The sequence below is a fragment of the Hoplias malabaricus genome, chromosome 2 (genome assembly GCF_029633855.1).
Source record: "Hoplias malabaricus isolate fHopMal1 chromosome 2, fHopMal1.hap1, whole genome shotgun sequence".
In the NCBI taxonomy this organism is placed as follows: domain Eukaryota; kingdom Metazoa; phylum Chordata; class Actinopteri; order Characiformes; family Erythrinidae; genus Hoplias; species Hoplias malabaricus.
Window position 1 is genome coordinate 54,495,057 of NC_089801.1, and position 55,227 is coordinate 54,550,283.

The 55,227-nt window shown below is 36.5% G+C and overlaps 3 protein-coding genes across 4 annotated transcripts; all 3 read left to right on the top strand.

The window, feature by feature from the left end:
* The first annotated feature begins 980 nt into the window (after positions 1-980).
* On the top strand, positions 981-6,448 carry LOC136673857 (zinc finger protein 425-like). The gene is made up of 5 exons (XM_066649614.1): positions 981-1,409; positions 2,715-2,890; positions 2,979-3,047; positions 3,394-3,504; positions 4,084-6,448. The coding sequence occupies exons 1-5, from the start codon at positions 1,100-1,102 to the stop codon at positions 5,170-5,172; spliced, it is 1,755 nt and encodes a 584-aa protein (XP_066505711.1). The 5' UTR covers positions 981-1,099; the 3' UTR covers positions 5,173-6,448.
* A 1,549-nt stretch (positions 6,449-7,997) lies between these two features.
* On the top strand, positions 7,998-17,283 carry LOC136687088 (P2Y purinoceptor 8-like). Of its 2 annotated transcripts, none has more exons than XM_066661321.1 (3): positions 7,998-8,096; positions 11,654-11,915; positions 15,153-17,283. In XM_066661321.1, the coding sequence occupies exons 2-3, from the start codon at positions 11,685-11,687 to the stop codon at positions 15,948-15,950; spliced, it is 1,029 nt and encodes a 342-aa protein (XP_066517418.1). In that variant the 5' UTR covers positions 7,998-8,096; positions 11,654-11,684; the 3' UTR covers positions 15,951-17,283. The 2 variants fall into 2 exon arrangements, with proteins under 2 accessions (XP_066517418.1, XP_066517417.1); XM_066661320.1 differs by having other exon boundaries at positions 8,075-8,338.
* A 16,619-nt stretch (positions 17,284-33,902) lies between these two features.
* On the top strand, positions 33,903-50,125 carry LOC136674119 (interleukin-5 receptor subunit alpha-like). The gene is made up of 11 exons (XM_066649992.1): positions 33,903-34,035; positions 34,756-34,817; positions 34,931-34,980; positions 35,070-35,139; positions 35,308-35,431; positions 35,774-35,955; positions 39,199-39,335; positions 39,431-39,575; positions 39,889-40,000; positions 44,074-44,155; positions 44,961-50,125. The coding sequence occupies exons 2-11, from the start codon at positions 34,763-34,765 to the stop codon at positions 45,033-45,035; spliced, it is 1,032 nt and encodes a 343-aa protein (XP_066506089.1). The 5' UTR covers positions 33,903-34,035; positions 34,756-34,762; the 3' UTR covers positions 45,036-50,125.
* The last annotated feature ends 5,102 nt before the right edge of the window (positions 50,126-55,227 follow it).

Consider the following 55,227-nt stretch of genomic DNA (forward strand, 5'->3'; position numbering starts at 1 on the left):
CATTCCAGGGCTTTTTTTTCTGAAGTTTTTTTTTCCTTGTGTCCGCATGGGTTTCTTACCAAAAACACATGTTGGTAGGTGGATTGGCTGCTCAAAAGTGTGTGTGCGTGTGTCGCCTTGTGAAGGACTGGTGCCCCCTCCACGGTCTGTTCCTTCCTTGTGCCCAATGGTTCCAGGTAGGCTCTGGACCCTGAACTGGATAAGCGCTTACAGATAATGAATGAATGAAAGATAGTTTGACGTAAGACAGTTATGCTGACCACCAGACACAAAACGGCCAAGATGATGAGAGCTTGCCACACTCCAGCAAACCCTCACTATTTTCTTCCAACACTGGAAATTTGCCAGCCACAGTGAAAATCTCACGGAGCAATGCCAGCATTAATGCTAATTTTAATAATTGTGGGTTTGATTCCCGCTCTGGGTGACTGTCTGGGAGGAGTTGGTGTGTTCTCCCTGTGTAAACGTGGGTTTTCTCCGGGTGCTCCGGTTTCCTCCCACAGTCCAAAAACACACGTTGGTAGGTGGATTGGCGACTCAAACTTGTCCGTAGGTGTGAGTGAATGTGTCTGTGTTGCCCTGTGAAGGACTGGCGCCCCCTCCAGGGTGTATTTCTGCCTTGCGCCCAATGATTCCAGATAGGCTCTAGACCCACCAACCCTATAATGAATATTCACATAATGAATGAATGAAAGATGGCTGCCTCTTTGTGGAAAACCCACTCTATGTAGCTCTACGATCAATTGTCTGCATGTGAGTCACACTGTGTAGAGAAAATGTACAAATAATAAATAATCATGATGTATCTATTGTTTAGGGGTTAAAACAAACTATTCCTCCTATTTGTAATGATACACTGTGTAGTCCACTGTGATTGGAATGTACCCCCGGTTGGAGCCCCAGGGCGTTAGGCGGTTTTAGACCAATGATTATCGGTCTTCCCCTGGGGGAGGGTCTCTTAAACTGCCGTAGCACCCGTTTATCGACACTTTTAAAAACAGCCCACGTAAATTAACGCCGTGTAGCGTGACGGCAGAACAACGGCGCTAACAACAGCAGTGCGGTAAGGTCGGCATTTCCCGGCTATAATCAGAAAACAATGTTCAAAAAGGTGTACTATCAGAGACGCGAGGGCATCGCCTCAGAATACTGCTGTGTTCCTCAGTGTGGAGCCAACGCGAAGTACAACGCGGTGCTCAGTTTCCACTCGTTCCCATCGGATAAGGAGCTAAGGAAAGCGTGGAGGAAAAGTATACGGAGAAAGGACTTAAAAATAACACCCCACACTCGAGTCTGCAGCCGGCATTTCAGGCCAGAAGATGTGAAGGACCGTAAAGAGTTCGGCGGCAGACGGAGGCTGATAAAGGGAGCCGTGCCGGTGCTGTTTCACTGGAACAACTACAGCTCTGGTGAGCTGTGCTATGGACTGGAGTTTGAGACAGAGAAGAGAAGAAAGACCAGGGAGTAAACATCAGGAAACGGACGACCGAAAGGAAATAAATGCGACAGTGAAGCCATTGAGAACCATTACTCTTGCAATTCAGTGGTCTTCACACTGCAGCACGCTATTCTGATTCATTGTTGCGGTTTTGCGCCGTGGGCTCGGTCTCAAATCACACTCTATACCCTACGAAGTGTACTGCATTTGGATAGTGCACCCAAACTGTGCATTAACTGTTAGTTAAAATTTCGTGAAGCCGAAGGAAGAACTGTAAATTGAATTACTCATACCTTTAACGCATTTTTTTAGTGTAGATTCTCATTTGACGACCTACATAGTGCTCTACACAGGGAGCAAGCAGCGATTTGTGATTCAGCCTTTTAACACCGTTAGCTTACCAGCTAACTTTACATACGTTATTCACCGGAGAATGCATATCAGCATGGTTTTTGTACGAACGTTTAGTCAGCTCTTCAGTGAAAATTATTTACCTGAGCCAAGGCAAACTAGCAATCTTTTTCTTAATTGAACAAAACGCTAAGTAGCTAGCGTGAATTTCTGTGCAGTCCTTGCAGCCTTGCAGTATTCCTATAATGTGCAGGGCTTAATTTGCTTGTTATAACGTCTATGTTCAACCTAAATATGACTAACCACTATTAAATGTATTAAACATGCATTGTGGTGTCATTTTTATTTAGCTGTTTTCCTATTATGTATTTTTGTCCATTTGTAATAGCTATTGGCACACCCACTGCAATCAATGTGCTACTTAAATATATAGCTAGTTTTATCATAAATTATGATACTTCACAGTATTCAGTACTAATATTAGGTGTTAAATGGATCTTGTTTAGAGATATTAGCATTCGACCTACTGAAAGTGAGCTAAAATGTATTTATACACGTCTGTCTCTTCCACTTCAAACTGAGTACCAGTTAATTTAAGGCAAATTGGTTTCAAATAAAATAATACTTAATAAAATGTTTAATAAAAATGTAAGTGCATTTGGATTGACACAGAAATAAAAATATTATTTGGCATACCGCCATTCCCATTTGTTACCAAGCACAAATGCAGCAATGGTGTATGGCACTGCGTTCAAAGAGTTAAATTGGACACAAATGATTTTGTATATTAGAAAATAGTTACCCTTAATATTGATTTATGATTTGTATATAACATCTAATTAAGCTCATAATGGGGGAAAATATTTTTCCTTATCTCTGATATCCTGTAATGCACCTATGGCATAATGACCTGTTGTTTTATAAGGGGGAAGTCCTGATGGACTGGAACGACTGGTGCTGGAATCGGAGGAGGAGATCATCTCAGTTCTTACTGCTTCACATGTTAGTGAAGGCGGTTACCATTATAACACACAACAGATGGAAGATTCCATTTCTGCACAATATTACTGGCCTGATATGTCAAACCGCATAAAAACATGGGTAAGATCTATACTTAAATTGCATTGCAAAAAATATATGAAAATAATTATAACTTTCCCGTTGTTGTCCTTTCTTGATTTACTTATAGGTAGATGCATGTAATGGGTGTGAGAAAATGGATAATGGAGGTTCTGAGGGTCCAACTAGTTGTCTCAGTGTAAGCAAGTGTAACTTGACTGCTCTTGATATCATCTTGTGGTGTCTGCATATGAAAACCATACAGTATTGTGTTTCTTTCCATCATTTAATTTCCAGCTTGAAAAAATGTAAGCACAATAAGTATTTTGTTGTAATGTGTGTTTACTACTTTATTGATGTTGTCAAATGAACAGCTTGTACTTAATGGTTTTTCTGGAAATAATAGTGGTCTCAGATTTTTGGTGTATGCTAGACAAGATAATATGTTGAATGAGATAATGTCATACTGTCTTAATGACATTGTCATTGTGTTTGTCATTGTCATTGTGTTAATGGTTTCAGTTTATACACTTTTCCTTTTCTAGAAAGCAACCAAGAATGTCAATGATGAATTAAGAGTCACAGAAGAAACACATATCACAAAAGCTCAAGAAATGCAACCCAAGACCTCAACACCAACAGACTTCAAGAGGCAGGTACTGTGAGAAAAGGATAATGAAATTGCTGTTGGTATCTGTACTTTAAGGGGTTATTTCAATAATCAAAAACCCCAAACTTTCCCGATTCCTGAAGATACTAAACCTTGTAGACCACCAATATCTTATGTCATCATAACATAAACAGTAAGAAAGTCAAGAACCATTCTATCTTTAAATCTGAAAATATCAAGAATTGTATTGATTATTACAGTCATTTTTTTTATGTAGGAAGACAGAAAACATAAAATGCTATTTGTGTTCTCCAAACACCTGACAGGTCTCGATGACCCTGAATGTGTTTGAAATAACACAGACAATGAGAAACAGTAAATGCTACCACTGCAGGTGTGAGAATTATCCTTGCAGATATAACTGAAAGTCATGTCTCCTGGGGGAAATGTTATCATCTTGTTTAGCTGTATCTGATACCAGTTTTGGCCATAAATGAAGGGTGGGTTTTGTATTTTGTGCAGTTTTATATATTAAAGGTTTATCAAATTAGCACTACGTTGTGTTAATTTGTCACTGTGCATTTATTTATATATTTATTTATTTTACAAATTTTTTTTTTTCCAGAGAGCAGCCCAAAGGACCAATTATGAAGCAAGAGTACAGGAAGTAGCTCACGTTGTCAGAGATGCTCAAGAGACCCAACCCAAGTCCTCAGCTGCACCAGACTTCAAGAAGCAGGTTTTAAGCTCTGAAAAAGGAAGCAAAAACCTGCAGTGCCCTTACTGCTTAATCCAGTACAACACTAAATGCTCGTTCCAAATCCATGTTGGCTCTCAGCATCCTCTCCACTGTGAGGAGATATCTGTGGGCCGCTTGGGTAAAGTTATTTTCTACCAGCGCACAGCCAGGCTTTTCCACTGCTACATCTGCTTCTTCACGGCAAAAGACTACACCAAATTATTTGACCACTTACTGGTCCAGCATAGCTTCTCTGGCAAAGCCTTGGAGTTAAAACTAAAAGCTGAGGAGGCCAAGGAAGGAAGTAGTGCCAATAAGGACAGCAAGGATTCAGACATGTCTGAGGTTGGACACGGGGAAGGAAGTGAGCAGGACAAGACTACGAGTCCCAAGATTCAAGCTGATCATTTGATAGATGTAGACACTAAAGTATCCTTAACAGAAGATCCTCTTAAAACAGAAGGAGGACCAACCATTGAGGGGGGAGCTTCGAATGGATCCAATGAGGACTCCAACTTTTCCGGAAGCTCGCTGAAAAGAAAACGAAGCTCTGCGTCTTGCAGTGAAGACGAAGATGATGAAGAAGAGGACGAGGATGAGTTTGACAGCAGCCAAGCTGCTAAAGAGGAAAAAAATGCTGCTGTCACAAAATACACTGAACATTTGAGCACCCGCTACTACTACTGCAGGTTTTGCAAGTGGCGCTCCAAGAAGAAAGGCTTCTTACTATACCATGTGAGTCAGAAGCATGACGTCCCTAAGCCACATGCCTGCAAAGAGTGCAAGAAGACCTTCATGCTGGAAACCATGCTGACTAAACATGTTAAACTGTTCCATAAACAAGGCCTCTACCAGTGCCCGTTCTGTCCTTTCGAGTCCAATTTCCTTCGAGGAATCCGCCGTCACCTCAATAACTGTAGAGGTGATGAGGAGGTTGATGTTGAAGAATACATAGATACAGAAGAAAAAGTATGAAAGAGTCAAGTGTAGAATGTTAGAATATGGTGCTTACAGCTCCTTGAGCAATGGGATGGTATTATCCATCCACACTCATCAGAATACAGGTGCCTCAAAGGTGTTTTTGGTACAGTGTCACAGAAGTAGCACGATATGTTTCCTCAAAGAACCTTTTCATGAATGATTCCTAAAAGAACCTTATTTTGTGAAAGAGGTATGTTCCAGTGAAGAGCATTTTTAAAAAACTTTTTAAATGTTTAAAGCCTGTATATCCTCTATGTTGGAGTATTTTGGAACATTGAAGCCTACAATATATCTTCTTTGGATGGAAACACATGGGAGCTATGGACATCAGCAGTATATTTACATATGGAGTTGGAAATTCTTGAGGAAACAACTGTGGAGTTTTTAAACATGATCCAAGTGCCAGTTTCCTTGCCTTAGTGAACAGTGTCAGTGTTTGGGTATTTATTGTCAACAAGGACTGATTCTAATTTGTTGTTTTAAGCTAACTTATATAGATATTGCACATATGTACTTCAATAGTTATGTAATTTTACAGACATTTGTAGTTGTTATAAATAGTTGACAGCCTCTTCTCAGACATCACTCAATATTGACGTAGCCTTTCTCAGCATTTGGAGGCACAAAATTGCTTTTATTATTATTTTTTTTTCTCTAAGACACTTCCAAACACAGGCATAAACATGAAAATGATACTGTCTAGATTAGACATTTTCCTTAAAGGGACTGAAGGAGGGGAGAGAACTTCTAGGCAGCTTCTACATTAAGCTAAAAGACCAGACACCCTTAATGAACTGACTGAAGACTGGACTGAGGAGCAGAGAAGAGATGATTTGGCCAGAGGGTGAGAAAACCTCATTAGAAAAGAAAAATAGAGATGGGGAAATATATAGAGATACATTTAGGAAGGAGTTGAAGCATGAGGTAGACCTTTCATAATGCCATACTATAAAAAACATTCATACAAACATTTTCATATGTATCTATGGCATTTTGATAATTTGGATAAAAGCTCTTGATAAGCTGACTTAGAAAAAAGTTATAGCTCTGTTCTAGTACTTTCATTGAGTTTACATTTGTTGGATTCCGTCTGGGAGATTATCTGTCCATTCCTGGAGTTTTTTCTAGATTTAGAATAATAGCAAACTTTTGTAACACTTATTGTCAAGTAGTAACACTAATATGTATCAGTAATGATTTCATTCCTGTTTCGGTGGATAGTGTTGATGCTCTGTCTTGTCTGTGGGTGTTTAAATAAAGAAAGTGCATGTTGTGGTAAATTATATTAATTATAATTTATTTCTGACCTAGTTTGTCTTATACCTTCCAATTCTCTCCCTTAAAATGTAGTTTAAAATTCTTCAGTTCATTCACAACCAGTTCTCCCTGTTAGTAAAGTAAATACACTTTGGCAGTTCAGCAAGTCGGAGAGCACTAATTGCACATTTCTGTTATGAACTATTTCACATAGTGCTCAGTGAACAGAGTGATGTTACGCCATACCACACGCCGCAAAAGCAAGGTCCGTTAGGCTCTTGTAAAAAACCCTTGGGGCTATAAGATATCATTAAGCAAAGATTTCATCTTAAAAGGAACATAAGTGAAAATTCAATGTAAATTTGGCTTGCCATCAGCTGCAAAGTGTTTCTCATGCTTTTCAGAGCCTAAAAGAAGAGCTTGTAGAGCTCATAGTGTTGAATTTTATATTATGATGTTAAAATGTGACTCACAAATTAGAATGAATTAAAAGTTAAATGAATTAAAAATTCTGTTGCAAAAATACCACGGAAAAGTTGTATTCGACCTATTAAATCAATCTGACCATATATATGCAAATGTAAGTTCAAAGGTATGACAAATATTATTAATATTAAATAATTTACAGAAGCACACTTTTCTTTGAACATGATGTAAAAAAGTTAACACTAACAGTTCACACAGTAAATGAGATTGCCTCCGAAAAATAACTTGTGAAAAATGAGAATTATTTACTCTAATTATTAACTCTACTTGAAACACACTGCAGTTTACCTATGGTAAATAATACTTTTTTTTAATAATAATTATTATTGTAGATGTGTAATCACACTTGGTATGCCTATGCCATGAGCCAACCTCGTTCCATTAAAAGTTTCTATTCTCGCTCTGGGAGTTACTACACACTTAAATACAATATTCACTGGCTGAACTACAAATAATTTTTTTTCTCCAATTGCAGTTTGTAAGATTACAATTTTATAAACAAAATGCAGCAATTAATAATATCAATAATGTTTTCTAAAGTTTTTGTGTTGTTAGAGCTTGTGAACTGCCTTTAAATTAACCAACAACCAATCAGAAGCAAACAAACATCGAGGTGCTGACATCACAATAACAAAACAAATTAAAGGCATGGACTTTTATTTTACAGCTATATTCAAAACTGAGAACATTTACAATAATGACAAAAAAAAAAAAAAGAAATTAAGTGCTAAAAAAACAATTTTATTTCTAGTTGTGGATGTTTTGTATATAATCTTTAGAAGCCTGTAAACTTATGAAGTTTACTGAATTACATAAATCTAATCATAATGAAAGTATCTAACATTTCTCAGTCCAACAAACTCGTGCCGAATGTCACGTACTCCAGTTTCTAGATGACAGACTGCGAGCTGAGATGATTGTAAAAGAGCAAATACTGTGAATGATTTTATTTAATATGTTATCACAGCTTGTGGCAGGTTTGCAGGTTATGTAGGAGTTTGTTTGACTGCTGCCAGGTGTGGTTTCCTGACTATGACAAGAAAATAAAGGGTAACTTCCTGTGGAACAGTCTGTGCAGCAGAGTAAAGTTAATATTTTTCTTTGTATTTTATGTTCCCAGGTCACATACTGTGTATAGGTCTTATAGATTTACACTGGCTGAGGAAGTGGAAATGGTAATGTAGCCATTTATTTGTGTAACATGTTTTTAACCAGGTTTGTGTGTGGTTTGAATTTTAAAGATTTAAAGATTGATAATACACTTCTAAATGCATGACATATCGGAAGCCATGGTCAAAGTGGGTGTGGTAATAGGACATCCACTTTGAAATGTACACTTAGCACACAACCATGTGCACATGCTCCCAATCTGATAAACGCTTAACTTAAATAAGACGATTACCATCAGACTTCCTGGGTATGTTTTCATTTCACGTGGTTTTTGCATTTTTAGACTGTAAATGTTTTGTAAATTATAATACCCTTCATTGTGTAGTAAATAGTTTTGGTAAAGATTTTTTTTCAGAAAGTGCTTTTTAAGTCAAATGCCTACTATTGTAATGAGCAGTTATATTTACATTACCATAGAAGAGAAAAAGAACATATAGAAAAATATACAAAGCATTGCAGTTCCAGAATCAAACATGGAGCTCCAAATTGACAATGATTCAATAAAAAATGTTTTAATGTAAAAAATATATATTATTCCAAGTCATTTTATAGCTTTTCTAATGTTCCATCTTTAAGGAAACAGTGTAATGGAAACATTTCTTAACCGTGTGCAGAACTGTGGGGACCATTGATTTGCAGACAATACCATACGAGTTCTCCATTTGTACTCAAATGACTTTTGTGTTTGGTTGTTTGTTTTCTTTTGTTTTATTTATGTGAGTGAAAACTATGGGAAGTCCGTGGCGTGTTTTCAAACAGTATCTGTACTTTTTAACTAAACAAAACAATTGCCTCAAGAGCAGAAATGAAAACTAACGCTGCTAGAAGACACTTCTCTAAAATGCAGCTCACCATAAGGCTTTGGGGTGTTTTCCACTGAAGTTTCTAATGTGTACACAGATGAAAAACAGAAAAAAAGTCTGAATATGTTTATGGAATTTCCCTTGAAGTACATTTCCATAATGATCACTAAGATAACCTTTAGATTATATTTTTCTAAAGTTTCATCCAGCAGTATAGTCCCAAATAGCAATCAATAAGTGTTGAGAGCTGGATCTAAACTTGATGGTTATTTGGAGACTCGTTTAAATAAGCTCTTAGGAAACCCGCTGACTGTGGGATTATAACAGATTCAGTGCCAGCTCATTTCGCGTGCGGTAAATCACTGAGGACTGTGTCATCTCCAAAACTGAAAAGGTCTGGTCTGAGATTACATAGGCTAAATGTAAACACACAGCCTAAATTCATGAATTGTCTGTAACCGTTTATCCAGTTCGGGGTTAAAGTGTGTCCAGAAAATACACAGAATCACAGGCGCATTGAGCCCAGCCAAAACACAGAAATAAAATAAAGCTTAATAAGAACAATAAACTCATTTACAATATGTAAAAACCTATTTGGAAACACTGGAGAAGCCAGCTCACTGCACTGGCTGCCTTATATTTGACTGCAGGGAGAAGTTTCATACTGTTATGGTAAAAATTGTGTTATTAAACACTGAACCAAATCTCAGATTATGTGCTATATATAAGAAACCTTTTTGTGTTAAAGAACCATACTCAAGAATCTAGAGAGATTCTGTCCCTTTGTCTGCAAAAGTTTGGATGCTTTGAAATTTCTTGTTTTATTTATTGTTGATGTGAAACTTATGCGTATCCATATTAATATACATTTTATTTAAAAAATTACTGCTTATGTGTGTGTTTATGTTTGGCACAAATGACATTTAATACCAATATTAATGCCCTTGTTTTGTTTGTTTGTGCTTAATTATTCTAAATGAATTAATTTTTTCTGAAGTAGGATAAGCCCCATTGGGAGGGTAATGGGTTTAATACGTTCAGTCAGTTTGCACATCAAAAAACAGTGGCATCGCTGTTTACTCAGAACAGGAATAGCAGTTGCAGAGTACCATTTGTGCCCTTTGCTGGTCTTTTACACAAGTGAACAAGTTTCAGGCAAATCATAAGCGCTTTAGATTATAAATGATTAATAATACTTTGTCAGAGGTGTTAGAGATACAGTGTGATCCTAATCCTGTTATAGCAATCGTTGTTATTATGCAATCAGGATTGTCCATTCTAAAATATTGCTCTGATTTTGTAACCTTTGTGACCTTGTTGGCAAGACAACTTATTCTGCTGAAGTGGATATAATCAGTACCTCTCACCCATTCCGAATGGATCAAAGATGTTTTTCTACAGCAATTTGGAACGAATTCGATGCACTTTGAATGCTTCATCTTCTAAATTTGAAAGAATCTGGCAACCCTTTTTCACCTCTCAAAGCTCTCACTTACAATCATCCGAGAGCAACTGTGTCTACTTGTGATCAAAGCTTGAAATGCCATTATTAATCAACTATATATAATAGAGTGGTATAATGTAGAATGATAGGAACTTTATGAATATATGTATGTGTGTTTTTTGTTTATTTATTTATTTATTCTTAAATTTATTTTATTATGATTTTTTTAAACCTGAGCTATTGAGTTTGTGCAAAACTAGTATTCTGCTCCTCAGGTTTAAGGTTTAAGGCTAAAATAAATAAAATATTTAGCTAAAAAAATTAATAATTAAGCAAAAAAGTACAAATCATAAAATCATACTTAGTTGCATTATAAATTGGTACACCCTCAAATATGTCACAAAAAACAAAGTTATTTAATTAAGTGAACACGTCCTAATTGCAGTAAATATATCAAAGATTTTTCTTTCTGTGAATTTGAGTAGCAGGTAATTGCAGTTTTTATTTATTGAAGCAAGTCGATTCATAAGCCAATGGAATTAAGCACAAGGATTTAAGGTTAGAAGTAAGTTACAAGGTTTAGAGTTAAGTTTAACAATCATAACAATTCTACAATAATATCTTGAGAAATAGTAGATATATTAACTAGACTTCATTTGATTTAGTTGTTTGAGAGTTGTCAGAGCACATTCACTGGTCTCTAGGGGTTTACAAGTTTTTATTTTACAACACCTACGCTTACATCGTTCTCTCTCTCTCTCTCTCTCTCTCTCTCTCTCTCTCTCTCTCTCTCTCTCTCTATATATATATATATATATATATATATAAATATATATATACACACACACACACACACACACACCTAGCTACTATTGGTGTCAAATAGAGTAACAAGGTCTTGTTACTGCTGACTGTGGCTAGCATTCTTCTGATATCTGCTGATATTGCCAGGATGGGGGTGGGTCTGCACTGTTTTCACCATGCTGCTCACTTGCCGCTGTGCACTCTCAGTTGTATTTGTGCAGTTTTGTACTCACCGTATGGCTGTATTCTGCTTTTTCTTTTGATGCCTTCTGTTCGTCATAAGCACTTCGGGCTCTTGAACAATTCTCTATAAATAAAAGGTATATATATTTTTTATTGGTTATTATTGTACATTCAATTCTGTAGTAACAGTTAACTCTAGGTCATTCAAATCAACATGTGTTTACTTTCACACTCAACACAATCAGCGTGAAAAACCATGTGTGTGTGTGGGGGGGGGGGGGGGGGGGATGCACACTGAACCAAATTTGTTTCCATTCTGTCATTTCAGACCAACAAACCTATCTCAGTTGTGTGCCAAAATGACGAATGTGGCAAATGTGACCAATGTCACAGTGGAGCAACTGGCCAGCCCTCTGATGACCAGGGTTCTACCTGCGATCTACACTGCTGTGTTTATTGTCAGCATGCCGTGCAATCTCCTCGCTCTTATTCTTCTCTGCCGCCTCAGAAATCAAGCAACCCCCACAGTCATCTACTCCATTAACCTCTGCATTGCAGATCTGCTGTTCAGTGCCACACTTCCCCTCCAAGTAAGAACACGAACATAATAACAAGAGTGCTCAACACGAACATAATACTTCAGATGACATCGGTGATTTTTAAATTCACCCTGATCAATATTTAAATCATTGTTTATATACATTATTGTGAACATTTTTAGACACATGAGAAAATGAGATCTAAAAATCTGTTAATCTGAGTAGTAAGAGTTTATTTGCTTAAAAAAAAAACAAAAAAACAAATTACATTATAACAGTAAGTAGTGATATTGTGTGTGTGTGTGTGTGTGTGTGTGTGTGTGAGAGTGTGAGTGTGCTGGTTTATCTGTTTCCACATCTCTTCTCATGGCAGTCCAGTATTAATTGAAGTAATCATGCAATACCTAGTTTTACCAGTTAATTTATACTTCATTATGTTAAATGAAATGTGCCGTTGATTTAACAAACTCATATGATCAAGGAGTGATATAGAAACACACCTCGTTCTTTACACTTACAACAAAAAAATATGTTTTTACATTTACTGGCACCCCCTCCATGGTGTATACCTGCCTTGCGTCCAGTGATTCAGAGTAGGCTCCAGACCCACCGCAACCCTACAGATAATTAATGAATTAATTATTATTATTTATTTATTTATTTATTCATTTATTTGTTATTTATTTCTTTTTTGCATTTATTGTATTTAAATATAATTTTATACAAGCACCACACCTTTAGCTAATATACGTTATTTAAAACACATAATAATAATAACAATAATATAATAATAATTTTGCACAGTACTGTTCGGTCACTCTTATATTGATGTTGGGACAAGGGGCTAGAAATGTGTTCAGATTCAGATGCTCTAAAAACATGTTAAATAGGTGATGTAGTCATGTTTGGGTATAAAAGCAACATGGAGAAAATGCCTGGTCCTTCATGGGCAAGTAAATGTAAAGGCAGACCAAAAATCAAAACGATTTTGGCTGACAACACTACAGTTTAGGTACACTGACTGTTTGCAGGGATCTTATGTATTTCAACCCCATCTGATTTAGCATAGAATCTGAGAAAATATTTTTATGGGAAAGTAAAGGGGTAAAAGAAGTAGAAAAAAAAGAAAGCTCCAGTACATTTGCAGAGCTGAAGGCATGTATGAATAAATTGCAGAAAATTAAGCATTAAATTCTGGAAATAAAATAAAACATTTTCACAACTGATTTTACAATTGAGTGTTTTTACTAGCATAACACATGCCCATACCCTTGGTACTGGGACCTGTCAGCTAGTAACCAACGTGAGTGAAATTAAACATTCTTCAAAGCATGGGAAAAACTGTGAGAAACTTATAGCAAAGAGCAGAGTGGCATAAAAGTACTGCATGAGTAAAAATGAAAACGAGTTTGCCCGAAACGTGCAATCGTCAATGCTGTGGTGCTTTTAATGAGATTGCAATTTCACATCACAATGGTATCACAGCCATCTGTAGATGAAGTCTAAGGAATCACAACTGGCTTTGCTTTAAAGGTGTGGGTTTGTTTTTCATTCTTCTGTATTCAATGCAATGCTAGCAAACAGTGCTCATGTAAATGAATTGGCAAATACTGCTACCCTCCAAGTGTGTTGAGCTGTCGAGTTACATAATAAAAACACACAATTTTAAATGTACTATCCATAATTACTAGGACAGAGCAAATTGTTTAATAAATTACACTCTGTTGCTCTTTACACTCTTGTAAAGAGACAAGAACACAGTAAATGTGTGACAACATCTGAGACATCACCCCCTCCACTCTTGCATTGACAAACATGAGTGAGATATTACCAACCGCACACACATCTCTGCCTTTATTCTCTGGCCTTTAACACCTTATATCTATCATATCTGGAGCATAAACAGGTCTCTAAATAACCATCTGAACAGCTCTCACACTCTAGAAGTCTTTCTTCAGTGCTGTATTGTCCAGGTTTGAAGGCAGTATAATAGAGGGGTCTCAGGTACTTCTTGTACTTATTCTTGTACTTCTTTAAACTTATTAGAAAATGTACATGTCCTTATATAAATCTTGTTAAAATCCTGTAATTTGAAATGTAGTTTAGCTCTTTAAATTTAAAGGAACCCTTAATATACAGCTTTAAACTCATTGTGATATGTCACTGACCTGTACTTTCAAGAACCAAGCCTTTGTTGTTTCTACTTCAGGTTCTCAGCTGGAAAAATTGCATATAACTTGTGGAGGAGGGTAGGAAACCACCCTCACCAGTGATTTCAGTACCGTGCTGAAAATATTAATTACACTCTAACTGTGGGAGCAAAAAAACCCGAATCTTACCTACTTATCTGCATCTCTTTCAAATCATTAATATTCAAGTACTGTTCCACTGATCTCCTGTGTTCAAGTAAACAGGCAAAAGCACACAACCCCTGGTTGATTCATTTTATTATTATTATTTGTATTATTAATCCGGTTTCCTCCCACAGTCCAAAAACACACGTTGGTAGGCGGATTGGTGACTCCAAAGTATCCGTAGGTGTGATTGTGTGAGTGAATGTGTGTGTGTTTCTGTGTTGCCCTGTGAAGGACTGGCGCCCCCTCCAGGGTGTATTCCCGCCTTGCGCCCAATGATTCCAGGTAGGCTCTGGACCCACTGCGACCCTGAACTGGATAAGCGGTTACAGATAATGAATGAATGAATGAAAGAAAAGTATTATTAATAATACAACAGGGCTGCTCTTATGACACCTAAACCTGACTGAACTATTATTATACAAGTATGAACTTAAAAGCAATATATATGACTGTGGGGAACTGCTGTTCTCTGCTGTTTGTTTGTGTTCAGAAGCTCTGTATCTTTTAAAGTGAAACGGTAGGTTTGATGAAATAAACAACTGAAATAAACACAGAAACTCATTTGTAACTCGAATTGTTTCATTTTGTAGCACTTATATTCTGTGTTTATTGTCACGCAGAAAACTGTCACGCGGTTTTAGAATCAGTTCAGTAATCAGAAACAGTAAAAATAATTAGGATTTCATAAACACATCAGACCTATTTCTGGAGCACAAGCCCACAAATTGTGAGGACCCATACTTTAATAAACGCTTTAAAAAAGTGTTTTTTGATTAAAATTGTGAACGTCACATTTAACTGTTAAGGTACAGCTTTTTCCAAAACACAAGTCCTTTGTTTTTGCCTTTAGGTGAACACACACTATTGTAAATATCATCATTACAGCTGATGTAAACTATCTGAAATTCACTCATTTCCCTGCTTTTCCTAGGTGGATTATCATCTTCGAGGTAACAACTGGATCTTTGGCAAAGTGACCTGTGGGATTTCAACCGTTACATTCTACTGCAACATGTACTGCTCTATCTTCACCGCCTGTGCCATAGCTCTTGAGCGATACTGTGGGGTCGTGATCCCTTTAAGAACCAGACATCTGCGAAGCTCTCACAAAGCCATTCTGAACTGCCTTCTCATGTGGGTTTTATTCCTTGTCTTCCAGATGCCGTATGTTCTTCATGATTTGACTCTCTCTGTTCAGGAGCTCAACATCACTACCTGTTTTGATGTGCTTCCTAAAGAGGTGTTCAATGGACGGAAAGGATTACTTTACTTTATTTCTATTTACCTACTCTTTTTTGTGTTGCCAATGGTAATTTTAGTTGCTTGTTATTGCTTTGTGGCTCGTGCCCTTAGACAGGCCCTTGATGCAGGAGTTAAACGTTCACACAAGCGGACACAGGCTTTGGTGATACTAGCAGCTGTTTGCTTTATCACCTGCTATTTACCCAACATGATTGTCCAACTTATCCACATGTTTTATAGGATGCAAGGAAAAAGCATATATGCCACCTACAAGCTCACACTAGGTCTCAACAGCCTTAACTGTTGCTTTGACCCTTTTGTGTATTATCTTGCTTCCACTGAGTTACGGCAAGCACTGTGGAGGCTGCTTCGCCAGTGGAATTGCTGCCCTAATGCGATGAGGGAAGAGAATGCTGGCTCAGTTTTGTCTGAAATGCCCTGTAGCATCAGAGTGAATCAAAATGATGATAGGTCCCTGATAAGTTAATAATATAATGCAGTGGGTCTCCACCATACTTCACCAATTACAAGAATATGAGCCACTCATGGTCTATCACAGTTAGTTTTACGAAAATCCAGCTTGAAAACCTTCTTCTCCATTTTCTGAATTTAAATAACTTCAGCTGCCAGACACTGGCTTTTGGCTGGTTACCTAACATAAGCTAAATATAATGGTTATAATCTTATTTTCAAATCCACTTAGTTAAATCTGTCTGTTATTCATGATGTAGCATTAGAAACAGCATGTAATAATTAATAAATAATTTAATGCAACAGATTTTATCACTATCAATAATGCAATTATTTGTATTACAGAGATATGGGATATTTTTTCCCTATATATTTTTTTAACTGCCCACAACTGGGGACATTTACAATGCAATCTGACTATCATACAGCCATATGCATAGAAAGAAACCTAATGATGGCCACAAGATGTATCTTTATACCATTGTGGCTCCATCTAACAACAGTGTAAAGGAATCATTTCTCCACATGCCTAAATATGTCTGGGGAAACATATATATGTATCACTGCTCAGGGTTACACTGTTTGTGCTCATTACTGACAGGTTTGGGTTTTGTTGAAAGTAGGTCACTGAGCTGCTGATGTACCACTGTGCTCATTAAGGGGATGAACTTTATGTTCCATTTATATGTAACTGTTATCTGTTCCGTTTTCCCGATTCTGTGTGTCTCTAAAAGACAACACTATTAAGGCATATTTAATAGTACACAGCATGGTCACTAACTATTTGCCCATTTATTTGCCTTTGAAATTTTTGAGTTTTTGAAAATGTACAATCAGCTTATTATCTGGGGCAGTACCCTGGTGTACTATCCAGGGATCGTGTCACTACCTGTGAAAAGGTGTGTTATCCCTGTGTCTTCATGGGTATTCTCCAAACCCTCAGGTTTCCACCCACATTCCAAAAACCCATGCTTGCAGGTAGATTGGCTGTTCAGAAGTGTCCACAGGTATGAGTGTGTGAGTGAATGAGTGGGTGTGAGGTGGCCCATTGTTGGCCTGGTGCTGCCTTGCGCCCAGTGATTCCAGGTATTGATCCTTGATCCTGAATTGGATAAATCAGTGAGAGGACATGGATGAATTGATGAATGAATCAAAGAAATTATTATCTAGATGACATTACTGGCTCATACTGGCTTCTCTGCTGGATTTGTAATTAATATTTAACTATTAAGCATTTTATTCAGCAAAATGTGTTACCTGTGGAGTTTCAGCTAATGAGAATGTTGTAATTTTCCACAGCAGTTTCCAGTTTGTGTTCTACGCTTGGGTCTGGGAAAATTGCTTTGCATTATGATGTTTGTTTGTTTTGTTTTTTTTAAATAAATATATGTTTTTATTATGTTTGGTCTTACAGTCTTTTGCTTAGGAGACACACGTGGTGTGTAACTCACACCCATGGAATCCAGGTAGGCAGTTACAGACTAGAAATGGATTTATGTAAAATATATGCATTTCATATTTTTATATGCAATTTAAAAATAAAAAAAATTAAAAAGAATAGAAAGTTACGCATTTTTAGCCCCAGGTTAGTTATGAAAACTGTAGTGCAATTGTTAAAATATAAATGTACATACATTTTGTGAATTATTGCTTTGCTATGAGCTTTGATTTATAAGGAGCCCTGCTGATGAAATAGCTTAAATTTAAGGCAAATCGCTTAATAATGCATGAGTGCAAGATGCTAATGAATACTGAATGATTTAATAAGACATGATAATGAGATATTTAATGCCTGGGGATTATTTAATAAGGTGAGGGGAAAAGATAAATACCCCACACAATAAATATTCCAATTCCCATGCCTTAAAAAAATCTCTTCCATGCATTATTAAGTTGTTCACACACATTATCAAGACGCTGACATGCATTTCTTTTATTGTCATTCACACGCCTTAATGTTATTACAAAGGGATGTCACCAGCAAGGCTCTGTAGATTTAGAATCATAGTATGTTTTAGCAAGCAAGCAGGATAAAGTTAAAGCTATTACAGTGGACATGTTAAAGAGATGGAGCAGGCTGCTACATGAATCCATGTGATTCAAATGTTTCCTTTAGAAATATATGTGTACTTATGTGGTCTATGTTGTGTCTATGCGCGGTTAATTAATAATTAAATAATCACAGAGACAGGCCAAATCCACTCGTAAAACATCATTTGTTTTATTTTATTTATTTATTTATTGGGCGGGTTTCATGTTTTTGTTTTTTTTTTACATTAAAGTATCAATGCTCTAGGCAAGGTACCAATGAGGGAAAACAATGCATAGGGGAGTTCTTCCGCTAAAGATATTCTCATTTATCCCAACTAATCACTATAGTTTGCAAACAGTTTTGTCTGCTGTTTGGGGAAGTTTAAAAAATAGAATTGCAGGTTTATCTGCAGCTTCTGCAACCACACCTCTGAGGGACATTCTAGCTTAGGGTGACCAGATCTGAGATGGAGAAAAAGTGGACGACTACTGACCAATTAAATGTTTACAGAAAAGGTTATCGACCAATAAAGGTAGCTCTACAGTCAGACCGTCCAATCAGAAGATTTTAGGCTACTTCACCACGCCCCCTTCTCACTCAAGCGAACCAGTCGGAGTAGGGGAGGGCGGGACTAGAAACGCTTCTCGAAGTTCTATGTAAGCGCTAGAAAAACAAAATCCCGGACGTTTGTAAAATTCCCCCCGGACATTTTTTTTAAGTCTAAAGAAGAGGACATGTCCGGGTAAAAGAGGACGTCTGGTCACCCTGTGCTAGCTAGCTAATAAACTAATGGAAATGGCAGCCGTCCTCAGCAAATTGTAAGATGTTAATTTTTAGCTTTGACCGTCGAAGTGGGTGAAGCCAATACCAGTACCATATACACTGTATTGTAAAACAACGGTAAACGGTTAAATTTCTCTCTCTCTGTTAGTTCGTTAATTTCGCGAGAGACCAAACCATGAAACGGACGCGAGTAAAAACATCCCGGGCTTCTTTATTTATTGATTGTTACATATTGCTTCTCTGGTACAATCTTCGTGGCCCTGACCCAGTTTTGCCCCAAGGTCAAGTGCACTTTTTTGACTGTTCGTTTTGTGTGCTATAAATCATTAGAGACTTGAAAACAGCTATTATTTTAACTGTATATTTTAATATCATTAAGATGAGGATGTTTGTTTAATACACTGACTCTTAAATCCATCTCAATCTTGACACAGCGAAATATTCCACTAAAACATTTTATAGTTGCTTTGGTACAAGTTTATGTATTATTTCAGTGGAGTTTGGGTAGCCTTTTGTTTTCTTACAACGATGCATCAAATTGTGCAGCAAACAGAACATATATTGACTACTCATAATAAAACTTTAGGGGATACGTCCAGTAAATTATTTAGAGTGGTTACCAATGGTTTTACAAACACAGCTTGGAGGCATTGATCAATTGCTCTGTAATGGCTATTGAAATTAACAGGGACTCAGCAGAGACCTGTAAATGAACCCTGGATGCTCTCATTTTCCTGCTTGTGTGTTCATAAGAGTCAAGTGAGTTATTATCAGCGTTATCTACTGATATAGCCAATTTCATAATTGTTGGAGAAGACTTTGTTGAATTAGGTGTTAAGTTGTCTTAAATACAAGTACCCATATATAAGCTCTCTCAAGCTCTGACAGACATTACCAGAGACAGGAGCTCATCTGTTGCTGCACAGTTTGCGTTGGTTGTTGGTGGACTATTCTCAGTCCAGCAGTGACACTGAAGGGTTTAAAAACTGCAGAATCACTGCTGTGTCTTCCACTACCAGCACAACACACCACAACCACCACGTCAGTGTCACTGCAGTGCATGGAATCTGTAGAAACAAGGTAGTGGTCATAATATTCTGATATGACTGTATTTCTTGAAATATTATCTCCTTTGCAGTAAATCCGGTGCTCTGATGACATAAATGAAAATGTATCTATATATACGCCACAGGACAGTAAAAACCCCATCCAATCATTTCACTCTGACAAAATGAATTTCTTAGTTGGCTTACTTGCCTGTTAAACTACCTACATGACCCTGCTCACACTGCACGTTTATTCATTTGTACATGTGAAGAGGCTTCAAACAGAAACACATGGGGTGCTGAAGACTGGAAGCAGAAATGCTTGGAAAAAGCAGCAAAGTTGCTGTTTTGCTATTAGACAGGTAATTGTCTTATTCTGTCTTATTTTGTGTATGGGGAGATAATACATATACACACACTGTACTGTGCAAAAGTTTAAGGCACATGCAAAAAATGTTGGAAAGTAAAGATGACTTCAAAAATAATTGAATGGATTCTTTATTACTTGAAAGAAAAAGACAACAATGTTCAGTATACATTTATAAACAACAGAAAGTCAGTGTTATATGTGACGGCTATTTCCTTTTTATTTTTTTTCTTCTAAAATATTAGTCCTAGGTGCAGTTTATACAGTTTTATAAAGAAATAAGATGATAGTTTTACTGAGTGTCTCTGACACAGTTCTTTTAAGAAGTTGGATTGTCACACTTCTTTTTTCATGCAAAAACTTATTATGTTTATTTTTATATATATATAATATTTTTTTTAATACGCTGCTTTTTTTGTAACATTATTATTAATATTATTGGTAAAGTAAATCTAAAATGCTTTTGTACTAACTCAATAATGCAGAATTCAAAAATAAATAGCTATTTTGTTTTATATTTGTACTCAAAAAATAGGGTGCCTAAAAATTACTGCACAGTACTATATATATATATATAAAGCAATCCGGTTGGTGGGGTGAAAGTAGGGAAGTAGGGGGTGGGACATTTTGGTTCGATTTAAAAAAAAATCATTGAATGACATTTTTATGCTGTACTGTAATATTTTAATTAAGATTTACTCATTTGTTTTAGGTTGATATTAATCAACTGTAGCAATGGTGAGAATGACATCTATAAGTGGCTTCTATAAGTTACTGTTATACCAAACCCCCAAGGCTTATTTCTTCATTCATCTAACAGGCTTGAACACATCAGTTAATGTTATGTCATGTTTTCCACTTGTGGCAGCCTGATGCCTTCATCCCTGAGGTAATATTTAAAATCCATTTCAAGGTATTATAACTGAGAAAAACTCTGTTTTTACTTATTTAATGAGTGTCCGAAAAGCTGACACAGTAGTCTAAAATTTTTCTGAATTGTGGGTGGTTGTTTTACCAGCATTTTGTCAGCAGCTACATTTTTAGCACAGTCTCACCTATGATTGGTAACATAACTATGAGATAAATGTCAAATATTGCATCATCAGCATCCTTGTGTGTGGGAATATGAGCATTAGGTAAAAACAAGTGTAATTTACTGTACATGTATAAATCCAAATCCAAACTAGTAAAATGCAAATAAGTACCGAAAGCAATCATTTATAAATCTGCTTTGGCTTGTATTTAAGAAAAAGCAGTAGAAAGCATATTTCATGTTACCTTTATTGACCATTTTTTTTGTTTAAACATACACTCATTCTGAAATTGATCCTTGTGACAAGTTCCAAAAAAAGTGAGGACAGAGTAAAAATCTTATAAAATGCTTGAAAATGTTAAACAGGATGAAATCATGCTTGGGAATAAATGCAGCTTATAGGAACAGCCAAAAATTCAAATCCTAATACTTCATCATCATCATCTTCTTCTTTTCTGTTTAATCCATTTCAGGGTTGCAGTATCCTAATACTTACTTAAGTTTATTATAATGGGAATTGTTTTATTTACTGATTTATTACTTGGAAATAACTTCTAAATATCAAATTTTTCATTACAAATTATGAGTTTGAAAATAAGTTCAAAGTATCTAAAAAAAAGAAAGAAAAGCAAAAAAAGGGATGTGTGAATTCTTCTAGCCATTATTTTAAGCCCCTTGAACTCAAGCAATTATTATTATTATTATTATTATTATTATTATTTTATCTGGCTACACTTTTTGAGTGATTATTTTGCCCAAGTATTAGTGCTTTTAGTATGGATTTAATGTCTGGGTATGATTTGCATGGAATGAATGAAACAAGGGATATAAAAATGAGTTTTTAATATCACCGGGGGATATTGTGGTAACTTGGTTAACCATCAGCAGACACACCATGTGGTATATGATTCTAATCCAGCTCGTCTTTCTCACATTCTCCCTTCTAACCTGAAGAGAATCTGAGAATTCATATTTCTCACTAGGGGAAAGACATAGCCTAGACCAGGGGTAATTAATTGAAATACATTAAGGTCCAGTAAGGTCCAAATAGAGAAAAGCCAAGGTCCGAAACATAATGTATAACTTTATCATAACTATTACGATCCGTGGCATATCCTATACATTAAAATAGTTAACAACAAGTCAAATCAAATTACACTTTCCATTAAATTTCAACATATTTCAACAATATTTATAAATAATTATAAATTAACAAATACACAAAATAAAATGTATTTTTCTACATTTTCAACAAATAAAACAATGATTTTGGGGGAAAAAATGCATATTTATATAGTCCCTAATGACTTGTAGTTGCAGTTGACTTTACTGTTTATAAACAGCAATTTGATTGGCTCTTATTGCTGGAGGGCCGGACTTTATCCATAAACAGAACAATTTTGGAAATTGGAACAAGGGTTTAATCAAATAATAATGTACCAAATCATTTGAATATTTTTCACACATATATTATGAATTCACATGCATTTTTTAAATATTATTTTAAACTCTTTATTACAAAGGCCCTGAACAGGGAATGTCTACTAGATCCATGTTGCACGTACTCACTGTATTAAGACTCAATCTGTCAAATCTCATGTAGCATACAATATATCATTAGCACAGATACCCTAATTTTATATTACCCAACATTCATTCATTCACTGTCTGTAACCGCTTATCCAGTTCATGGTTGAGGTGGGTCCGGAGCCTACCCACAAGGTGGGATCACATCCTGGAGGGGACGTCAGTCCTTCACAGGGCAACACACACACACACACACACACACATTCACTCACACCTATGGACACTTTTGAGTCACCAATCCACCTACCAACGTGTGTTTTTGGACTGTGGGAGGAAACCGGAGCACCCAGAGGAAACCCACGCAGATACAGGGAGAACACACTAAACTCCTCACAGACACCTGGAGTGGGACTTGAACTCACAACCTCCAGGTCCTTGGAGCTGTGTGATTGTGACACTACCTGCTGCACGAACGTGCCACCCTATTACCCAGCAGAATGTGCTTATATTATTATATTATTGTTGTGTTTTAAAGGCCTGTCAGCACAAATAACCCTAATTTGTCATCTTGAATAGATGCATGTCTGTTTGTGTAATGTGACCAGGCTTCAAAATGTTAAACAGGTCTTCATCAATGGTAGAGAATTTACAGCACAGCATGTCCCTGCCAGTGTTGCCAGAGAAACTAATTGGTGTGTATATGTTAACATATTATACACTAAAGTTTGCATATTTGCTATGTAAATTCATTATTTAAGGGCTTATACAGTACAGCCTGTCTCAACAGTAGCAAAACAAACAAACAAAAAAAACAGTAATTATTAAAATGACACCAACTTCTAAGACTAAACTTTGGAGCTTGCAACTGACTTCTGCAAGGTGCTTAAATGTAGTTCAGAGTGTATTGTCCCCGAAGTTGCTCTTTGTTTACAATACCACAAACCACACCATGTACATTTTGAATGTGCATTCAAATGTCTAAACCTTAAAAGAAAAAAAGCTCCATCTCATAATAATGATGTGTACCAAATACCACACAAGTTACATTTTGTACATCCATTCTGTGCAAAATAAAACCCATTTCCAAAGTTCAGTCTAATTGCAGGGCAATTGACAAAGTAAAGCTAACAAATAGACTACGAAGTGTAATTGTAGAACTATGAAATGTGCATGTAATACATTTATAAATAATGAATTATAACATTGAGTTGAGTGCAGAAACAAATACGCGTGTAAGTCCATCACAAGGTAATAGACACTCATCCAGTCATGGACAGTTAACACCACCAGTCAACCTACCAGCATGTGTTTTTGAACTGTGGAAGAAACCAGAGCACTCGGAGGAAACCAATGCAGACACAGGTAGAACACCCCATACTAGCATTCCACCACATAGACTTAAACTGAGGTTAGACAAAGGGATCTCCAGATCCTGCAGCTGTGTGGCAGAGACATTACCTTTAGAGCCACTGTGTCACACACCATAAAACTCAAAAGACTGAGCTGAGAGAAATTTTTCTGTATGTTTGGGTAAATATAACCTAAAACAACATCAGATTTTTGCACAGGCCTTAAAATTAAAGATGGAATGATCAGTTTCTTGAGCATATACTAACACTTACATTATACAATTCAATAAATGTGTTGGTAAGATGATTGACAGATATCTTTTTGTTGAAAACCAACGGTTTCTGATTGTCATTCCTTTGATTGAAATCAACTGACATAAATTTCACCTTCAAATTAACAACTAATTATACAGAGAGATTAATTGCAAGTCACAGATCTGTAGTATTGGATTATTTTTCCCAATATAGGTAAGTAGACAAGAAAAAATAAATGTATCTTATTTTTTTCTCATTGTTCAATCTCATTTGGGATTTCTAGCTAAATGTAGGTCTGCTATGGTAGACTAGGCACACATTTATGGGTCTTGTTGCTTATTATCTGCATGATAATATATCACTGAGAAAATGGACAGTATCTGCAACTTCAACTGAGTAGAGTAGTGTGTTCCAATTTGTCTAACCAGAGCAGTACTGGTCTTGTGTATGTCATCATGTCATGGCTGGGCATTTGAGTATTAATAAGATGTATAAGTGCATTTCACAACAATTTTTGGCATGGTCTTTAGGATGATGTGCTGAAATATTTTAATCAATGCCATACCTAACAGATCGCTAGGAAACCCAATCAAGTTGTTCCACAAGTACATGGATTTCCAGTACAGTGAACCCTATGAACATTTCTTGTTGGATTGTGTTGGCCCTCTTCCCAAAAACCAAGTCTGATAACTAGTAGCAGTTGTGAACCTTTATGTGCCTGTCTCCATACGTTGCCAACAAATTTCCAGCTAAACTGTTTTCATAAGTATTAAAAGTATTACTATAGGCTCAGTTGCTGACCTTTTCTTGTATCTGATAGGGAACGGGATGATGTAATGCACTCAGAGAGGTTTTGCAGGAGTCCACTGGTTAAAGCCCTGCTAGGCTAATATTTGTGCAAACAGTGCATGGTAGTAAATCTGTTAAAAGACAGGCATTTGAATAACCCACGTCCCACAAAATGCAAAATACTGATTATGTGAGTTGATTCCATGAAAGGTTTTTTACAAATTCTATTGGGTCTTTCTTCTGCTCTGTCCTTAATGCCCTTAAAGACACATATTGAGGAGAAGAAGGCAGTGCATAGCATTTAAACCCTGTGATAAAAGTTTGGCTGTGCTTGGTTCTGGTTGTCTGTATATGTCATGTGAAAAAGTTAGAGCCCTATATAAGTCACGCAAATCAAATATGCCTAAGTAGCCATTTCTACTACTGCAAGTAAGCTGTGGTTGCTCTGGTGTCTGAAGCAGACAGTGTCTGATGTTGTTCATGGCATAATTCCTTGTATTTGATTCTGCTCATCTGCAGAGTTGCTTTATCAGCTGCATTCTGCAGCTGATATATTCTGCAATGACCCCGTTAAAAAGAGTTTTCCCATGTGAATCCTGACAGATATGTTTGTATGCAGACAGAGGTTGACTGCTTGGTCCGTTATAGGTTGGCATTTCCTAGTCCAGCCTGTGAAGTAATCTTTTCCACATGGTTTCAAAACCAGACACAACTTTCTGGTTCTGTACTGGCTACTGAAAATTTGATGCTATCACCGTCCCTGATTTTTATCCCAGAATCGATGATTATAGTAATGGCATGGGTAATTCTAACATGGTGACAAAGCTAGGTTTGCTGAAGGGATACAGGCAAGACTGTGCATCCAATATTTCTGCTTTTGAGACCCCAAACACTTTCCTGAAATCAATGTGTTTGGCTTTCGGTATGCTTAATGCATCAGCGACTTTTCAGAGTCTGATGTGTTGTGTACTCCTGTCAATGCGCAACTGTGCTGCATATGTGGAAGATGTGGTGGTGTACAACACCTTCATACTTTAAGAGCCAGATAATATTCCAACTTAAGAAGCATTTGATTGGATAAAATAGCACCTTAATTTCCTTCCATTGCATAGAAATTAAGCCAATGAAGGTCTTCAGTTTCACTGTTATGCAGACGATGCTCAAATTTACATGTGCATGAAGCCCTCTGGTACCTGGATGACAAATACATAGCTATAAAATGGCTTTCATACTGTATCCCCTTCCACTCTCAAGGTAACCAGCCAACCCACTCGATCTGTTGTGGGTTTTATTGTGTCCTTTCTGACTCATGTCCATAACCTCTGTATTATCTTTGTTTGGATTCTTCCACATTAAAAATAATGCAAGACTTTGTCCTTCTGTCCTTAAACTCTTACTGTAGCAAAGAGGGATGAACTATTGTATTCTGACTATAAGTTTAAGGTTTATTTTTTCTTGGCTACTTTGTTAGTTTGTATATCACAAATGTAAAAGCAGGTTTTTATTTTGAAAGACAGATAATAGAAGCTACCAGACAACAGACAAACCCACCAGTGGGTTTCCTCATCACTGTGGTTCTGATTTTTAGAAAGATGAGGTAGGCCACTGTAAGTCAAACTCTTTATGTTTACGATATGCATGTAGTCTTTCTTTTAAATAAGTTGCTGTGCTTTGCGTGAATGTACAAATGACGTGTTTATAAAGTTATATTCAAGAAAGGAAAATTGAGGGCTAAAGGAAAAACAGCCTTTTCTTCTAATGGAAGTTCATTTCAAATGTTTATTTCCAAGAAATGTTCACTGTGATGTTTTAACATGAAGGATTACAAAGAATATACAACAAAGCTGATGATAGTGACTTCAAATGTGTAAACTACTCATGGTTCAGACACCCAGTGAAGGAGTAACATTACATGCAGTATATAATTTTGATGAACAATACTTCTGTAAGTAGACTTCAATAAGTCTGGGGAGATTAAAAGCGGACCTAAGTATGAATCAAGGTAGGTTGGTAGGTAAATATATAAAATAATAGAAATATGCACAAAAATGGCAGTACAAAAATACATGTGCAATGAGGTGCAATATCAGAAGAGAACATGCATATAAAGAATTTGTTATTGAATAAAGGCTCCATATATGAAGGGAAGTGTCTAGATGTACAAGATGCGCAGTACAGTGACCACGTGCAAACACAAAATAAACCACTGAATATTTGCATATAAGACTCCTCCTCCATCTTCCAGCCCCACTGGTAAGAGTTGAAAAGCCTAATTGCTCTAGGAAGAAATGATCTCCTGAGTCTGTCCATAGAGCAGCTGTGACAGCAACCTGCCACTGAACTTACTCTTCTTTTTACATGATGATAAAGAGCAGTTTGTTCTGTGTCCTTCTCTTGTGTCCTTAACAACAGAGTCCAGCTCCTAAATAATGATGAATGAGCTTCAGTTAGAAATCAAGCACTGCCTGCCCGTCCCTCATTTACATATCATTTACATGAAGCTTGCCTTAAATCACAGTTGTTTTGGCAGTGAGCCAGGGTAATAATGAGATCCTGAGGGTTGTGAGTAAACAGCTGTGCTATTAAGCCGAGTTTGAGTTTGAGCTGTGTGAACACTGCTCCCTCTGCTGATCAAACTTCATAGTATAAACTTGAACTTGAAAATATTAACCTCCTAATTGGTGACAGACAATGAAAGAAAGAAAAAGAGTTAAGGTATTATAAGAACATTTGCTTAATATATTAAAACAGTATATTATTACAGTGTATAATGTTTTACTGTACTAGCTTTGTTTATGCCATGTTATGTCATGTCATGGGGTGCAGCATGGGAGCGCAGATGGTAGTGTCGCAGTCACACAGCTCCAGGGACTAGGAGTTTGTTGGTTTGCTGTGAGGAGTGTGGTGTGTTCTCCCTGTGTCCGCGTCGGTTTCCTCCGGGTGCTCCGGTTTCCTCCCACGGTCCAAAAACACACATTGGTAGGTGGATTGGCGACTCAAAAGTGTCCATAGGTATGAGTGTGTGTAAATCTGTGAAGGACTGGCGCCCCCTCCAGGGTGTGGTCATGCCTTGCGCCCAGTCGTTCCGAGTAGGCTCCAGACCCACCATGACCCTGAATTGGATACAGACAATGAATGAATGTTTTGGTGGCCCAATAAAAGCATCTCTAATGTATCTTTAAACAGAACATGGATTGGAAGCATTGTTGGTAAACGTGTAAAAAGAATTACTCCCAATTAGAACTGGATTTCCATGTGTACAGTTTATTTCTATTGTTATTTTTGTTGTTTGTATTTGTATTGCCATGTTAGGTGATGTTGATGTTTTAGAATATTTTATCATTTTTCACCTAGTTAAACTGTGATACTTAAGTGTACATGCACGCCGATCTAATTTATACTGAGTGTAATCACAGTTATGCCAAAAATGTAACTGTTTAACAAAACAGTGGGCATTTTATATAGTTTATTGTACAATCAGCTTTGACCTACTCAACTTTGATGAATGAAGGCCATTATGTGACACTGCTTATGGAAAAAATGAGCTGGGCAAGTAGCTCATTCATTATCTGTAAGTGCTTAGACTCTTAAAACCATATGTTTGTGCCCGCCCTCTCCGTTCCTCAAAGGAGCGCCAACCCCCCGTACAGGTCAGTCGAGGCTATTCTCATCTCTGGTACTATGTCTGGTGGAACAAGCTTCCAAGCACTATCAGAGCAACAGAAAGCCTCTCCGTATTCAAGAAATCCTTGAAAATCCAACTCTTCCGAGAGTATCTTTTGCACTGAAAGTCTTTCTTTAATGCACTTATTACTTCCTGGCATATTGCACTCAATGTAAGGTATTTTGTATAAATTGTTCTGTAGTTTGAATGTTAGATCCTCTTTTGTAAGTCGCTTTGGATAAAAGCGTCTGCCAAATGCATAAATGTAAAATGTAAATGTTATCCAGTTCAGGGTCACGGTGGGTCCAGAGCTTACCTGGAATTATTGGGTGCAAGGTGGGAATACATCCTGGAGGGGGCGCCAGTCCTTCACACAGCAACACTCCAATTCACCTACCAACGTGTGTTTTGGACTGTGGGAAGAAACCAAAGCACCCAGAGGAAACCCACGCGGACACAGGGAGAACACACCAAACTCCTCACAGGCAGTCACACAGAGTGGGACTTGAACCCACAACCACCAGTTCGGTTAAAGAATAGAAATGATTTTAGCACACAGCAGTAAAATGTGAGTTTGCTGTACTGTACTTCAATTTTACAATTTCAGATGTTAAAAATGTGAATGTTTATTGGCTTTTGTGGAAAAATATATGCCACTTTAACCATTCTGTGAAAAACTGCATGGGCATATAGTGCAACAATTGAAGAATAATATTTCTCAATATAAAATAGCAAAGAACCAGCGAATCACTTCTTCTACAGTACATATTATTATTAAAAGATTCACAGAATTTGGAGATACTACTGCATGCAAACGAATAAGGCCCAAAACCAATATTAGATGGCTGTGGTGTTCATGTCCTCAGGGGGCATGAAGGTTTATTTCAGTAAAACAAAGCCAATTGACTTTCTCCATCAATTACAATTGCATGGCTCCTAAGTAAAAGAGAGGAGCTAAACTAGTCCAGACCTGTCACACACTGAAAACAATAGGTGCATTGTGAAACAACTTGTTACTTATAAAACTACAGTAACTGGTCTCCTCAGTTCCCAAACCCTTACAGAGTGTTGTTAAAATAAGAGGTAAACTCAACAGTGGTAAACCCGCCCCTGACCCAATTTTTATAACATGTTGCTGGCATCAAATTAAATAAGGCCACATAATGTTTCAAAGATCTATAACCTTTCTCAGTTTCAGCTTTTTAAATATTGTCTGTGTACTATTTTTCTACTATTTTAAATGATTTACACATTATTTTGCAAAGTGCCCAAATTTATTGGAGAATTTTTATGCTCTAATTCTTGAGATATTTCTGCCCATTTAATAATTTAATTTTACTTTATTAATCAGTTTTATGAATAATTAATCTGATGGCTTTCAAGAGAGTTACAAAGCTGCAATGAGATTATTTTGATAGGAACTATGTCAATCCAATCTAATGCAGCCAGATAAGCAGATAACATAATGGTATTAGACAGACCTCTGGATAAAAATAACTGTGAGAAACTGTGTGTTTATATATCTTTAAATAATTGCTATTGATTACAAAGCTTTTCAGAGTATTGTATAAGACATGGGATAGTGGAAAACAGGCTGTGAAAAAATCATATATTTATGGACATATATAAATGCATAATATCTAGAACAGAAATTGAACCAACAAACATTTTTGTGCGTAGTTTGAGACTAATTCTGTACACAGTTATTCATTCATTCGTTCATTATCTGCCTACCTGGAATCATTGGGCGCAAGGCGGGAGGGGGTGTCATTCCTTCACAGGGCAACACACACACACTTACACATTCACTCACACCTACAGACACTTTTGAGTCACCAGTCCACCTACCAACGTGTGTTTTTGGAGCATGGGATGAAACTGGGGCACCCAGAGGAAACCCACACAGACACGTGGATTATCAGATTGCATTATAGATTTTAAACAAAAACGGAAGCATTATTTTTGCTTTCAATTTCATGTTTGTTTGTGACTTCCCATTCAAAGTGATAGACATTTGGTCTTGAATGACTATAAATGCTGTTACTGATAAGCAAATGGAGTTTCATATCAGGTAAATTTCAATACGTCACCTGAAAACTGTGCTCAACAATTTTTCATGAAAGATTAGCCAATAGAAATGCTTCCAAATGATAGAATAAAATGTCGTCATTTTTCTTCACCTGTGAGTAGATGTTACATAAAGTCTTCCATCTACACTATAGTGTCTGTTGCTCTGCATTCTTCAGCCCCCATTCACCCTGTTCAGGACCTCCTCACAACCGCCACAGAGCAGGTATGAATTGGGCAGTGGATCATTCTCAGTGCTGCAGTGACACTGACATAATGGTGTGTTAGTGTGTGTTGTGCTTGTATTGTTGCGAGTGGATCAGACACAGCAGTGCTATTGGAGGTTATAAAGCCCTCAGTGTCAGTTGGAGCAAATAGTCCACCAACCAAAAATATCCAGCAAACAGTGTCCTGTGTCCATTGACTGTGCAGCAACAGATGAGCTACTGTACATGACCTTACATCTACAAGGTGGACCAATGAGGCAGGTGTGGCTAACAGAGTTGACCGTGAGTGGACAGTGATTAAGAACTCCAGCAGCACTGATGTGCCTGATCCACTCCTGCCAGCACAGTACTAACACACACCAACAGTGTCACTGCGATCCTGAGAATGATCCACTACTCAAATCATACCTGTCCTGGTGTGCTCCTGGTCAGGTACTGGCCCCTGCATAACTGAATAACATGATATCATCTTAATCATCATCTTAAATGACTCATAAATATTGTAAAATTGGGATACAGGTGTCTTTAAATAAGACTTGATCTGACCAGCAGGTGGTGCCAAAACATCAGTACTTTAACCCATCCCTATTTAAGGCTCTGAGATCTAACCTGTCTTTGCCTTACTTTAACTCACCTGTGCCTTATTGTAGTGGCTTTAAAACGTCTTTGTGTTGAAGCAGATGAATATTTTCATGTTTTACACTGTTTTTTAAATCAGTGTCAGTGTGATTTTCGTAAGCCATCAACAATTAATAAATTTAATTTTATTAAGCAAACCTTCCAGTAATAACAGTATTGTTTAAAAAAAAAAACTCAAAATGAATTGTTCCAAATTATTATGCACAACAGAGTTTCAAAATATTTTATAGCCACACCATGAGTTTCTCCTTTTATGATCATAGCAGTCTGAGGTATTCATTGCAGCATGAGATGGAACAAAGTGGTCAGTCAGAAACTCTACATACTTAGTATTTATACTTGCAGTATTATACATATACATTTTCAGGGACCCTAAAGGGGCTTAACAGCTTTCTCCCCATGATTCTGGCCCAAAATATTACTCCACCACCTCTTGGATGACGTCGCAGCTTTGTTGGGACATGGTGGCCATCCACTGCTCCATCCATCTGGACCATCCAGGGTTACACAGCACTCATCAAGACAAGACGGTTTGGAAGTTAGTCTTCATGTATGTCTGGGCCCATTGCAACCATTTGGTCAGAGGTGGCCTCTGGAGGATCCTATACCTTGATGTTTGTGGGACTCCACAGGCACCAGCAGCTTCAAATGCCTGTTTGCTGCTCTTTTAATCTGATGAATTTGTCAGGCAGAAACTTTTCTCATTAGCAAACTAATTATCACAGGTGTCTGAGATTGAGTTTGGTGATCCAAAGAGCCCTGTACCATCCATGTGTTTAATTGGGAAACAGAAGAATTAATCTTTATGACATTTAAATCTAGTTTGCATAATTATTTTGAATGCGGTGTAATTTTGTTGCTGTCCAATGTGTGTCTCCAAAAAATTACAAACAACAAATAAAAAAAACCTTAACGTTCAATGGAAGTCAGTGTTAAAAATATTTTATTGCATATCATTTTGGAGCATTTCTATTGGTTCATTTATTATGAATTTGTGACTCACTGTTGTGTTCAGTGAGGTTGTAAACTAAACATTGTGACCTTGCTCAGTGCCAGTACAGCTTACCTGATTACCCTCACAATGATATTGAGCTGTGGAGCAGTGCTGCTGCAATCTGTAATGTTCTAGACACAGGAAAGCATTGTAAAGGAATGCTTACTATACTCCACCCACTCCACTAATTTGCACACACAGCCACTTTCTGGGTTTCATTTTGAATGTTGTCTGCAATCAAAAACTGACCCTTTGCACAAACCCGCAAGTATTACATGTGATCATGTGATTTAGAGAAACAGTGTATCACAGCAGGGCATATGGCTCCAGGCTACATGTTTACAGCGTGACTGTAATATTCAATGTGTTGATTATTATTTACATACTGATCTAAATATTCAGTAAACACTATGAACTTTTTTTCCCTCCCTCAAATGTGATATTAGCAGCTATCAGATATCAGTAGCTATGCTATTGAAAGATGCCCACATGTGAATAATTAAAATATCTTTCAGATCAGTCAGATGATTTCGGGGTGATGGTGGCCATAGTGAATAAATGATTAATAACAATTTGCATGGCTTCTGTGATTTATACTTGGTTTTATGGGCTCTTCCTAGGACTTTTATGTTAACGTTCCTAACACTCTAGGGATAACTTTCCATGCTATGCCATGAATCAGTGTCTTAGAAAAAGTGTATTTATATTGTCACTTTCCAAAGAAAATATGTACCTCCAAAATAGTGATTTTATAGGAGAAGGAAAACCTTATTTAACTTTCAATTGTAGTCAATGTAAAAAGTTGTTTTGAGTAATTTTGGAGCATTTCTATTGGTTCATTCATGAAATGTTCATACAATGTGAAGGACCACTGCTGTGTTCAATGATCCATTAAATTAAAAGGAATTTGATACTGCCTTTTTCAGCCAAATTTAGAACATTTTTATACAAATGAATATTTGTGGAGAACATGGTTCATTCAGAAGTGAGATTCTATTATTAGGGGGGAAATGTTATTTTTTTTCTTACCTAGCAAAAATACACCAATCTAATGCAGTAATTTTGAAAATCTTACAAACAATTGTGCCCAGAGCCTGTTGTCTGATGTTGAGTCTTGCTGTTACGCTAGATTGCTAGTAATAACCACAAGACAGCTGGCTGTAAGCTCCTCCTCCAGTTGTAACTTCCTGAGCTATGCTTTCCAGTAAAATGTGATGAGAGTTTCCCCTTTTGTCAGTCCTTCGCCAACTAACTGCAATATACCAATGTTTTTGGCTGAAATTATTTCTACTACTTTACGTCTTACGTCATATGAGGAGACTGTGAGAGGTAAGCAGTTTTATTGAAATGTACATACCTTTACATACGCTTTTCCAGTTTTTATGTTGAGTTGTTATACTGAAATTGATACTGCCATCACGTGCGTGCGCTCTTACTCCAGTTTTACTTTACTTTCTTTCCGTTATACAGTTCAGCTGTTTCAGATTTATTTAGATTTTTTTTTTTAGCTCTAAGACATAATCTAAGTTTAAGCACCAAGTTAATTATTGTTTGTTCAGATTATGTATTGCCATTGTCCAATAAAAAACATGTATCCCCCAAAATAGTCATTTTGTAGTTGAATGGGGAAAAACACCTTAACTTTCAATGGCAGTCAGTGTAAAAAGATTTTATTCCAAGTGATTTTTGGAGCATTTCCATTGGTTCATTCATCATGAAATTTTCAGTGTGGACAGCTGTTGTATTCAAATAATGTAGTAATCAACAAAAATGGAGATACATGTTTTTAACTGGAGAGCGTTATATTATTATTATTATATTATATTGATCTGTGCTGTTGGATTAAAATTCCTCACTTAAATTTGACATTGTTTCATGTAAAACATAAGGCCATGTAAAACATAACACCTCTTGCCATTTCATAAGTGTGTCCTTAAAACTGACTTCAATTTTACAGTGTACATTTATTTAACATTAACACTGACACACATTCACAGGGCATATGTTTATGCATATCTGTTACTCAGTGTAATCTTCCTCATGTCTCAGTGTCACTATGAAGATATATGGAGTGCTGTTCATCGTCACCTTGGTTCTGGTTTATGTTACTGGTTAGTGGATTTTCATGTAGTTCATAATGAGTTTGAATAATAAAGACTTTGAATTATGTGCATCCTACATCATATTAGTGTGTTATTTATTAATGATTCATGTTTTATTTTAGGCGATGAGTGTCCAGAGACCTGTTTTGGGATAGAGACACCTCTGCTTAGGGTACACTGTTTTTGAATAATCTTGAACTTTAAAAAACAATGTATACCCATTTATGTCTTACAAGTATGTTTATTCTCTTTCGTTATTAGGAAGGGGCATTTATAGTGTATGAGAAGGATGCTGATGGATTTTCAAATAGGACATGTGAAATCTTTGACAGTAGGTTTTTACATTCTTTTTAATAAAAAAACTAATCCCAAGATATTATCCTAACATTTTTGTATATAAAAAATCAGGAACTTTTTGGGGGTGTCCAAGAATAAAAATTTTTTTCCACAAGTAGTTATGTTTAAAGCACTGTTATATTTACTTCTACGTTGACACTAGTGCTCCCAGGTTTCGGAGATTACGAGGACAACCTAACCTGCTCAATCTCTAAGTCAAGTCAAATAAGCTGTTCCTGGATCACACACGCACTTCCTAAAGATGCACAACATTCTGCTTCTTATCAGTAAGTGTCAGTGCTTTGTCCTCGTGTGATTAGTAGTGTTAGAGTTAAAATAAATGTTGGGCAGCAGATACAAAAGAACAGGGGCTGGCTTCTCATGTCTTAGAGGAACATGTGCTGATCTTTGCCCTGCCAGCCTGGTACCATTGTGAGGCTTGAAGAGTCCTGGTTAATGAACAGAACTGAAAATGACTAATTTGAGGAGAAAACTGGAGGAAATATTAAATTAACATATAGTTACAGTAATAAAAATATGTGGATTTCAGCAACACCTCTTACTGCCCAGAACAGCCTGGTTCTGTGGTTGATGAACCTAACTGTAATTCTCATGTTCTCTTATTTCAGATTACGTGGATATGGGTATCACTCCTCAATCTACCATTTTAGTTGCTCCTTAAATAGTGAAAAACAAAGAGTTGAGTGCTATGGACAGATTAATGCATCAGAATATGCACTGGTTCAGGTCAATATTTCTACATCAAGTCACTGGCTCCTCATCTGCCAATTATTCCAACTAGGGGTTATTGGTAAGTACATAGTTGTTTTTTTTTTTTTCTCTCAGTCCCTCATGCATGCATGCAAAATTTGGAGCAATCAGTCGTATTAGTCAGTAAATATTTAAAACCAGTTTACTGACACTTTGTGGCCTGGATGTACCAGAGGTTCTGTACTAATCCCTGTACTATTTTAAATATGACCACCCCGTGTGGGGGACCTACTTAAAGCAGTACAAACTGGATAATTCAGACTTAAAAGGACAATTGTGGTTGTGCTGTGGCATAAGTTATGTCAAATTTGGTGGACAGAAATAAGTTTTCCTGCCACAAAGGGGTTGGCGTGGTGCTACAAGTGGTGTGACATTTAAAATCAGCCAGTGCATCACTATTTCTTTCAATACAATTTTAGCTAAATTAAAAGCTCTAGCACTGAGGTCTTATGAGACCTGGTCTTCAAGCAGGTGAATAAAGGCTCACAATGGTATTTTGGCCATGAATATTACCCTGCTAATATATGTCACAATTATTGGTGTGTTATTATACCCAGTATTAAATTAATACAATTTAATATAATGTATTTAACATAATATAATTAAAATAATTTTTTAAATTACCCATCTCTTAATCATGTATAAAGGAATTTTATTCTCATCAGGGTGAAGAACATGTATATCAGAAGCATACTTAATTAGTCATATCACAATTATTTACATACAAACACACAGCCTTTTTCCAAAAATGAGGGTTGCTGGGCAAAATGTAAATAGCAGAATGTAATGATTTGCAAATCATTTAAATAATATATTTAATTGAAAGTAGTATAAAGTCTATTTACAGTGGTGAAATAGAAATGTAGTGTTTTTTGAAAAATATGGCCATTTTGAATTTGATAGCAACATATTCTTGTTTATTGGCAACAGGTCAATGACATGATTGGATTAAAAAACGTTCTTCAGGGAGCACAGAGGCGGCACTAAATTAAAATTCTATAGTGGAAAATTCTGTAGTGGAAATCATTGCTGAAAATTGCATGGATGACTGACACATGTTGATAAGCACCATTAATGCTGAACAATATATAAATGTATTGGAGCAACAGGCTGCCATCCAGAACTTTATTTAAGTAAGACAAGGCCAATCCACATTCTGCATGGATTAATCATGTTCATATAATCACAATATATTTTAGGGTACGTTGGCGATAACAATATTTTTGGTGTTATGACAAAACACTGTAAATACTTTTATACATTTCAAGAACAAACTATTGCAAAAAAATATATGTTATATTATTAAATAATATATATTAAATATATTTAATGGAATATATATTAATAATATTAAATGGTTTTATTTATTTAAAAAAAGCTTTTTTTACTGCAAATGTAAACATTTGCTTATTTTGTTTACAATAACTTACCAAGATTAAAAAAATAATATAGCGTATAGATCTACCACACAAGCAAAGTGCAGAATATTTAGTACGTGCATATGAACAGCAAACATAAACAATTATTATAAAAAGTAACCTTAAAGCTTCACAGTAAATAAGAAAACAATACAATTAGTTTCTATGTCGATATGCTGTTAGATCTTATTGGCTGTTGAAGTCTTCAAACAGCATTTTAGATTATCCTCGTCCTCAACCAGGTGCTTCTGCTTGAGGTGGTGAAACAGATTAGTTATGTTTTTCCCCTTCTGTTGTTATAGGCTTCTTTCATTTCTTACATTTTACCTTAGTTTATTGTATTGAAAGCATGGGGAAAAAAACATCCATCCATTTTCTATGAGTCAGTTGAAAGAGTTTGGTGTGAGGAATCATATGCTTCTATGAGCCATTTGGATGGCTCCCTTATTGTGACATCACACTAGGGAAATTTGCATAGAACCACCCTGGCACCACCCTTCACCTGCGTAAACATTAGATGGGTGGAGCATGGCCAGCAACAGCTTATTTGCATATATGTGACAGAGTCCTTCTGAAAGTGACTGAAACTGGCAAGAATAGAGCTTGTGAGATCTCTTTATGTGAGAGTGATTTTGTGCAAAGAACTTCATGAACATGTTTTGTATCACCCATAGAACTATTATAACTTGTTTAAAAGAGAAATATGTCCCCTTTAAATACTACTAAATACACAATACATGATATTTTTATTATTATTATAGAGCTGTGTAACTGATGCATGTTACACATTTATTTTTTACCCAAATCATGTGGATCTTGCAATAATTCTAAAATCTAAAATCTTTTTCAGTTGCAAATACAAGAATACAATATAATCATATTATTAGCTTGACACACATGCATCTTTGATTTGCATGTCTCTCCATACCTACATTAATTACACTGCAACATGACAGTCCATGCTGAACATGCAATAATTTATAAAGAAAAACATCATTAAAAAGGACTAAATGTTCCTCACCCACATTTGCAAATGGTCATATCTAAGGTATTAAGAAAAAGCTATTATTAATTATTTTTTAGTTAATTATTGCCATAATCCAAACATAGGATAAAAAGATAATATACATTTGATATTATTTGATATACATTTGATATTATGCATATAAATAAATGCAAAAAGACTACACTGACTTAAATATATTAGAATACATTTGGTACCTACAATAATAATTAATAATGAAATAATGAATATTATATGTATTATTACATTCATTAACATTGTTGCAGTTCACTGTGATGAGAATAAAATTAATATGTATTTGATTAAAATTTTTACTTTGTTTTTCTCTCACGCTTGCTGCCATGACAACATTTTCACTGTGTATTGTCCTGGTGCATCTCTCAGTTTAAAGGCAATGAAAGGAGTTAATATGATTGGATATTGCATAACCATGCCCACGGATTGAGTACTCCAACCCCTTATTTTGTAATTGTGTATCAAATTACTGGGATTCCGCCTATAAGGACCATATCAAACTAAATTGCTGCCATATCTAGACTTTGCTGCACCATTTTCTAATGCCTTATTTTTGAGCTTACACTGTGTCCATGAAAACGGAGCCCTGGATTTAACTTTTCTGTTCATGAGGAGGATCAAGTACAGTATTTAAGAACCACACTGAGACCAAAAAAAGTCTCTGCTAACATGCTAATGCCACCTATAGCCATGGTTTTACAGAAATTTATACAAACGAGAAACCAGAGCTGAAATATGTGTCAATAATGCTGGCAGGGTATGCAGTCATATACTAGAAAATGTAAATACAACACAGAGGATAATTTTTTTAACTGTCTTTTTACAGAGATATTAGACCCTCCAGAAATTGGATCTGTCTTAATAAATGCAACAGAACTGGAGATAAAGTGGTCACTGCCAAAAAGTTCTGGTAGTAAAGATAAAAGTGACTGTTTTGAATATGAGTTAAAAATCAATGATGAGGTAAGAATGTGTTTGATCTACCATTGTGCTCTCATAATTCTTATATAAATCTTATTGCAACTGATGTTATTCTAACAGAATTTTCACTTTCACAGGTTATTCATATTCTACCAAATAAAAATTTGACATACACTAAACAAAATATTGACCTGGCGAGGAGCTATATAGTACAAATAAGGACAAAAATGCACTATAGTTGTCACATCAGTGAACAATGGAGTGACTGGAGTAAAGCCAAGGGTGAGCTACATCTTGATATTGACATTTATTTGACATCCACAAACAATAATAATAATAATAGACTTTATTTAAATGGCACTCGGTCAATATAGTGTCATCACAAGGTCCTTCCCAGAACTATAAATAAACATACAACAAAATAAAAACATTTATTAGGAAACACCTTTTTAAAAATTCATTATAATATTGCATAGTTTAAAATACAAAAACCACAAGTATGTCCAAAGCTAATAGATTTTAAAAAGAGAATTTTAAAATTATTATTATTATTTTATTATATATAATAACAGTGTATCTGTGCTCTTTGACTCAGTGGTCAACCCTGTAGAAAATCCTTACAAGCTCAACGTCCATGTGATTCTGTGCATTGCATTTGTGCTTCCCATGATTCTCTTGGCTTTACTGCTACTCTGCAAGTTCCAAAGGTAACTCTTCTTTATGTACTCACCATGCTGTAATTTCTTTGTTTTATACGCTTAGTTGTATGCCCTTTATAATGCTTATCTTGTCTGGTACAGTGATATCCAAAAGTTAGAGACCAACCTTTCATTTATTTAATTTCTTGAGGGAAACCAGAAAAAAATATTATAAGTAATGTACAGGGTGAGGCAAAAGTCGCTCGACATAATTTTATCTGAATATACCAGCAAGTAATAGGTGAGGAGGCCTAACTTTTAGGCAATGTCCGGAACATGGCCCCCCATCTTGAAAGCAGCCATATTGGATCAAGAACATCATGTAGCATATCAAAGAAATAAAAAGTGTGCTGCGACTTTTGACTCATACTTTATTATATGTTAACAGAAAAATACTCAAATGCCTTAAATATTAATTACACGTGAACTCTGTCAGCCTTTGATTTTCCACTCTTTACATTTTGCAGCAGGCAGCCTCTTAAACTCCTATAGTTTTGAAATACAATAAAAGCTGTTTACAGAGCAGACAAGGAAGTTATTTTCAACATTCATAAACAACTGCCTATTTACACCACAGCAACACACATTGCTTTCTCACATGCATCTAAATAAGATATTTAGGAGATCAGATAATAGATAAGAATTATTGCTTTGTCAAATTCGATCTAGCATTTTTACAGGGTAAAAAAACCTATTTAATATATATTAAATGGCTGTTTTTTGTTAATAAACATTACCAATAGCATTGTTTTCTTGGCAAAGGAAAGAACTGGACACAACCTAACACGTAGTGGGTTTTTTTCTTCAAAAAACACAATACATATTTGATCTAGAGCTAATCCACTCACATAAGGAATATAAAAGATAAAGGAAATGGGATTCTTTACATACAACACATCGTAGACCATCTGTTTTGTGACTCCTGGAGACGAACGTCTGGAAACGAAAATGTTTTCTCATTCCTGTTAAAGTTCATGGGATGAGTTTATAGTAGGAGTTGGTCCAAAATGCAGCAGCCAGGTTTCTGACTAACATCAAACAAAGACACCACATTACTCCGGTTCCAGCCTCACTGCACTGGTTACCCATGAATTATAGGACACAGTGTAAGGTTCTTTTATTTGTTTTTAAAGCACTTAATGGGTCTGCACCTATATATATTAGTAGCATGCTTTCTTCTCCCACCAATCAGCAAGCTCTGCGATCTTCTTCTCAGGATCTATTAGTTGTGCCCAGAACTTGCTTGAAACTCAAAAGTGATCAGGCTTCTGCTGTCTATGCCCCGAGACTGTAGAAATTGTAGATATGTAGGTTTGTGTTTTGTTGTTGTTGTTTGATGTGATGTTTGTAGTGTATTTTATGTAATGTTTCAAATGTACAGCACTTTGGTCAACGCAAGTTGTTTTAAAAGTGCTTTATAAATAAACTTAATTTACTTACTTACTTACTACGATGAAGACGACCAAAAGTGCATTCCGCTTCTATCTTTTAAAACTTCATTTTAGCCAGAAAGGTTCAAAAGTCATTGAACTATGTGCATGAGTTGCTCTACACTACACACAGTTCCTGAGAAAAGTGGCATAGACCTCTACTGTGGAAAAGAGAACAATGTTAGAAAGGAAGAAATACTGCCAGGATGTCCTATATTACCACTTCCTCTGCTGCCATTAAGACCTTTTATCAAAAGCATGCATTAGAGTGGATTTTACAAAGGAGAAACAAAGCCATTATCAGCATGAAACATGTCTGACATTTAATAAAAAGCTTAAATCAAAGTAGTGCCATAATGATGGTGTGCGTTTAAAAAAGTAAGAGTTTTATCTCGGCTGAACATATCACGTGATTTCATTTGTAGTTCCAGTGACTTATTTCCAGAAACTCTTCTAGGTTTATGGTTGTGAAAGTGTTTACAGAAAATGGATTTTGACATTTGAAAACTCCCCAAGATAAGCAAAAATATAATAGATTTCTGAAACTGTTACCTCTGAGTTTCTCTTTGCATCTCTAACTGTCCTCGTGGTTTCAGTGGCTTTGGCGTTGTTGATAGTCACTAAATAGATTTTAAAATTGTATTTGTGTGTTTAGTTATTTTTGCCATGTATCCTCACATTTAAAGGAAATACTTTGTTGTTGTAGAACATTTCCTGTGTCCCTAGTGTTTACAGTCAAGCAATTTGTGAGTAATTACCTAGCAATTATTTAGCTGCAGTTACTGCTGCACAAGAGCTTTACATCAGATACAGAAAGCACTGTTTCTGATCTAGTGCTTTTAGGCATTTTTGATGTCTTAGGTTTATGCAGAGCAATAGAAAATTGCAAAGGTTCACAAATGTTCTAGCTTGAGTGTAAACACTACACTCTTACAAATGATGGTACTTCAAGGCTAAAAGTACTTAAGTAAAGAATATGGTTCTACATAGAGCCATCCATCCATCCATTATCCACTGCTTATCCGGGTCACGGGGGAAGCAGTCCAAGTAAAGAAATCCAGACCTCCCTCTCCCCAGCCACTGCTTCCAGCTCCTCCGGGGGTATACCGAGTTGTTCCCAAGCCATTCAAGACATGTAGTCTCTCCAGCGTGTTCTGGGTCTGCCCCGGGGCCTCCTACCCGTTGGACATGCCTGGAACACCTCACCAGGAAGGCGTCCAAGAGGCAGATGCCCGAACCACATCAACAGGCTCCTCTCGACGTGGAGGAGCAGCAGCTCCACTCCAAGTCTCTCCCGGATGTCCGAGCTCGTAACCCTGTCTCTAAGGGAGAGTCTAAAGGACCTCTTACTAAAAGCCTCTTAATTGAACCCTATACAGCACATATTCTGTCAATCCAAAGAACCCTTTAGTCAGGCAAAGGGTCCTTTGAGTGTTCTGGGTTTTATTTAAAACAATTTTCATTACATAAGAACCCTTGAAGAACCATCATTTTTAAGTGTGTAGTGACACAGGAATGTTAAAGAAATTAAATAAAAATAATATACTTGGTATTTTATTTGTTAAGGACAATAACCCAGTATTACTGATCTGCAAGATACTATGTGAAACTGTGCTTTCCGTATCCGGTGTGAAGCTCTTGTGCATCAATAACTAGTAACACAAGTCATTCTGGTAGTTGTTTATCATTCTCCCCATCAGAATTTTAGCCCATTTCTCCGTATAGAACAGCTTCAACTTTGTTACGTTGTTGGGTTTCCTCATGTGAAATTCACTTCATGTCCTTCCACAGCTTTTCTACTGGATTAAACTTAGGACTTTTAATCAGCGGTTCCAAAGTCTGAACTTTATTACTGTTTATTTATTTTTTATTTTTTTACCCATCAGTGGTAGAATGACTTGTGTTTAGTGTTGTGGTTTTTCTGCATGACTCAATTTTCTCATGAGTCTTTTCAGTATGTAGACTGATATCAGGACAGTTCCTTTGAGAATATATTGGTTTAAAATAAATGCAGTTAAACAGTCTTGATACATGACACTACCTCCACCATGTTTCACAGATGGGACAAGGACCTTATGCTGGATTGAAGGGTTTTCTTGTTTAAGTCAAAAAGCTGTACTGTGGGAAAGCAAATAGCACTATCGTCAAGTGTATCACATCACCATCCTAAACTTGTCTAGACAGCCTTTTTTAGAATGACCACCTGTTCCTTTAAATGAGAATAAACCACTGTGTACTTCAGCAAATGCTTACTGGTTAAGGAGAAGCAGCTTTAGATTTTAGACATTTTCGCTCGTTCTCGTTCTTCTCTGTTCTTGTTTTCGCACAATACTCTGTTGTTTTACCCCGTTTAATCTTGTCTTTGCACTCTCACATAAATGTGTGTTCAGAGGAGGAGTCTCAGAGCTCTATGCAGCCCAAGTTTAGAACGACTCATTTTATGATGTTTTCATAAACAGGCAGCACACAAAATTACTGGGTTGTTTTATTTCACAGTTTGTGAGTTGGTAGTGAATGCACAAAAAAGAAAAAGTGATTTATTTCAAAATTTGTCCCCCTAATATTGCCATATAATCATTTATTTATTTAATTATTTGTTTGGTTTATTGTCTGTTTGTTTATTAAGATATTTGTTGTTATTTTCCTCTCCAGGTTGTCAGATAAGCTATTCCCCTCCATTCCGAGCCCATCTTTGAAAGTTAAAACGCTTCTTGAGAAAGGCAATTTCATTCAGGTAAAGCCATTTTTTTTTTTTGCTATATATATTTATAGCTGGCGGCACGGTGGCGCAGCAGGTAGTGCCGCAGTCACACAGCTCCAGGGGCCTGGAGGTTGTGGGTTCGATTCCCGCTCTGGGTGACTGTCTGTGAGGAGTTGGTGTGTTCTCCCCGTGTCCGAGTGGGTTTCCTCCGGGTGCTCCGGTTTCCTCCCACAGTCCAAAAACACACGTTGCAGGTGGATTGGCGACTCGAAAGTGTCCGTAGGTGTGAATGTGTGTGTGTCTGTGTTGCCCTGTGAAGGACTGGCGCCCCTCCAGGGTGTATTCCCGCCTTGCGCCCGATGATTCCAGGTAGGCTCTGGACCCCTCGCGACCCGAAATTGGATAAGCGGTTACAGATAATGGATGGATGGATATTTATAGCTACTCACACTCTCGGTCCTTCATTCACTATTGTTATCACTAACACTTAGCACCTGAAAATGCTACACAAGAGGAAACACTGTAATAGATTTTGGAATGTCATAATCATCGTTTTTCACCTAAAGCGCCATGTAAGGTCATTGTCTTAGGAGCTAACTAAATTACGTGCAAAACAGCAGCAAATAATGCTGGTGAAAGTTATATTTACATTTACACTTTTGTTATAGGCCATATCATGAGCTGTTTTGTAGTCCTTGAATAAGTCAGCAGATGCTCCAGCTGTGTTTAAAACAAGGTTTAGCGCAGAATCTCTGACCAATCTAGAACACTTAGTGTCATTATAATCTTTGCTCTTGTAAATCGCTCACTCTCTGGTATTTGCTTTCTCTTCAATAAGGACCCGACACTGAAACACCCTGAAGCTGGATATGAAGTTGATTATGGGACAGAAATACTTGAAGTCACAGGATAGATGTGCACTCAGGGTCGGAAACGATTTTCCAAGGCAGCATAAAGGCATAGTCAACAGGAAGAAGAGGACTGACGTTTCCTTGAATGATTCCTCTTTTGAAAGTTAAACTACACAAATTGTACATGTAAAAGAAAGTGAAATATTAAATGTTGAGAGCTTTAAGGAAGGGTTGGGTGTGGGTGCATTAACATGCGGTTTTGAGTGGCTGAGCAGAGGGGAGGGGCTGTTTGCTCGCATTTCTCTTTTTTGTTGGTTATGATGGTAAAACAACATGGATGTTTAAAAAATATTACACAGGGTTTATACAGATTTCTAACAAGCTAAATCTTACTCTATATTGCCTAAATTTTTTATTCAAAAATAATCACAACTCTTTTTTCATTTCTTATTCAACTGCTTGGGTGTAAGTATTTACATATTATTACCATTTAAAATACAGACTTTTTTGTCATTTTATTTTAACTGTTGTGTAGTACCGAAAATGACAATTGGGTCATAATAAATTAAAAAAAGAAATCAGGATTGCTGACAATGAAATGACAATCTTTAAATCATGCAAACCAAACACAAACATGCTTTTGGCTACAATATTATACCCAAGAACAGAACTAAACGATGCGCATGCTTTTTCAGCGCATTTTTCTTTGGTGGACTTAACTTCTCCCTTGTCATTTTCAAGTTAATTAATTGTTAGGTTATATTTGGTTGATTCAAATGACAATTGTCATTTTTAATTCGAAACAACCATTACCATAATATGACAAGAGAGCAGCAGGTGCCAGTTTGAATTTTATATTGCAATGTGTATGTTGCACCAAAAAAAAAAAAGGCTTTAAAAATGGTATACACTTAAAATGTGGCAAAGACTAATGCTTGAAAAGAAGAATTAAATCTTTCCAGATAACACAGATCCAAACAGGTCTGAGATCATAAAGATTCATATCCTTTATGTCCCTATGTATTTAAACACATTTTATATTGAGTGATTCCAGATACTTTAATGTTTATATACTGGGGAAGTGTTCAGTTATGCACACAGAGCTTGTATATAATCTACATAGAAAACCATTAAATTAAATGCTCTGAAGCAGCTGCACATATGACAAACTTCAACATGTTCAGTGGTAAGTATAAGAGTGTATAATTAATTATATAATTAAATATAAGTGTATATATAGACAAGGGGTTTATAACCCCCAGCAATGGGCTGTAGAGCACTCGAGCTGTATTCTCTGGAGTAATGCGCATCCAGTACATTCAGGCTGTGTTTAAAAGGTGTTTGTGACTCAATTCTTGTCTCGCAACATCAGCATTCTTACAGGCTACATATAACTTTTATGTGTCCTTTGGTACCAAAACTAATTTTTTTTATGTCATATTTATTTTAGGAATTTGACATTTGGAGTTTTAATCTTGCTACAATTTACAATCTCTTCTTTCTTACAGTTCAACAGGCTAGAGCTAAAAGGGTATCAATGGGGATTATTGTACCCTCTGTCTCTCAATAGGACATGGTTTCAAATGCACCACAGCCCTATGCAGTGTGAAAGCTTTATGCTTGTGCAGATGACACTTAGCACTGGGTTTGGTTACACTGAGCTCATATGCAGCTGCTTCTGATGTATCAGCAAATGAATATAAACTTGCACTAAAATTTGAGAGGAATGCCACATTTAAATGTGTCCTCTGTGGAGGATGGGTACTTAAATGTACCTACAATATCAACAATATAATGTGACAAAGGTTTTTTTTTTGTGTGTGTACAAAGTTTGCACACCACTCTATAGTAACTCTCTCTCTATAAAATGCTGTGCTACAATTAAAACAAATAAAATCAGAATTGTAAATAAACCTCTACAAATGTGTATTTCAAAGTTTGGGAACTGTTTCATAAAGTTATTAGATGTTACTGAGAAGCATAGCAAAGGCCTTTAGACCCTAAACATATAATTTATTGCAGTTTTATTTAATAAGATGTATAGCATGTACGTAATCAAAGCACACAGTGGAAAGTACCTTATGAAATGCTCTGCTGAGTAAAAGAGAAGTGCTATCTTTGTCGTGTAAATTCAGAGACATGCTATTCACACCACTATAATAGCAGCAGGAAAATGGTATTTATTACAAGAATAGCAAGTTAGGCAGACATTTTTACTGTTGCTGGTAATGAAAATAATCATATGCCAAAATGGTAAATCTACAGGGGATGATAAAACACTGATATACACATTTGTAGATCACTGTATTGTATTGTAATACAAAGTCTATAAAAATGGACAACAAAGGTATGCATTCTTATTCACTTAGAAAACCAATATGTGTTTTGACAAGTGCTACCTACCATTATGCACAAGTTTTTTAAACTGCGTATTAACGTTGAGAGTTGAGTGTAATTAGAAAGGAAGCTACAGCGGTGGCTAAAGAAAACGTCAGTGACGACACAGCTTCCTTATCTTTAAACTCGCTTGTGGTTCAGTCTGTTTAAAAAAAGATGAGGTCAGCCACTAGGAATTTTTAAAAACAATCCCTGAGAAATGTAAACTCTTATTTATTATTATTTTTGTTATTATTATTAATTCCAAAATGACTGACAATTTTTTTTTTAATGAAAATTATAATCAAATTTAAAATCAAATGCCACATATTCTGAACCAGTTTATGCTCTGTGTAATGGGGCCCCTGCATGGAGAAGCCATGTTAAATATAGGTTTAGCACAGAATATGTGATACATCCACTCTCAGAAAAATGGTGTCAATACAGTAAAGGACCACTGGATTAGGAACTTCAACATTGTATCTCCATTCATCGTCCATTTTATCAGCTCCGGAGCACTTTGTAGTTCTGCAATTACAGACTGTAGTCCACCTGTTTCTCTGCATACTTTTGATCCCCATTTCACCCTGGTCTTAAATGCTCAGGAACACCACAGGGGCAGGTATGATTTGGGTGGTGGATTATTCTCAGGGCTGACATGTGGCGACACTGACATGTTGGTGGTGAGTTGTGTGCTGTTAAGAGTGGATCAGACACAGCACTGCTGCTAGAAGTTTTAAAACCCTTTGTGTCACTGCTGAACTGAGAACAGTCCACCAACACAAAACCCATCAGCGTCCTGTGTTCCTGGTTTATGTTGCTGTAATGCAGGTTTAGTTGGCCACACAGCGTGGTCGTGTTGGTTTACCAGCATACCACCAGTTTCAGGAACATAAGCTGGCTTTGGTGGTCAACGGGATAACTGCTTCCTTTCCAGCTGAGCAGCTTTGAGAACACGCGAGGTACAGCAGGGAAGGTGGACTGAAGAGAATAGTAGAATGTTCATAGGCATAAGACAGGTCTCACATGCGTCATTTACACCACGCTATGTTCAGTATAACTAGTTCTTAGCACGTCCTATGAGTAATCCGAGACCTCCATTAGACACATCGCCCACACGCTGGGACTTTCCGCTGGGACCTCAGTGCAGCTACCACCATCTGGTGGCTTGGTGTGATAGTTTTCTTTTGCTTTATCTAAAAATATGTTTCTAAAATATAGTTTACAAACTGATCATGGGCAAGCTTAGAAGATTACATTGTAAACTTGAACAGCATGAAATACTTAGTTAAATATGACCCAAAAGAAGAAAACTGGAAAATAAAAGAGGAAGGAAATGGTCATAACGCCACATATAAAATGTTAAAATGTGCGTTTTGTCGCTTTTCTTGGAACTGGTCTAAAAACAGTGTTTAACCCTTAAATTAACAACACGTAGGCGAGTCTAGACTTTAATGACAAACTTGAGTTAAAATATGTGATTCAGAGCTATGCTCTTATGACTGACCGCCATCAAGACCTGAAAGAATTGTTCCACTATTTCATGTAAAGCTTTCTAAGCCGACTAGAAGCTGGTACAGCAGCAAAGGCCTTTTTTTTTTTTTTTAGAAAGCTTTAATAAAACAGATCTATGTCTCTCCATTACATGCTGTAAAAGAATGTGGAAGTGAAATTTAAAACAAAATCTGTATTTCATTAGTAGCTAATTTAACTTCTTAAGACAAACACAGACCTTGTTAATGTTATGCTGCTTGTAAAGCATTTTATATTGGGAAAACGTTTGTGACGTAAGTGCTTTATTTGTTTGTTTGTTTAGTCACAGATTTAAAAATACACACTTATAAATAGGCAACAGTGACTTATTGTTTGGCAAACACTGAACCAACTGAAAGTTATACATTTTGCCTCTTTTTATAATAAAATTCTAATACTAGTTATTAGTAAGTGTCCATATTCATTGACATATTGCACTTTCCTATCATGAAGAACAAAAACAAACAAATAAGAAAAAGATGAATAAAAGAAAATACAAATATATGAATCATAAACAATCCTAGAAAATACAATTAGTTAAACAATAAGTATTTGCAACAGAATTATTTTGTTTTTGTCTGTGTCCATCTGTGAAATCTGATTTGTTCTCTCTCTCTCTCTCTCTGTGTGTGTGTGGAGGTGAATTTAGGGGCATTAAATCAGTATGGGAGTAAGAGTTGATTAAGTGATTTGTGTGCATGTAGTGAAACTTGAGTTTGAGTTTCACTGTTCGAGTTGCATTCAGTGTATTTCAAGAATTACTGTTGTACAAAGTTAATGAGAGTTGACTAGGTCATGCTGAAATATGAGAGATTTTCCACTGATACATAATCAATGAGTATGTTTTTCCACTGGGTGATGTTAATGGACTTTCTTTGATTTTCAAATAATCTATGTTTTATGTTTTCTAGACTTTGGGTGTCTGTCTGTCATGAAGTTGGTGTGTCTGGGTTTCCTTTGGGTGCTTCAGTTTCCTGCCACAATTTAAAAAAATATGTGTCAATATGCCCACTACTGCAACATATGTATTTAAAAAAAAAAAAGAAGAAGAACAGGTCGAAATTTCTCGTAAAGTTCAACAGCACATAAAAATAGTTCCTTTTTTGTCTCCATCCTGCCCATAAGTATCCTAAAATTCATTGCCTAGTAGCCACAGTAGCAACTTAACTTACCTTCCCACCTTACTTTTTTTTTAATAATCTTTATCATATTTTCCATTTTTGCATGTATGTGTGTCTTCCTTTTTCTGGTATTGTTGATTTTGTGGAAATAAAACAGCCCACTTTGGAAATTTTGATTCATTGCCTTTTGACAACACATGACGTTAAATTACTCGCTTCACATAAATTTTGACTAGTAATTGTTATGAAAGTAAAATAAACCAACATTTATACATTTGATTGTGAAATGTATGAACATTGTGGATTACGAAAATGTAAATATTTTTTTATTTGGTTGCTTTCAATTTCCTATACCAACTGTCAGCTGCGCCCATCCCCTGCAATTCCTTTGCTCGACAATAGGGGCGCGCCCTACAGTTTGAATTGCTCTGCGTGTAGATCTCTGTGGTGTTTTGTGAACGTTGAGAGTGGATATTGGAGCCCATTTTAAAGAGTTTTTTGTCCTGTTTAACGTCCCCTGTGAATAACTGTGTATCACTAGTTGTAGAGTCATGGTATTTTTCCTTTTAATGTGTTCTCATGAATCTGCGGTCAGAAATCAACACTGGGAGTAATATATAGTTTTCCCATGTATTTGATTTAAATGGGTAATTTTGGACAAGAGATTATTTTGTGGTTTTTTTTTTATTTTTTATTTTTTTTTTTTTTTTTTAAGCTCCTCTATATATATTAATCTGTAGGTATTCTATGTACTTCCCTATACTTTATCTGTTTTTGCGAGTGGACGACTACTGACGTGCAGACTGACCAATTAAATGTTTACAGAGAAAGTAATCGACCAAAAACAGTAGCTCTACAGTCAGACCGTCCAATCAAAAGATTTTAGGCTACTTCACCACGCCCCCTTCTCATTCAAGCAAACCAATCGGAGTAGAGGAGGGCGGGACTAGTTTGTGAACGAAACGCTTCTCGAAGTTCTATGTAAGCTCTAGAAAAACAAAATTCCAGACGTGTGTGAAATTCCGCCCGGACATTTTTTTAAGTCTAAAAAAGAGGACAGTCCAGGTAAAAGAGGATCTCTGGTCACCCTAGATAGTGGGCATCCTTGCTAGTACATCTGTACAGTGTAAAGTATTTGAATCCATTTTATAAATGGATTGGAAACCTATTTTATGGCATGTAGCAAGTAGAAACTACTCATTAATTCGTTGTCTGTGTCCAGTTCAGGGGTCAAGGTGGGTCTGAAGCCTTCCTGGAATCATTGGGCGCAAAGCAGGAACACATCCTTGAGGGGGCACCAGTCCTTCACAAGGTGACACACACACACACACATTCACTCACACTTTTGAGTCACCAATCCACCTACCAACGTGTGTTTTTGGACCATGGGAGGAAATCCACCCGGACACAGGGAGAACACACCAAACTCCTCACAAACAGTCACCAGGTCCCAGGAGCTGTCTGACTGCAACACTACCTGCTGCACCACCCAGAAACTAATCACTTAATTTTAATTATTTAATATTACTGAGAATACTGTTCATGTTTTTATGTAATCACATATTGACGTATGGTCTGGTGATTACAAGTTTTCAAAGAAATCTTTAAAAACATTTATTTACTATGTAATTTCCTTTTGTATTCTGCTGAGTAATTAACTGCTGAGACTGCAGGGGATATTTTTCAGGTTATATAAGGTTTTTTTCCAGTAACTATATTCAAAGTGTTCATGTCTAGGTTTTCATCCACTTAAATATTGTGTAATTAGTGTTTGCACTATTGATAGGATTTTCATATTGTATAGTTACTTTATAGTTTTAAAGTACTAAATTATATTAAAGTCTTGTCTTTTTTCTGTAAGAGCCATAAGATATTATTTTTCCTCTTAGAACATAGTAATGTAGCTGGAATTTCAGCAAAATGTCTAGCAAATATATCCACTTTATTTTCAGATGGTCTTGAAATTCCTGATCTTTCAGTAGTGAGGTTTTTAAATGCTGTCTGAGGCTTGGTTTATTTGTATGTTTTAAATTCATGCAAGTGAGACAGGGGAACGGTGGCTGATAGTAATAGGGTGATATTTTATTTTTTACCTTACATTCCTTTTTTCTATCAATAACACTCTGTAAATGCCTGGAGGTATCATCAGTTGTGGGGTTGTGAGAGAGGAATATTGTCCCTTTATTGTCTGATGTAGGATTCTAGCTTTTCAACAGTCCTGTGTCTTCTTTGCTGGATTTTTAATTTCATGATGCGCTAAATGTTTTCTATTTGTATAAGATCTGGACTACAGGTGGCCAGTTCAGTCTTGCTGAAATATATAGGCAAGACCTCCCCTGAAAGAGTTATTGTACAGATAGGAGCATATGTTGTTGTAAAATCTTTACTGTTCCGCATTGATAGTGCTATTCTAGATGTGTAAGCTGCCCAAGCAATATGCACTAATGCATCCCCATACTCTCAGAGATGCAGACTTTTGAACAGTGGTTGCTGATAACAAGCTGGATGGTCCCTCTCCTCTTGAGTTCACTGGACCATTGTGTCTGTGGTTTCCAAAATTAATTTTGATTAATCTAACCACAGAACAGTTTTGCATTATGCCTCAATCCATTTTAAATGAGCATTGGCCCAGAGAAAAACAGCTGTGTTTCTAGATTGTATTGACATGTGGCTTCTTCTTTGCATGATACAGTAATAATTTGCATTTGTGGATTGCACAGGGAACTGTATTCACAGTCAGTGATTTCTGAAAGTGTTCCTGAGCCCATGCAGTTGTTTCCAGTACAAAATTAAGCCTGGTTTTTAATGCAGTGCCACCGGAGGACCTAAAGATCACAAGCATCCAATATTGACTGTCAGCCATGTCCCTTGCGCACAGAGATTTCTCTGGATTCTCTAAATCTTTAGATTATATTTTATTAGAAAACTTCCCAGATATTTTGGAATTGGGGCTCTATATAATTTCCACTGAAATAAAGAAAAAAAGAGTTTGAGAAGCTTTCTCACACAACTGTAAAATATAACACAGGAAATGCGACCCTATACTTTAAGACTCAAGGTTTTTCAGCATCATTACACTCCACTAAGTCTTGGCTACGCACATCCGGTTCTCTAGTTAGAGCCAGACCAAAGCAATGCAAAACAAAATTTGGAGATATGCTAAATTTCACCAGACACCAGTCTACAAACCTAAAGACTGATTAGTTAATTCACTTAAACCTTTATTAGACTGACAAAGGTTCAGAGAAAGTATCTGGACTACAGGCAAGTCAATCAAGCACACTCTGGGAATTCAAAGTCATGCTATTGTAAAAAGTGCAGAAGGAAAAGACAGGACATCGATAATACAAAATGTCTCTGTAAAATGCCAATATATACCACTAGATCAATGCTACCTTCATACATATACAAATAACGCATACCATGTGTACCTATGCACCCCCAAATAATGTTTTTTGCTACTTCTGTCAGTAACAGTCCAGAGCTCCTTTTTGCCTTTGACAGAATAAAGGCTAAAACATGTTGAAATAGGCCATGCCCTAAGGAGTCAAATTCCTCTGCATTTTGAATCTTCTCACTGTATCGTTTACAGAAGGTGGTGAAAGACCTACATTTTTTTTCAGACTTCCACTGAGCAATGCTTTTATTGAACTGTTTGCCATTCAGTAACAAAGTGTAGTGAGCCAGTTCATAAATGCATACAGAAGGAAAAACACACATACAATGTAGGTCCTTATTAAACATCACATGCTTGTTATCCACTCACACCTACGGACACTTTTGAGTCGCCGGTCCATCTACCAACATGTGATTTTGGACTGTGGGAGGAAACCGGAGCACCCGGAGGAAACCCATGCAGACACAGGGAGAACACACCAACTCCTCACAGACAGTCACCCGGAGGAAACCTACGCAGACACAGGGAGAACACACCAACTCCTCACAGACACAACCGGAGTGGGACTTGAACCCACAACCTCCAGGTCCCTGCTGCACCACTTCACAACATGAAAAAGTAAGTTCATTAATACAACCTTTGGTTATAATGAAGAGGACTCAAAGAGTTCATTCTGTTGATACAGACTGAGCAGAGTTAGAATAGTTTGAAGGGCATGTCAGACCTCGGAAAAAAGGAAACCTGATAGATGTTAAAAAAAAAAAAAGGAATAAGAGTCTAAATGAATGTAATAAGTCTGTTATTCGTGCTTATTTTAATATTTATAGCATTTTGATATGCTATCAATTTTGCACCTTTCTAAAATGAGTTTGCCTTTTAAAATATCAAGCGCTTGGCCGTAAGCAGTGCAAAATTTGGGACCTACTTTAAAGATTTAGTATTTTGTCCCTTTTTTGGTGCATGTTTCTGCTTTTTTTTTATTATTTTTTTTTTATATCTCTCTTTATTTTTGTGTATTTCTTCTTTCGTATACCTGCTTCTCATTTTGTGACAAAACAGGAGCATGATCCCATCCATACTGTTCTGTGACTAGTTCATTATTCAAACTCATTCCAAATATATTGGATTCTGCACAATTTACAACAGTTCCACAGCCCAGTGCTGGGGTGCTTTATAACCATCTAAGCTTGACGCAGTGAATTTATTCACACTTGAAGCACGAGAAGAGCTTGATGTTCTCCTATTGCTCAAAGGTAAAAGCTTGAAGTACTTTAAGCAAAATTCTACTCTTTGGGCCAAAGTCCATAAACTGTAGATGCAGATCAGTGCTAGATGCTTTCTGTAGATGCTTTCATATCATCACAACTGGACATCTGAGCTCCTTTCTAATTGGCATCCCAGAGCAAAACATTTTTAAAAAGGGGACCAGAACATGTGCCAATTATCATGGCATCGCACTTCTCAGCCTCCCCGGGAATGTCTACGCCAAGGTACTGGAAAGGAGCATGCATCCTATAGTTGAGCCTAGGATTTGGAGGAAAAATGTAAATATTATCCTGGCCATGGAACTATGGATCAACTCTTTACTCTCTCACAGATAATTGCGGGGCTGCTTTGTAGATTTGGAGAATGCTAAAGACCATTTTCCTGAGATATTCTGTGGGAGGTGCCTTTGAAATATGGGGTACCAGTGTAGCTCCGACGAGTCTGAGTTGAATTGGGATCCTCGTCTGTAAGTCAAGCTTTTTGAATGTGGCCATTGGACGCTGTCACAGCTTTACCTTCACTTCTGTTCCTCATATTCATGTACAGGGTGGCAAGGTGTAG

Coding starts and splice junctions, on each gene's coding strand:
- LOC136673857 (XM_066649614.1), top strand. CDS start 1,100: ATGTTCAAAAAGGTGTACTATCAGAGACGCGAGGGCATCGCCTCAGAA. Junction 2,891..2,978: donor CAAACCGCATAAAAACATGG/GTAAGATCTATA, acceptor ATTTACTTATAG/GTAGATGCATGTAATGGGTG. Junction 3,505..4,083: donor CAACAGACTTCAAGAGGCAG/GTACTGTGAGAA, acceptor TTTTTTTTCCAG/AGAGCAGCCCAAAGGACCAA.
- LOC136687088 (XM_066661321.1), top strand. CDS start 11,685: ATGACGAATGTGGCAAATGTGACCAATGTCACAGTGGAGCAACTGGCC. Junction 11,916..15,152: donor GTGCCACACTTCCCCTCCAA/GTAAGAACACGA, acceptor TGCTTTTCCTAG/GTGGATTATCATCTTCGAGG.
- LOC136674119 (XM_066649992.1), top strand. CDS start 34,763: ATGAAGATATATGGAGTGCTGTTCATCGTCACCTTGGTTCTGGTTTAT. Junction 34,981..35,069: donor TAGAGACACCTCTGCTTAGG/GTACACTGTTTT, acceptor TTTCGTTATTAG/GAAGGGGCATTTATAGTGTA. Junction 35,140..35,307: donor GACATGTGAAATCTTTGACA/GTAGGTTTTTAC, acceptor CGTTGACACTAG/TGCTCCCAGGTTTCGGAGAT.